A 72,089-nucleotide genomic window follows, 5' to 3' on the forward strand; every position below is an offset into this window, starting at 1 on the left:
TTTGGTATTGTGATAGTCGAAGTGCTATTCATTTGGTGAAGAACCAAGTTCATCATGGTCGGACCAAGCATATTGATGTCCGTTATCACTTTATACTGGGATGTCGTTGAGGATGGTGATGTAACGAGAAAGTAGACACCCATGACAACCATGCCGATATCTTGACGAAAGTTGTCACCGAGTTAAGTTCCAACACCGTTTGGACTTGCTCCAAATCCTACATGTTTGAAAGAGCCTCGTGTGGGCATAGCCTACACCCGAGGCGGTTAATTTGCAAGTCTTACTTTTGGAGGGAGGTGTTCTTCTTGGATGTGATCTTCTTTGGATGTGTTCGGCTCGGTTTTATGTGTTAAAACCTCACCGAGGTGGAGAATGTAGAGAAAAAAGAGTTTTTCTCTGTTTTTCACATTCAGAGCGCGCCAGAGAAGTGAAGCGACCATGGCCATGGTCCAGTGTTGTTTTTTGCGCGACCATATTGATGCGCTTCGGAAGTATACCAAGGCCGTCTTTTTTGTGGGCTTCACAGAAGAATCGTGATTTTGGTTTTGGTATAAAAACAAAATCGCTTTTTGAAAAACCTAACTTTTCCAAAACCAAGAAAGAGAGAGATTATAAGAGAGCAATTCTTTGTGAGTTGAGTATTCATTCTTTGTGAGTGAATTGAGAGACTTGTAATTTGTTACTCCGGACATCTAGTAAAGCTTGGAACTCGCAGTGTGGAAGTAGGCAAATTGCCGAACCACGATATATCTCGTCTTGTGGTTTGTTCTTCTTTTATATTAATTTGTCTTACTTTATATACTTGTTATTTGATATTGAGAAGTGTTGGGATATTGCTTGGAGGGTGTTGAAGTCTTGTCTATTGAGAAGGATCGATCCTTGTGTTGGATTGATCCGTTTGTTGTGGGTAACATTGTTTCCGCAGTCATATATTCACAACATACTCTATAATGATTATTCACATTGTCGCTTGTATAGACCATCATCGGACAAGTTGCAGACTATCCACATCCCAGAGTTTGATGGCACAATAACTTGCATTGCATCAATGGAAGGGTGGCTTCTTCTTTCTCAAAACAGTTCAGTATTCTTTTTCTGTCCCTTTTCCCGTGCAAAAATAGACCTTCCAAAGTTTCCACATTCAGACCTGTCTGATCATGTTGCGGCTTTCTCATACTCACCTACTTCTCCAGATTGTGTTGTTTGTGTCATTAAACATTCCAATGACACCACTCTGGAGGTGAACATGCTTAAATTAACGTGGAGCTACTGAATGGATTGCTCATAAACTTGAGAACCGTTTGACTTCTATTACCGGAGCACTATTTTATGATGGGATTTTCTACTTTTTGGACTCAGGGAGGTCGCTGATGACTTTATCTATTGATAGTGAAACCTTCGATGACTATTATCTATTAGATCCTAATGCACCTGGTACAAAGGTGGTTGTGGGCACCCTACCTTTTGCATATAGAACGAAATATTTTAGCAATAGCATGAAGCAGAAAATGGGGCTGGAAAATGGTGAATCTCTTTCTACTTGTGGGACACTTGTACCAATAAGCAGTCAAATCGACAGGTACATTCACAACGAAAACCTAAAGTCTGGGGATGAAAAGAAACCATGTCGTAACAAGGGGGTATGGATCTATCCTAGATTCTTTCAGGTCCCATCAGATCAGAGCTGGCCTCTTTAAGGATTGAAAGTGAAGTGTTCATTCAGTTTTGTTTCTTCTGGTTAGGATTTTCTATTTCCTGTATTTATTTATGTAGTTAGTTATTTATATATTTTTCATATCAGTGATCGGAGATGGTATACAGTTGACATTTTTTTAAAATTGTCCATTCCTTTTGTTCTTCACTTGCCTTATTTTCCTTACTACTAGAGTAGAAAGAACAGTTGTGAAACACAACCTTAATTTTCTTTAGGACAGAATTCTATTGGCGCTTATTTTCAGGAAGAACAAAATTTCCAGCTTGATGCCTTCAAGATTTCCCTACTCATGGGAACAGAGAACAGAAAAGGACCAGAGGTATATAGAAGTTGTAATGCCTGGAAAGTTGGATCAAAGATCTTGATATCCTTTAATAGTTATGCTAGTATTTTCTTCACTTTTGACAATTTAATTACACTCAGTTTCACAGCACGGATACCTTGATCCTGAACGGCTTGACTGATGATAAAGAATAAGAAAAGAACGAACTACTTTAAACTTCAGCTAGAAACATTTAAAGATGATGACTAGAGAGAAAAAAGTAGATATAGAAGACAGTTGAGAAGGTGATAAAGAAATACCTTTGGAGCTCTCCTCTCCCAACCCTGAGACCTCTTAAGCGTGGCAACCTTCCATTCCTCCTTCGACGAGATAAAGTTGTGGTCTCAATACTGTCCCACGCAATGAAATGCTCAACAAAATAAAACGGTTTAACATTTATGATTGCAATTTTCACAAATTTAGCACTCCAGTCAGGAATCAGGAATTTGCTGCTTCTCTTGCTTTATCTTCAACCGAGGCGTTAGCAACATCGGATCCTAGAAAAGTGACTGAAAGCCTATCTCGACAGCAAAACCTTATCCCAAAGGACTAGGGATAGCCGAGTTCAAAGAAAGTCTAAGCAAACCAAATAATCTATTATCACCAGATAGCTAATCAAGACCTGATGAAAATCTTATTATTATGTTAATGACCCAATAGTTTCAGCTATATGACTTCTCTTTCCATTGAATGAATGCTGTGCTGATAATAAGATGTTTGATTAGCAGAGTATAATTTCCCTGGAGAGTTTCCATGAGATGGAAAACATATCTAATAAGTACCTTTTCTACATGTAAAAACACTTCCATGAACAAGGGTATACATACTCTTCCTGACAAGGGAATTTCTACTTTCCCATGGAGTCTCTCCAACAAAATATATTCACAGGGGAAACTATCCTGCATGGCTTCATGTGCTAATCAAAACACACAAATTATATTCACAGGGGAAACTACCCTGCATGGCTTCATGTGCTAATCAAAACACAGCCTTTGTTTTTATCACCATCATATGCAAAATTCAATAATTCTCAAATATAATAAAACTTGGATTTCTTATTTCAAAATCTAGAAAGTTTAACAACACACACAATTCTTTCATTTGAAGATGACTCCATCCTGCTACAAACATCATGACCCTGTTTCCCACTTCTACCCAACTACAACCAGGCTTCTTCCTCACCCCTTGCTCCCTCATTGCTTTCCTTATCTTCTCTGCTTCCTTCCATTTCCCACTTTCACAGTAGATATTTGACAACATCATGTAGCCAACCTCTTTCTCTGGTTGCATCAAAATCAAATTCTCCCCAACTTTTGCCCCAAGCCTCACATCTCCATGAGCAGCACAAGCACCGAGCAAGGCTTCAAGGGAAGTAATTGTAATTGTCTTTGAATATTCCTCAATCAACTCGCTTGCTTGCCTCAAGTGCCCACCTCTGCCAAGCAGGTCCACCATGCAAGCTACATGATCTGCCTCTGGAGTGAGTCCATGAACCAACACCATTGACTTGAAAAGTTCCTGGCCTCGTTCTATTTGTCCTGAGTGACTACAAGCCATCAGCAACCCGATAAAAGTCACTCTATCAGGTTTCAACCCAGAAGTTACCATGTCATCATAGATCTTTAGGGCTTTTACAGCACACCCATGCAATCCAAACCCAAACAACATTGCATTCCAGGAGACCAAATCCTTATCAGAAATATCAGTAAAAGCTCGAAATGATTCCTCTAGATTTCCACACTTCGCATACATGTTAACTAAGCCATTTCCGACATAAGCATAAGAGTGGAAACCAAGACGTACTACACAACAATGGGCCATCCTACCATGGCCTAGTACAGCCAAGTTAGAACAAGCATGAAGAACAGCCCCTAAAGTAAAATCATCAGGTAGAAGAAGATTCCTTGTCATGTCAACAAAGAAGCTAAGGGCCTGTTTTTCGTGCCCATTTCTCATGTACCCTGTGATCATAGCTGTCCAAGAAACCATATTCTTCTCTGGTGCTCGTTGAAACACAACGAGGGCTTCATGAACCAATCCCATTTTCATGTGGGCATCTATCATTGTATTCCAAGAAACCTGGGTTGGAGAACTAATCGACTCAAATATCTTAACAGCATCGTCATGACAACTTAATTTGGCATAATAGCTTAAAACTGAATTTTTAACCGCAACTGCTGAACTCCAACCACTTCTAACAATGCATGCATGGACGGCACAACCATGAAAAGGTTCTGCTAATTCAGAACAGGCACTCATAAGAGCAGTGTATGTCCAGACGTCGGGGCTACATGTACTTGCCTTCATTTTTTTAAACAAGTTCATACACATTTCAGTCTGGCCACATCGAGAAAAACCAGCCATCAAAATGTTCCAAGCAACTTCTATCTGATTCGGCATATCATTAAAAACTCGACACCCACTCTCAAAATCTCCAAATTTCACATAAGCAAACAACAGAGCACACCAAGAGACCTCATTCCTTTGCTCCATCTCTTCAAAAACTCTACTCGCCCTCGACGGAAGCAAACATTTCCCGTACATATCAACAAGTGAGTTACACACTGGCATTGAAAATTGGTATCCAAAACGAACAACTAGTGCATGAACTTTCCTTCCAAAATGAAGCTCCCCGGCGTCCGCAGACGCACTTAAAGAAGACGTGAAAGAGAAATGATCAGGTCTCAAGCCCGAAATTCTCATATCTGTGAAAAGTTCCATTCCTTGTTGAGAAAAGCCCAGTTTAGAATAACTACTGAGCATGGCGTTCCAAGTTACTATATCTCTTTGAGACATTTCATCAAATAGTTTTCTTGCAGTGGTTATTTGACCCGATCTCGCTAATGCAGTGATCTTAGATGTAAGGTGGTATAGATTTTGAGTGCATGTCATAATCTCGTGTGAAAAACTAAAGCTTACCTCGTTTGTGGAGCCGAGCTGAACAGATTTTGGACTTTAAGATTTGATAATAGACCTCCAGCCATTGAAGCTAGCATTGGGTTGTTACCTCACTTGCTGGACAAAAAGTTTGGGGATGCTAATTTGACTTTAGCAAACATCGTACTTGCATATTTTGAACAAATTGGCAATGGAAAAGACTAATGACAGGGCAATTAATTCAAGGACAGATCGGACATAGATCGTTTTTATATAACCATAGCAGTAAAAATTGCTTTGAAGTCCTTCAGATAATACAGAAGATACAACAATTATTGGGAATGCACTCCCAAGAAAGTACAAAATACACAGATGAGATGCTTAATTCGTTTGACGGTCAAATCAAATCAGTTTATGTTACAAACCACTGCATATACTGAATCATCCAGGCCCATGGAAATGGAAACTGCTGTTTCTCTGAAAGCAAGTCGCCTAGTATTTCGACATGATTTCTTTAAAAAGCTCCTTGGGTATAAGACGTGGGTATGCCTCCACGGGGGAAATAGACATGATTTCTAATAGAATGCCTCTTATAAGAAGCAAAAAAGCAAACCAAAAATATGTCAAAAATCACTAGGCCACATCTTATAAGAGGTTATAAGACCTCAAGGTCTTATAAGAGGCAAACACAAATGGCCCCTAAGAGGAGTACAAGGAGAACAATATTTGCATTGCTTACTTGGGAATGCAAGGCTATTTGAAACATATGTGACATGTCACAGCCCGAATTTCTAAACAATTAAAAAAAAATGAATATTTAAAATATAAATATCTCAAACATCACTTGGTTCAATTGTCTAAAACCCAAATGCTATGGTGGATACAACATATGTCAAAACCTAAAACCCACATCATAAAGAATCTTAACAACAAAAATAATCTCCAAAAATTCTCTTTATTACTTTATGCAAGTCTATCTTCCATCAAAAATCATCAATATAACATTCTAAGAATAACAAATCCTCAACATCGTATTCTCATGTCATATGAAAAAAAAAACTACATTATTACATCCTTCCAATAAGAATCAGACCTAAAAGAAAACTAAATCTGACCGCTCGAGGGCAAGAATCCCAAATCAAAGCGGCGGTTCCGCTTTCCAGCTATGTTCCCAATAACACACCCACATTGCCAAAACAAAGCAAACATGGGTCAGCAAAATGGAATTTGCTGGTATGAGTAGACTAACCACATGAAACCATTATCATACTTTAATTATCCAAACAATCACTTTATATTTTTCCATAACTTAATCATTACCGGACGGGAAGCAGATAGTTCAGATCATTTCAACCCAAGATAGTCTCTTCCCAAGCAAGACTTCCATTCTATTAACTCATTATCATAACTCGTTATTATAACTAGATAACTTAATTAAAACTTACTTATATCCACTTTTGGATAAGGGTAGGACCGCGTCCCTGCACAAAATGTTATTAAGTCCTACCCTCCTGCAAAAGAAAGTTAGAATTTCTATATAACCTATGTAGATATTATATTAGGTATTCAAAAGTAAACCCAAACACTCGCATAATCAAATAATACAACTAACCCGCAAGGCGTATACTTTAGTTCCTCTCTAAGGCAGTCCAAACAATCTGGTCATTCATGGCACATTCAATGAATACCCCTATATAACGCTAACGGGCCATTTATGGCACATTCAATAAATGCCCACCTAACATATGACATCAACTTGAGGCGTGGAGAGTTCTAAAAGAGGTGGTAAATTTGTTTATGCATTATTGAATTTTATTGCATATATTATTTCAGAAAAAGAATGAATATCTTGATTAATGTATTTTTGGTTACGTGTTATTAATTAGATTGATGCCTAAGTGTCATAACGTTGCATATCATAAAAACTGAAACATCACATAGTAGGTAATACACATACACACGTATATATAAAGGTCTTAGCCTAAAGCCAAGCATGCTAATAGCCCTAGACCTATCTTAATAATCCAAATCATAATCCGAAGTTAAAAGGTCAAATTGGGTCAAGTGGTCAAAGTCAACCCTAGTCAAAAGTCAACTCTGGTCAAAGTCAACCTGCCAAAGGGTCAACAGCAGTCAACCAGCCCCAAACTCCTCTAACCCAAAAGCCCAAAGTCAAAGGCCCAAAGTCTAATTGGTTTCAACCCAAGCCAATGTGGTCTGACCCAAGAACAAAATAGAACCTGGCCCAACCCAAACTAATAGATTTCGGCCCAAAGAAAACTAATGTCTCAGCCCAACAACTAAACAAACTAAGGCCCAAAACAAAAAATAGATCTCGGCCCAATCTCGGCCCAAGCCTTACTAAGGAACAGTGTCATCTTCCTCACCAACTTCTCTCCAGCAGCTCCTCTCCACCAATCAACCACCACCAGCCTCCACTAATCCGCCACTTTGACTCCAGCGGTTTGGTTCCTGCTGAAAACCCCTACCCAATGATACCAACAAATCGCGATTTTATTAAACTGGGAAAAACTCGACTGGACGTCATTGATGCGTCTTCAAGCTCCCAACAGCCGCCCACCACTCTACAACACTAAAACAAACATCCACAACCAACAATAAGCAACCAAATCACGGTTCAAAACGATTTTATGGAGGAGGTTTGGTCGTCGCCGCCATTAATGGTTTCTCCAAGCTTCCAACCCGCCCCAACAAAGACCCATCCATTCGACAGCCTCATTCCAACCTCCATCAATCCTCCTAACCCATAACCAACCAACAATCAACACATTTAAAACAACAAGAGTTTAAACCAACCCAAACAAGACCGGTGACTCCATTAACCGGTTTCTTCAAAGCGACGATAGCTCTCTCCGACACCAACAATCACCCTCAATTCAAACCAACACTATACTATACCAACAAATTCGATTTCCAACATCATCCAACAAATACACAAATTAACAGTTCAAAAAAACAAAATCTACACAACCACAGTATCACAATATCAAAAGTATTAAGCAGGTGACGGTGTTTGGGGCTCGCGCCTCCATGATATAGTATGGAGGTGACGAGATCACACTAAAAAGAGTTTCAAATGCCGGTCAAAAATTACGCACATAATAGAATGAACAGGAAGAATAAACATAAAACTTATATATTTTGATAATAAATCCGTAGATTTGAAATTGATGAAAAAAACATCGATATAGTAGTCCGTGAGAGATAAAATCTACTCACCTGTAGCGCTCTCCGATTATCAGCCAGCTACAAGAAAACCTTCCCTTTCTTCTTTCAGTAAAATCCCGTTTTTCTGTATAAAACTCTCGCTGTGTTTTTCCCCAAACACTCTATTCTGTTTCCTTTCTGTTAAAAACAAAACCCCCGAAATAGGGAAGAAAGTTTATCCCATAAACCCACGTCTCCTATTTCCACTAACACTTATCCTATTTTATTTTATCTATTATCTATTATTATTATTATTAGAAAAATAAAAGAAATAAAACACGGGATGTTATATGACACATCTGTGATGTCACGAGCAGTTGTTGCGATCTTAACTATGTCAGCTCCAGTAGCCTGTATTCTAGCAACAAGGTCACCAATTTCCTCAAAAGTTGGAGTGCGCTCATAGTTGTGAGAGGATACAATGATTTTGAAGTTCTTGGACCTTTTCCCATGGATGGAATCGATGAATTCACGGGCAACCTTCAAATTTTCAATATTAAAAAATGTTACATTATTGCGAGACGTATACAAGTACTAAACTGCAACCATTTTTTGAAAATAAATTCACAAGAAATAGTGGTTTCATGGAAAGTCCTTAAAATTTAGAGTATTAGAAGTTTAGAACATGAATGACTAATAGGCCTGCTCATTCGAAATTGCAGGTGAATCTGTACAGTTGACTTAGTTTTCTGAACATTACACAGCAGTCTCAGTAATTTTATTAAAATTGGATTGTTAGAAGATCTAAATTCGTAATTATCTAGTGTGTGTTTTTTCTAAGTGGTAATTATCTTTTGATATACGATATCTTGGATTCCATGAAATGGACTAGTAAATCCTGAATACAGAATTTACATTGATTTGGATTTTGGACTAGAGCTCAATCCAAGAAAGAAAAAACTATCAAGTAAGCATATTTATGAGTTCAACACTCTAAAGAATATCTCCATTCAATAAGAATAACTCAACAAACGAACTTGTGGATGGAACAGGGAAGACTTCATATTTATTTCTTTCATTTGTGTCTGTGGCTTGTTAATGGGATTGGGATGATCAGTGGAAACACATACCATAATGCACATCAATTCTAATCTCCACTCGGCGTGAAAATTCTTCACTTAGTTATAAACCAAAAGATTGACAGATCTTGGGGACAACTTTTCATGGGAAACACTATTTATAATTTGTTCAATCACTCTATCCATTCTAAATCCTATGAATTTATTAGGATGAGTCCAATGGCTCCCTATCCGTTTATAAGTAGTGTTAAAGTCAATAAAGTAGAGCTAAAGTCAACAAAATAGAGCTAAAGTCAACATATTTTACTCTCTATTATTATTTTTCTATGTATATAACAAATGATTTTACTCTCTATCTCTATTTTACTCTCTATATATAGAGAGTAAAATAGAGATAGAGAGTAGAATCCTTTGTATGTATAAAGAGGAAGACATAATGACCTAAAAATACAACATACTTTGCAGCTTTTTACATTAAATACAATGTATTATTTTTCTTGCCTAAAAATACAAGATACTTTCAATTTTTTACAATTGATACCATCTGTTAAGTAGACCTAAACGGAATATGATTTGGCCGTTTAAAAAAGGCCACGTGACTTGCACGCACCACATTTTCTCAATTGTTTGTTTTCACTATACATTATACACAATGAAAAGGACAGTGATACCAGTATGTTTTCCTTTTCTACCTTTTCCATTTTGGCCAATAACATGGAATTGAGTTGTTTTCGCATAGTCCATCAATTTAAGTGGTACCTTTTCAAGATTACCGTGGCAAGTTCGAAGAGATTCTCGTTTTAAAGTAGCTGCCTGCATGACGACTCATTTCCTTATCATCTCATTATCAGCTTGCACCTACACTCCTCCTCCTAACACCGACCTGGCATGAGAGCATTTTCTGAAACATAAGTGGTCTTAGCAAGAAGGGGCAGGAGAAAAAGAGTGAAAACCCCTGCAATACAACAAACAACACTGACAAGGGTACTATGAGAGATGAGAAAGATTCCAATACGAACAATGGGTCTTGATTTGGGTTTTAGTGGGTTGTTTTGAGAAACTGCTTCTTCTTCGTTTTCCGCCATTGTACGTGAGATCTTTTGAGGTCAATTCTTGTTTGTTATTCTCTTTCTCCGTTTTTTCAAAATATCAGACTGAAATTCCGTACTATTTTTAATTTATCAAAACTTGACTTGCTGATAATTTGAGATACTTACCGATACTTTAGACCTTTGTCCCATACTGTTGTAGTGTATGTTAGCTGTGTCTCTGCGTGCAAGTCACGTGGCTTTTTTTAAACGGCCAAATCGTATTCCGTTTAGTTCTACTTAACAGATGGTATCAATTGTAAAAAATTGAAAGTATCTTGTATTTTTAGGCAAAGAAAATAATATATTGTATTTAACGTAAAAAACTGCAAAGTATGTTGTATTTTTAGGTCATTGTGTCAAAGAGAAAATTAATGATAGAGAGTAAAATCTGTTGACTTTAGCTCTAGTTTTAAATGGATAGAGAGCCATTGGACTCAGCCTTACATAGAAAACCCTGTCAGTTATTCTACTGGTGCCAGTAGTAATACTCCTAATAGTACCAAAGCCAGGTTTTCTCAGGTTTTCCCACCTAATTTCAACCAAAAAACCAAAGAGGAAAAGAAAAGTTAAACAAGCGTGATTAGTCGTGAAATCACCAAACAAATCACAATCAACTGCAAATAAACCATGCATTCCCACCAGCTGACCGGTAAAGAAGATCCCAATATGTCAGCCATTAATATACTTTTAATTCTTGAGTGCTAATAAGAATGCAACCTGAAGTTCAACGTCAATATAATTAGCACCCAGTTCCATGGCCCGTCGGAGCGCATCCAATCGCCTACTATCATCTCCTTCATAAAGACCACCTTCCCACTTTGGTCTACAGAAATAAATAGCATTCAGAAGAGTTTCTATGATGCAAGATGCAACGTAACAGTGTGCTTTTATTATAACATGGAAATGATGAATTAGAAAGAGTAAAACAGAAACTCATTCACCATTTACCTGAACTCAGTAATAGCATAGGAAAAGAATCACAGATATAGCAGATGTGAGCAGACAACATGAATTGATATGTCATATGCTCAAAAAGAAACGGAAATATAAAGCACTAAAGTATAAAAGGGCCTATGCATAAATGGAGAGAATAATGTGTGTGGTACATGAAGCAAAACTAACAATCCATACTCCATCGTTAAACGAAGGAGTCGATGCGATCTTGGGTTGCGAAACCCAAGTTGGACACTCATTTCTTTGGCAGCATTGTACATATATTAGGACATTTTCGAAGTAGGCAATTAGTAGGTAAGAACGCAAATAAGAGGAGACTCAAATGAGCTGGACTTGCGTAGTACATTATATTCAAAACGCTGCACATGGCAACTTGGGATCCCAGTTTTAGACATGGGTTCTTTGGAACAAAGTGTCAGTCACTAGAATTTCTTTTATAGGATTTTATTTGTTTAAACTATATTATTTGTTTGCACTAAATTCATCTGCATATGACTTTATCAAATGCCAATTGTGTCTTGATTTATGTTAAAATTTTGAAACATGTGGAAGCTTTTAGAAACTGTCTCAAAATCATGTTCAGAAATAAATATTTTTATATATGATCTTTTAGAAATTTGAACACTAATTTCTTTGATAATGATCATACCGCGGCTATTCCATTATTGTCTGCGAAACTTATTTAGCACTAGATCAATCTAAGTGTCCACGTTTACACTTTTTTTTGGGTTAGTTAGACTTTACCCCCATTACTAGTTGCAATTAGTGTTATCCTCCTCCAATTTTCAAAAATATTAGTGATACCCTCCCATTTGTAAGATCTAACAGTCAAATTTCTTCATCTGAAAAAAAAATCATCTCGTAGTCGTTGGATCTTGCAATTGGGAGGGTATCACTAATATTTTTGAAAATAAGAGTAACACTAATTGCAACTATTAATGAGGGTAAATCTAACTAACCCCCTTTTTTTAGGCAATAGGGAGCCCTCTCTATTGGGAGCTCCCTCAAGAGGACATACACGGACTCCTAGAAAAAGTAATACTCAAAAATCACACAGGATGCTCATCACCTTGGTATATAAACTTAGAGGTCATATATCTCTTAAGTTCGTCAATTTCGTAATCCTAAGAAGAGATCTATGAGTGCATTCATAAGAAGAGATCTATGAGTGCATTCATGTACTTAGGGGTCAGTATATGATTGTGGCTTTGTATCATATGGTCTTACAACATTTTTCTCATAATATGAATATGGCCAAGGATTTCTACATCAGATTAATGCTTTGTTCAAATAAATGAATTCAACAAACTATCTGCAATGAGGTGTAGCAAGCCCAAAAAAAAAGAAAAATACATTACATGGATCCCAACTTTAAAACCAATACTGATAAAAAACACTTTAAAACCAATAGGAGTAATATATTCTCAAGTTAGGTGCATCACGATCAATGGCTGTGGCTATCTTCATACAAAGAAAAAAAGTAGACAGAAATATTACATCTACATATTTTATTGTATTTTTATAAATAAGATAACCAACAGTACAACACCACTGATCTTGACGAATAATTACAATTCTTGATCTGATCTTAGGAGCCATGGAATACAGAAAATTTTATCCACCTACAGCCCCATACTGCTACATGCATAGGGAAGTTTAGAAAACCTTAAAACACTTCAACTAGAAACTTAATTTTTTCATCTCATAAATATAATGCTCCCTATGAAAGCCATTTGGATCTTCATCCGGACTCACAAACATTATACACACTTAAAGATTCTCCATAACGAATGATGCATTGAATAAGATAATCCCCTCTAATCTCAAACAACCCCTAAGTAGAACAGAAGTATAAGCTATACCTGTAAGTGAAGAGTGTGGGCAAAGGACATTGTTTAATAATAGTTTCAAGATGATGACTAGGATTAAAATCTTTTAAATAGTCCAATCTAATTTCCACAACATCAGCTCCACACTCTTTTGCTTTTCCCATGTCAACTAACATTTCTGAAACCGAATCTCCCATTATTGGTGCACATATTAATGTTGAATTATTATTCTTATTACTACTACTTGTTTGAGCAGTATCCGGTGACGTTAACGACAAAATCCAAAATATAAATAGTTAATAAACAAGATTGAAGTGAAGAAAGTTAAAAAAAAAGTTGATTGGTTCGAAGTTACCGTGAGGTAGTGAGAAGGTTGGTGGGATTTGACTTGAGTTGAGTGGTCAGCTATTTATAGGAGTCGAGTGTTTGGTGTTTTTTTGTAGGTTACAGATGGCGTATGATCATTGGTTTACATAAATACAATGGGCTTTTGTTAATTTGGTGTTCGGATTAGAGTAAAGCCCATAAAGTTAGCCCACACTCCCGCAGTGAGTATTCCCGTGTTCGTAGTAGTTGCCGCAGCAGCTAGTCCGTGTTCATAGTAGAGACCTATGATGTTTTAGACCATATCTTTGAACGACAAGTTTGAGTCATCGGGAACATTTTAGATTGATAACATTCCTTAATCCTGACAGAGGGGGGATACTTTTGTAACTACTCTCAGCGTGGATCAGAGTAGTAACATAGTCTTCTGCAACATAACCGATTTATAAACAAATTACACAAAATGTCCCAATACAAGACCCTTGCAATTTATTTTCGGGTGAGGTACAGAGCATTTCAGTAGATGGTGAATCCATCAGAAGATGGTTATTAAAAAAAGAAAACTGGTATATGCTGATATTTACAAAACTTCAACTAAGTGCAGAACTTACAGGGAACATCATTAAACGAGTACTTCAATATGTTGTGATCAGTATAATACCTTGTATAGCTGGAATATATACCATTTGTCGAATGAAATTATAAATTAATTAGAAATGGACTCAAAAATACAATAAGGAATCAAGGATTAGCAGAACTCCCTCAAATATTCCTTGATAAATTAGCTGTTTTCTATCAGAAAAAGATACAGGATAAATTAGCATCTAAGGCAGAAACACAGCAGGGGCATCTTTCATCCAAGTAAATGTCATTATGCTAAGTTCATAACTTCATATTACCCATGGACATAATCAACCTGAAGGCCTGAAGAATCAATCATCTACCGGTCCAGTCTTCTTCAAAATAATTTCCTACTCTTTTTGCAAAGAGTATCTCTGAAGGACAGATAGAGTCTCCTCCAAGGCACTGCAATAGAAGCACAAGACTCATTATGATTATCTTATATTATCCATTAAAAAGAAAGAGCAAAGATCTTGCATATTCTTCCAGCAGGTAACAGTGAACACATCCCTTCTACCCTAATTGAATTAATAATAGGCAAATGATTAAGTTAGGTTGAACGGTTGAACCAAACAACCAAAATTAATAATAGGCATATTCTTCTAGCGTCTTATTCAACTAGCAGCAAAACCAAAATGATTCCAATATTTTTTGTATACTCAAATATTTCTATCACTCAACTTACTAGTCTCTCTCTCACCTCTTCTCTCTTTTTCCTCCCCCCTCTTTGTTTTCTCTCTCCCCCTCTTTATATCTCCTTCTTTTTCATTAACCGCCCTCCATCCAGTTCCTTCTTCTCTCTCTCCACCTGTTCCCCCCTCTATATGACAGTTCTCAACAGTTATATAACCGCGGACCTAATCCGCTGCATCCCGTCTCCTCTTTGCTACTCTGCCAACGACCCCCTTGCCACCTATGGCGCCACATGTCACGAATACGTCCTATACAGATGCCCCTCTCGGTCTCGTAGACGTTCCGCGATGTCGTTTATGGTCCGCGGCCAGACCACGGGACCGAGAATCCACCAAAATCTCCCCCTCTCATTTCCATTTGTGGCACATACATCCTTGGCACGTGCGCCATCATTACATCCACGTGTCCCAAGTGCACGAGTATCGAAGCTGTCTTTTCGGCGCACGCGCATCGAACCTGCCCTTCCGATTTTCAAGGCCCCACGTGTCCCTTTTCCCTTGGTTATTTTCTCCGCTGATATTACGCTTTTGCCCTTGTTGCTTAATATCCCGCTCAAACACCTCTCTCCCTTCAAAACCCCCACTTCAGCATCTACGCCTTCTCACTTTCCTCTTCAACCCTTCTCACTGTTCTTTTTCTCCAGTGGATCTTTGGTTGCTCAAGGTTCGAATCTTTCTTTTCGAGATTCTTTGCTCTTTGCTGCTTGGTAACTCAGGTTTGTTCTCATCCCCTTTGTTCCTGTCATTTGTTTCCGGCTAATCTCCATCGCATTACTGTTCCCCTTTCTTTTCCTTCGTAGCTTATTTTCCCCATTGTTAATTTCTTTGGGGCTCTCCAATTTGAATTGTTCTATCATGTCGGGGTCCGAATCAGTGAGTACCTCAGCTACTCAATCCGATGGATCAGAGTCCTCCACTCCCAGATCTAACGGCCATACCGCGAAACGATCGGATTCAACGGCTTCAGGCTCTGTTAGTCCTGTCGCAGAACCTTCCATTTCAGGAAGGAAAGCCCCTCTTCCTCCCCCCCTCATACCACTATAGACCTAATTTAGATGCAGTTAAAGCTACATACGGCATCCTAGCCGATGTGATCCTCGAACATGTGTCAGGCGTCACCCATTTCCCCTATTTAGTAAAACCGCAGCCCCATTGTCTCATCGCTACCGTAGGTCAAATAGCGGCCGGCTTGCGGGGTATGTAACCATTTCAACATCCCCCCATGCCAAGGCATTGGTAACTTTTAGCGTATCCTATATGCCGCGAATCATTACAACGAAACCAATTTTCCAAAAATCCAACTCTGCAATATAATAGCTCATTATTATATAAAGAAAAGTACCAAAGTTGGTAGTGTAGGATATCAGTCCTTCTGTACACGTCCGCAGAAAAAGTCGTTTATTCTCCACATTACTACCTCTGACAAAGTGTGGCACTATTATCCGCTATATGTGTCCGGTAGTTTTCTATCCGCGGATCTTTCATCTGAAGTTTCTCTAAGGCATCTCAGTTTCTTTAGTAGTGGTACGTAACATCCTTTGGTTCGCACTTCGCAGTGCTCCTTTCTAACGTGCTTTTAACTTGTCTTTCTTTTGTGATACAGGTTGGAGCCCTGATTCGCGATCTAAAATTTACACCGGCGTCTCATCAGCAACTTTCCAAAAACTCCGTGATTTGGGAAGTGCCCAGTGTGAAGTTCTTGGCATAGATCCAGAAAAAAGCAACCCTCTTCTCTTTGATCCTTCGTTGAAAAACATTGGTAAATACCAAGGTCCACTCTACCGCCCACCACCCCCCAAAGAAAGACTCCCCAAATCTTCTCCTCGCCCTAAAAGAAAAGCCTACAAGTCCTTCAAGAATACCAACAAGATATACCACTCCAAAGCCGTTGCCCAACGCGCTGCCGCCAAATCCCATACTACTGGGCAAATTGGGAAGACGACTTTGCTCAACCTCTTCTACTGTATCCGAAGTTGTCATGGCCTCCAACAAGCTCAAGCTTTGGGACGTGACTCGGATGGGGATGAGCCCACTGAAGTTGCGGCCAAGAGTCCCCCCGCAAAAAAGGCTAGGACCGCAGCTCCGGCCTCCACTGAAACCGTTGTTGTACCAGCACGGCCAATGGCTCCCGCGCGCCGTCTTAATAAAGACGCCTACCCATCTGGGCCCTCTGTTGGTGCAGTTGACATATGGTGCCCTCAATTCTGGGTCAGAGATCGTGATATAACGATTCGCAACTCGGCTTTGGACAATGCTGCTGTTGCGGCCTCTCTTTTCTTCTGTTCCCATCTTCCTAAAGATCAAGCTTATGGTGACTCTGGCACACTCGCCTCACATAGATCATCCATTTACCATGGTTGGGAAAAGGTACGAATTTTTCCCCTTATATTTTCTCTCATTTCTTTGTATAGTTTAGTAACCAGTCCTTCTTTTCAGTTGAGTTTGGACATTGGATATGTGTTGCGCGGCTTAACTAATAACTTAGAGTCTTTGGAGGCCATGAAGTAAGAGATTGACGGTCCTGATGGCTGGAAAGCCAAATATTCCAAGGTAGAGAAGGATCATGATGATCTTAGACTTGTAGCTGTGAAGGCCCAAAAGGCGCTCCAGGCAGCTGAAAACAGGCACCGCGATTATGTTTCAGGTGTGGCATCCAAACTGGAGAGCCAAAGAGAGTCAGGTAAGCTCGCCATTCAAACCGCTGTAGATCAAGCTGTTAAAGAGGTCGTGGATCATTTTCGTAGCCTAGCTGAGAAGAAAATTAGCCGCAAACTAAAACAACAGCTCGAAGAACTTGCTGCAGCTGGTCGCCTTCTTCCTGTTCCCCCTCCTGTAGCGGATACTCAAATCTCCACTCCAATTACTGCTCCTGCCCCAGTCGTCCTTCCAACTGAAGTTGTTAATCAAGTGTTGCCGCTGCCCCCATCCAGTATGGTCACCTCCCCCATTGACTTGGATAACGATCCTCCTTCCTCTGGTGAAGTGGAGATGGTATCCTCTCAGAAGGACGCGACGGAAGGGCAGCAATAACTTAGTGGCATTTGTGCCTTTGTCTCAGTGAAATTAATGTTTGTACTCATGTGTATTTGGAATTCATATACTTTGACTGAATGCACATTTTCGGATTATATCTTTTGCCTGGTTTTCTGGGTATGCCCAGCAGCTCTTTAATGTCATTGTTTTGCCTTCTAGATTCTTTTAATAGCAATTCTAATTCCCATTGACTTTACTAGGGGTACATATCTTCAGCTTTGGAGCCTCTTCTGGCTCAGTTAGCTTTCCCCCACGGTTCTCTAATACTTATTTTGCCTTCCTATTCGATTTGGAAATTTAGTAGTTGAAAAGCCCAACCCCTCGCTGTTATTGATCAGTTTTAAAGCCTGATGGGGGCAACTCATTTTGCCCCAGTTTGATTAGGATGTTTAGTCCGCGAAGGATTCATCCCCTACGCTGTCTTTGTTCAGCTGTGAAGCCTAATGGGGGCAACTTCATTTGCCCCCAGTTTGATTTGGACGTTTAGTCCGCGAATGGCTCATTCCTCCGCTGTTTTTGTTCAGCTGTGAAGCCTGATGGGGACAGCTCATTTTGCCCCCAGTTTGATTTGAACGTTTAGTCATGAAGGGCTCATCCCATTTGTCTTTGTTGTTGTGAAGCTGATGGGGCGACTCCATTGCCCCAGGTTTGATTTGGGCGTTTAGTCCATGAAAAACTCATCTCCCCATTGTCTTTGTGCCTTTGTTCAAGGCTGATGGGGGGCGACTCATTTTGCCCCCGGTTTGATTTGGACGTTTAGTCCATGAAAAACTCATCCCCATTTGTCTTTGTTGTTTGTAAAGCTGATGGGGCGACTCATTTTTGCCCCGGTTTGATTTGGGCGTTTAGTCCGAAGAAGCTCATCCCCGCTATCTTTGTTCAATTTGTGAAGCTTGATGGGGCAACTCATTTTGCCCCCGGTTTGATTTGGACGTTTAGTCCCTGGGCGGCTCATCCCCATTTGTTTTGTTTAGTTTGTGAAGCTTGATGGAGGGCAGCTCATTTTGCCCCCAGTTTGATTTGGATGTTTAGTCCGCGAAGGGCTCACCCTCCCCCCCGCTGTCTTTGATTGGTTTTCATGTCATGATTGGAAGAAATGAAATCTTTAATTCATTGACATAGAATTTGAAACACAATACATTTCCATATCTCTCTATATACATAAAGATATTTCATAGTCCACTGGAAAGTTTAAACAATGCTTCTTTCATGGAACTTCAGCATTCTGATGTTCCATGGCTTCTCAATTGTTTCCCCTACTGATGTCTTAATCTTGTATGTTCCAAACGTTCCCATCTCTATCACGACATACGGTCCTTCCCAGTTGGGTCCTAGTTTGTCGTTATTCTCCTTCTTGGTGGCTGGGGTAACCTCGCAGCACCAAATCGCCAACCATGAATGCTCGCGGCTTTATTCGTCTGTCATACTGTCTCTGTAACTTCCGATGATATTCCTCCAGTCGCATGCGAGCTATATCTCTTTTTTCCTCAATTACATTCAACTCCATGGCTAATATCTTCTCATTCAGACCCATTTCCACCGCTTTGGTTCTTGTAGTTTTTTCTATCATTTCCACAGGTATAACTGCCTCTACCCCATATGCCATCGCGAATGGTGATTTCTTTGTAGAGGTTCGCGGTGTAGTACGATACGCCCATAAGACATGATTCAATTCGTCGGCCCACGCTCCCTTTTGCTCCTCCAACTTTCTCTTTAGATTGTCCATGATGATTTTATTTGATGATTCCGCTTGGCCATTACCCTCCGGATTGTATGGCGCCGAGAACCCTTGTTTCACTTTGTAGGCTTGAAAGAATTGGCAGACCTTTCCCCCCGTAAATAGTGTTCCATTATCCGCGATGATAGTGTATGGCAATCCAAATCTGCATATGATGTTCTCCCAAAGGAACTTTTTCACATTCTCTTCTTTTACTTGTTGTAATGCCACTCCCTCCACCCATTTGGTAAAATAGTCCGTAGCGGCCAGCATAAATCTTCTTTTGCCGCTTGCCATGGGCAAGGGCCCAACTATATCCAGTGCCCACATGGCGAAAGGCCACGGACTAAACACATTATGCAGCAGTTCAGCAGGGGAATGTATGAGTTGTGAAAATCTCTGGCATTTTTCACATGTTGTTCCGTACTTAGTCGCATCCCTCTTCATATGGGGCCAGAAATACCCCTGAAATATCAATCTGTGTGTTGTTGTTCACCCCGCCGAGTGACTTCCGCAATAACCTTTGTGTACCTTGGCTAGGACTTCTTGCACCTGCTGAGGCCCTATGCACCTCAACAATAGTCCGCTGAAACTTTTCCTGTACAATTCCCTATCTAATAGAACGTATCTCTAACTTACTTGCTCCATCCTTCGTCTCTTCTGTTTATTCTCTATCTCCACTCCCATCAGAAAAGTTTTTATAGGCATCATCCAACCTACCTCCTTCTCAATGGTGAGCCATACGCCTTCCTCTTCTGATGTACTTGGTTGGCTTAACACCCTCACTTCAATCGTACGACTATCAGTTCCTGGAAGCACCGCCGCCACGTATGTTAAGACGTCAGCATGTCTATTTTCACCGCGGCCTAAATGGGCGAACTGAATCTTTTTTAACTTGCTTGCATTTCTTTTTAGGACCTCCAGATATCGCGCCATCCTTGGGCAGCGCGCCACAAACCCCCCATTCATCTGACAAATAACCAAGTTAGAGTCTGAGTACACAGATAATTCACTTACCCCCAAATCTTGTGCCAAATTCAAACCTCGCTATCACCGCTTCATATTCGGACTCATTATTAGATCGCAAACCCGGTTTCATTGACAACTCCGCGCTTGTGTTCTCGGGGAGTTACGTAAGCGACACCAATTCCATTCCTCGTATCTGTAGCGGATCCATCTGCGAATACTCTCCACTCATTCCGTATATCCCAAGGATTTAAGGGATCACGATTAGGTTCTTCCTCCTGTTCCATGACCATTTCCTCACCCCAAGTAGGGTCCTCAGCCTGGAATTCTGCCAGGAACTCCGCCATGGGTTCGCGCTTCTCTGGATTCGATCGATATTGGATTTCAGAATGACTAAGCATCATCAGCGCCCATTTTAGCATTATGTCTGACTTCTCTGCCTTTAACGCTTGCTTGAGGGGCCGATTTGTTATCACCACCACAGAATGAGCTTCAAAATAGGGCTTCAACTTTAACGCAGAGAATATCAGTGCCAATGCGTATTTTTCAATCCTACTATATCGCGTCTCTGCATCTAGCATGGTTTTACTCTGAAAGTAAACTGGCTTCTCTATCTTTTATATAATCCGCATGAGGACTAAGCTAATCGCATACTCTGAAACCCCCAAATATAGATACAATTTCTCTCCCTGTTTTGGTCACGACAATAAAGGCGCTTGTCCTAAATAAATCTTCAACTCCTGAAAGGCTTCTTCACATTCAGCGGTCCATTAGAAATCTGGCGTTTTTCTCAACAAACGATACAGCGGCCTGCATTTGTCCGATAATTTAGAAATAAATCTGTTCAATGCCGCGACTCGTCCAGCCAACCGCTGCACCTTTTTCACACTCTGAGGGGACGACATCTCTACCAATGATCTAATCTACTCAGGATTCGCCTCTATTCCCCGATAAGTGACTATGTAACCCAAGAACTTTCCTGAAGTTACCCCGAAAGTGCACTTCTCTGGATTGAGTTTCAGCTTATGCCTCCGTAGTATGAGAAAAGTTTCTTGGAGGCCCTTCAAGTGCTCCTCCTCTGACATGCTTTTCTCCACTATATCATCAATATAAATATCCATACCCTTCCTAATCTTGTCCTCAAACATCTTCTCCCCTAACCGCTGGAAAATGGCCCCCGCATTCTTTAGCCCAAAAGGCATCCTTGTATAATAGTACGTACCTCCTTCAACCACAAAGGTTGTATTTTCCTGATCAGGGCCGAACATCGCGACCTGATTATATCCCATGGACACATCCATGAAAGAAAGCAACTTGAAACCAGCGGTTCTGTCTACCAATTCATCCACTCGCGGCATAGGATAGCAGTATTTTGGACACTCTTTATTCACGTCTGTAAAGTCAACACACATTCTGACCTTGCCGTTCCATTTTTGGAACGGCGACCACGTTTGACAGCCATTCCGTGCACTCCACGTCTCTGATTATCCCCGCACCTTTCAGTCGTATAACCTCATCGCGAATCCCCTCCGCGTATTTGGGTCTTATGCTTCTCATCTTTTGTCTAACAGGTTTAGCATCTTCCTTCATATGCAAGTGATAACAAGCAAACTTTGGGTCTATCCCTGTGATATCTTCAATAGCCCATGCAAATATATTTGCATTCTCTGTTAGCAATTATACTAGCTTTATTTTCCATTCCTCTGGCAAGTCCGACCCGATCGATGTAAACTTCTCTTCCTCTCCTACCCCCAGGTTCACGATTTCAATCTCATCTACAGTTTTTGGTCCCAGAGGAGGTTCGTGCCCTTCAGTCGAATCCGCCTCCTGTAATTGCTATGCTGCTCCTTGCTCGATTGTTAATTTCTCTTCTCCTGTTCCGCGGACCATATTTTTTACTGTCACTTGATGTATGCTCTGCGAACCACTTGATCCCCCCTTATTTCGTATATTCCCCCCTTCGTGGGGAAGCGGATCATCTAATAATACGTCAACGAAATGGCTTTTATTTCATGAATTCATCTTCTTCCCAGAATGGCATTATACTGAGACCCTGTATCCACCACCATGAACCTTGTGAATACCGTCGTCGGACCTGCTGTTACTGGTAGGGTTAACTCCCCCATGGGCTCTATCATGCTACCATTAAAGCCATACAAATTGGTCTGAGGAGCCTTTAACTGATCTCTATCGATGTTCATCTCTTCCATGGCCCCTCTAAATCACAGATCCACCGAACTTCCGCAGTCTATCAGTACCCACTTCACTAGATAATTACCCATTGCTATGGTAATCACCAAAACATCTTCATGCGGCGAAATCATTGATTCCAAGTCTTTCGGGGTGAACATTATGTTTCCCTCACCCATCGCCGTTTCCCCCACTAACCGCGGCGTGCTCGCCACCTCATTCACTTGCTGTAAGCTCGCCATCTTTCTTATCTTGTCTCGGTGTGCATTTCTTCCGAGTGTCTCTCCACTAAAAATGACATTTATCGTTTCTAAGATTCTGGCCGGAGCCGACACTATCTCAGCATGCCGAACCTCCGCGACAAATTCTCTGAGCATCCCCTTCTCAATCATCCTTTCCACCAGCCACTTCAAAGCATAACATTCGTTAGTGGCATGATTCCTAATCTTATGATAGGTGCAAAAGGGTTTCCCCTCTATCTCTCCGGGGGTATTCTGCGGTCCTTCATAATGCTGCAACCCTTTGATCAGTGGCAAGATTTCTTCTAATGGCTTGTTGAGAGGAGTCTGTTCGATCTCGCAGTATGGCTTTCTTTCGCGAGTATCTCTCCTACCCCGATCTCCAGTTCTTTCGGGTCCGCGATTCTCCCCTCTATAGAATCCCCCCACTTTTTCTTCTCTCCTACCTTTCTCCTTTCGATCATCCTTATCTACCGACTGTACTGCCTAGCCTGATTTCTTTTCTTCCCTCCCATTTATTTGCAGGATGTCTTCGTACCGAATATATTTTTCCATCTTTGGGTATAGAGCATGCAAAGTGGTGATTTCTATTTTAGATACTGACTCGTGGACTCTAGTTCCCTGCCTCAAGCCATGCTGAAAGGCAATGACCGCTGTATATTCATCTAGATTCTCCACTTTCAGGGTCTCTTCTTTGAATCTACACAGAAATTCCCTCAACGATTCCGCCGACCTCTGCTTGATGTTGAATAGGCCGCAATATCCACCACCCTCCTTTTCTGGTGGATGAAATGATCCACAAAAAGCTTCTAGCTCCCAAAATCCATCGATGCTCGCTGGCCAACCGGTAATACCAGTCCGAGGCTCCCCCCTTAAAGCTGGCAGGGAACATCATGCAACGCAGTCCATCATACTTACTTTCCGCCGGCGGCATCATTTGCCTAAAGTGATGCAAATGATCGGTTAGATTCGCCCTTCCCATCATACCTTTCAAATCTTGGTTGACTGAATATCTTAGGCACCTCCGAATTCCATATCGAATCTGCCAGATAATTTTTATTGAGGTTAGCAACTTCCTTTTGAGAAGCACTTTGGTTCACATTTTCAGCCGCACGGTTCCTTCTCTATCTTTCTCAATCATAGCTTGTACCACCTCCAGCGTGATGCCTTCTACTGGATCTACGTCCTGGGGCTGGTATTCTTCATTTTCCCTTTCCACCTCAATGCCTCGATGCTCCCCACGCTCCATTTCCTCCTGTATGGCCTCCCTTTCCCTTCTCAACTCGACATTCTCGTTCCTCAACCTTACTATTTCCTCTTGAAGGAGTCTGGTGGCGTCTACCGCTATATCAGACATCTCTTCCTCTCCGACCACCTCCCTTCGCTCACAACCTCCTCTACTGTCTCTCGACCAGTTTCTTTCCTAGGTCTTTCTACCCCCTTTTTTGTTACGGTGGCTATTTTCTTTCGATGGTCCCCGGCAGCAGCGCCAAATGTATACTCAAATATTTCTACCACTCAACTTACTAGTCTCTCTCACCTCCTCTCTTTTTCCTCCCCCCTTTTTGTTTTCTCTCTCCCCCTCTTTATATCTCCTTCTTTTTCATTAACCGCCCTCCATCCAGTTCCTTCTTCTCTCCCCTATCTCCTCTTCTCTCTCTCCACCTGTTCCCCCCTCTATATGACAGTTTTCAGCAGTTATATAACCGCGGACCTGATCCGTTGCACCCCGTCTCCTCTTTGCTACTCTGCCAACGACTCCCTTGCCACCTATGGCGCCACATGTCACGAATACGTCCTATACATTTTTTCTTTTATTGTTTTGTCCTTTTTCAAGTTGTAGTGGATAAAAGCAGAATTCCAAAACAAAGAGCGAGAAAGCATTCAAATCAACTTAAACTTTAGAGCTCGAAAAGATAGTTAAGCACAATGCCAGGTTAATATGGTTTCCAGATAATCAAAGAACTCAAAAGAGTACTCAACTGAGCCTCAACCAATCCAATATAGACATCATTAAGAACTGCTTTTTCATGGTGTTATGCTATGATGCACGGATACAAGTATGGAGACTGATACAGTGACACCGGTATGGAGTATGATATGGCTTTTTTGAAATATTAAGATATGGGTACAGCCTATGGGTACAGCTAATTAATATGAATATTTTAAAATATGTGTATTCTGAAAATTATGTTAGTAGTTCTTTGAGTAAAATTAGTCAGGAACATGTGAAAAACTATTGTAGCACATGCCAAAGTCAATACAGCGTGAAGCCTCAAGAACAATTTACATTTCAACGGAGTAGAACTATCGGATCAAGTCTATTTCTAGGATTCCAGTACCCTAGAAGTATTCAGTATCCGGATCGGTATCGTACCCAACCGATACGGGTGCAATGGCATTTTAGGAGTATCCATGCATCATAATTGTTATGCATATCCAAATAAGAAACTTAAAACTGAACTCAGCCATGAGACAAATTTCTAAATAAATCTACTTGGTTTTACCTTCCAGGTCTTAGAATCTTGTATTTTCCTGGCACTGACAGGTCCACAACAGTTGATCCAGCACGTCCCAAAGGTAGCAAACCACCATCATACACATATGCACAGTGCTCCCAAAGGTTCTCGAAATCTCGGATGCATACGCTGCTAGGCTGCCCACTTAAATTGGCACTGGTAAGGGCTAATGCACTCCTTGAACCACGGGCAATGGCTCGGATAAAGTTAGAATCTGGGACACGAACTCCTATGCTGTCCAATCCTGGGTTCAATGATTTCTCAAGTATACTAGATTCACCTACAAATTCGATAGTAAAACTTAAGTAGTTCCTAAGCAAGGTATATGTTAACAGAAATGACTCAAAGTACAGTCTTTTCACACACTATGAGCAAACTACTAGTGTGGCATGTGGGACACTCTTAATGGAGTAGCAACTGAGAATACATGAGGCGGATATACAGTCGTGAACACCGACCAGAGGTGACAATTTACTGGGTTTTCAAGTGTGGTCAAAATGATGAATTCGCATAGGCAAGTGGACTGAGGACACGTTAAAACATAACTGCTCAAGTATGGTTTTATTTAGATCATAGTTCAATTTTACCATCTTATATAAGGGTACTACACTTTTCCTCAAATGATAGCACTCTGCCAACAACGTGTCAATACTTTTACAAAATTCTACGCTTGTACGAAGAAGTACTTTTATGCAAATGCATAACAAGACAGCAGACAATAAACATTTTCTCCCACTACAAATAATAAACAAGCACATAAATAGGGAGCACACCTCGACTAAGCACAACAGTAACAGGTCCCGGAAGCAAGTTATCAAGCAATCCATGAGGCAAGTAATCTGTGACAGCAAAATGCTCTATGTCCAAGACATCCCCAACACAGATAGCTAGAGGGCTTGTTTGTTTGCGCCCTTTGATCTCGTATATTCTATTTACTGCTTCTGGAGAACTGTAAATATTGGACAAAAATGTAATCTATAGTCATGAAATATAGATGAAGGAATAAAATTGTTTTGGTCAAACAGCAAGGATCAATCTAAAGAAGCCAGCTTCTTAGAGTAAAATATAGGACACAGATAATAAAAATGAATGGTAACAAGCAGAGTTTTAATGGTTCAATATATATGTTATTCTCGGAAGGTCCCTCTCATCCATTCATATGTTGCCTCAAGGCAATGCAAGATACCTTGAACTAATAGACACAGAGAACACCAAAGGGCATCCCTCAAGATTAGGAAGAACCCCTGACATAACTTTACTACTCCATGGAATCTCATAAAGGCCAGATTCTATTGGGCAATTACCTCAACTATCGAAGACTTTAAGAATTGTAATTCTCATATTAAAAAACACCCTTTCCAAAACACAGTCACTCAACCCACCCACCTAATCTGTAACTTGAGAGAATAACATTCTGAGGAGGGCCAAATGGCTAATTAAGAACAACGAACAATACAACTGATAAGCTTCCTCTACTGTTCATAGTAGCTGTTATATTTGTTTAACTAACAATCGCTCTACTTATGTAAATGGTGTTATTGGCATGAAAAAAAAAAGTATTGAACATACCAAGCATCACAAGCGAATCCATACAGGGTATCTGTAGGTACAGCAATAACTTTCCCTTCTTTGATACCTATAATTGCATCATCGGCATACTCCTCTTTTGCTGGAACAACTACTCCCTTCGTCTTCATTGCAACACTTGTGTTGCATCTTCGTGATTCCCAAGACATCTTCTTACACAACCCACTAAATAACCTCTTGTTTTGATGCAAACGAGTTGCAAATCTCAATATAGGTATCTCTACAAGTTGACAAATAAATAAACGTATCAAGACTTTGAAGTATACAGAAAACTGAAAAATCACGCCTCCAATGGTCTGAGAGAAAGAGAAAGAGAAAGAGAAAGGACCTTGAGAAGATGAGGAGCATGTGAAGCGGAAGTTGAAAAAAGATAATTTTTTTGCAGCTTTCACACTAACACTCATTGAGTTCACTCCTGCTTTGCCGCTCACTTTTGCACTACTTTTGTTCCTTCCTGCACTAACTCGATCCGGTTTTAACCGGTTCCTGGAAACCGTAGACCGAAGTTTTCTTAAAAATCTAAACCGAAACCAAATTGAATTTGAACAAAAACCGAGATGAAATTGAATCGAATGCAGAGTGTGTTCGGGTTTGGATTTTGCCATTTGGGCCTTCTATCAAGAATCAAATCAAAACCTATATGGGCCCATCACTACCCAAATGAAGTTTAATAAAATATATTGAATAGTATTGCTTAACCATGTGAATTAGATTCCGGTGCCTGCCTCTGAAAGCAGGAACAGCAGGTGGGCTTGGGATGAAAATTAGATGTTGCCATTACCAATGTTTGGTGATTCAATTGCTGAAATCCAGCAACATATCTGGATGATTCATTGGGTTGGTGCGAACTGGATGGCAAAGTGGCAAGCTACCTCCAGCTTTCTTATTGATCGAGATCTGAAGTAAAAAGGTATGAGCTTTAGAAAGGAAACAACTTTGCAATTTTTTCCCCGTTTTTTCTCAGTGTGATGGCGGTGCCTGCCTAAGGTGGTAGAGAATCCCAAAGTTACGGCCCTTCAGAGGTTTTTCCGGAGAGATTCAGGCCAACTCTGTTAAGATTCCGGTCGTCCAGTTTTTGCTTCTCTTTTGCAGTATTGGTGGTGATGATGTAGGTTAGCATATAAAGAGGAATTAAGAGAGCCATCTCTAATCAGATCCCGGCCAACTCTGATCAATTCCAGGCTAACTCCGATTAGTCTATATAAGAAGAAGATGCTTTCTGCTCCGATCAGCTAGTTCACTCAATCACTTTCTTTCACCATCGCGAGGGTCGCCTGATTTGTCTATTGTTATTGATTTTCCAGCTTCTCCTCTTTTCTGAATATGTTTGCAGTGGAGGTGTATCTATTGTTTGCGTGTGATGGCATCAGCGGTATTTTGGGGAGAAAAGCATCGGGTTCTAACGAGATACAAATTGTTTTGCAAAAAGGAATTGAGGCCTTAATTAATCGATATCCTGCTTGTTTGTGGGGGATGAATCGATGAAGTGAGGGGATTTCCATTGATAGCAGAGATTTTTTCTGGTCATGCGAAGTTAGTTATTTCCGGGTCTATTGTCTGAGCTCATGAAACACCAATGTTGGATGATGTTGCTGCAGTATTGATCAGAGACAGAGACAGTGCTTAAATTTCAGTTTCAATCAATTTGCGAATAACGTTTTGATGAGTTTTGATGAGCTTTCCAGATGGTGGTAAGAAAGTGATTGAAGTTTTATTCCTTCTGAGTTTCGAGAAGTTGATTGTGACCTATGTTTTGATTCCTTCTGAGTTTAAATCGGTTTAGGTTTTGTGGTTTCGAGAAGCTGGGTTTCTCTGACAGAGTTGAATAGGTTTCAACGACTTTCGAGTTGCTAATTTTGATGGCACCGGCTTTGAGGATGTGTCACCTTCATTCCCGACTTCCTCATTATTCTCTCCTAGGGCCATACTCTTGCCTGCCAACCAGATTTCAAAGTGTAGATGTGAACAACAAAGTTCGACTGTAGTTTCTTTCTTCTTTCGTTTCAAAACATGATATCTATGAAGGCGCGCAAAAACGGAAAATGGAAAACATAAGAAACTTAACAAGAAAACTTGGGAAAGCAACCGCATGATAAAAGATGGAGAAAATGATGGTATATCATAACTCCACAATCAACAACTATTACCACCGCATCAGCGTCGAAAGATCCGATAAACTTGAAGCTGGTTGTTCTTAAGTTTTACCCAAATATATAGAGCTCTGATAACTAATCTGATCTGACTAACTCGTCATTTTGTCTTCCTGTTGCTCATCTAGAAACTTCAACTTACACATTCCTTCGGATGAACACTTTTATAGGTGCAAGCTGCACATGCCCAGACCATCTCAAATGGCTTTCACTTGGAATTGTTTGAGTCCAACTCCAATTTCATTTCTACCTAATCTTACCACTCCATCTCAACATGAACTGATCTTTACGGCACTAAGTGTAAGGACATTTGGTGTCTCATCTACAAAGCATTACCCCACGATCTTCCACTTAAAAACCTTAGTCCTAAACATTTGGCCAACTTTCTCCTTCATCTGCAATCCCTATTGATAATAAGCATTTCGACTTCCAACGAAATCTACTTGACAAGTTGAGTCAATGTTCATGGTTAGATATGAGTTGCCATCTTATTGACAAACGAGGAAGCATGCTTGTGAAACAGAGTATGCTTCATAAGATTAGAGGGACAATGACCTTAGATATATAGTGTAGTGAATAAAGAGATAGATGACGGTGGTGCTTCGGCACAAAGCTGTCTCAACGAAGATTTTCACATAGGTCTAGGATAGGATGTCTGCTTCAAGATGCTATGTGACTGATACATTTTGGTTAGACTGAAGAGCTGTACAAGGAAACAATATGGCCAGCTATGCTCTTATAAAAAAGAATGATAATCAAGATATACGCTTATAGGCTTAAATAACAGATATAAGGACAAGGATTGATATAATAAGGAGTCAGTACAGCAGGAAAGTGTAAAAGAGACTTCAAATAAATAAGAAGCTAAAGAAATTTGGTTGAGAGGGTTTAGTCTGTGCAATGCAAACTGCTAACAAATTCTGCTTAAAAGATTTGTTGAGGGTCTGAAAGAGTACGAATAGACAAAATAGGGGTTTGGAGTCGAGTGGTTAGTGCCGATTTGAAGAAACAGAAGATATCAAAAGTCAAATACTGGAAAAGAAGCGAATAAAAGGAACAAGGTTTCCTCTGTTGTCCCCAACGCCTCTATCAATGTTATTTAGGCCTCTATGCAGTTGAAAGTATCCCTCTGCAGTCACCGAGGCGCTAGACTCACCCCTTGAGTAAAACATAGTTACATGGCTCATTAGACGCCTTAAGGCTTCTTTGCAATGCCAAGCTACACCTGCGTTTATAGATGGTGGCTTGTATATATGGGCTATCTTCATGGGTTCCTTACACTCTCCATGGAGCGAAGAGAAAGATAACAATCCTTTTCTTCAGTACCATCCTTACTCGTACTTAATCCTATGTAGTCCAAAGAGTGTCCGACTCTTCACACCTTTAATTGGCGCGGGCTCAAAAAAGGACTTCAAACTTAGAAATGAGGAGAAACAATAATAGTTAATTGAAGGCATCAAATCCTCAGCTGAATTCTACGCAAAATGGCGTTATAGTATTCATCCATATGGTTAACAAGCACATTAAACAGCTAAAAGATTCCAAATTGTGGCAGGCAAAAGAATTGAAGTGATTCAAACCCCACACTTAATTATTAAAAAATAAATTAAATTAAAACAAATTGATTATGCAAAACAGATCAATATCGGTACGGGAATTTACCTTTAAAAAGCTCTTCAGTGTTCGATCTTTCCAAACAGAATTTCTCTCATAACTCTAAACTATACTAAAAACTCTATTAATTTCTCAGATAATTACCGTAATGTACCCTTCCGAGTATTCCAATTGGACTTTATATGTGGGCTCGACTCTCTACTTTAGTTTACCCAATTTAGGCTGTGTTTCTTTAGTGCCCAAATTTCTAGTGGGAAAATATGAGATTTACATCATTTTTTTTTTTTTTTTTTTTTTTCCCGTGGCAAATGAAATTTTAATTTTTGGGAAATATATTTTTTTGTTTCCAAACTCAATCAACTCTAAAAAAAGCTTAAAATAAAATACAAAAAAAAAAAAAAAAAAATAATAGTATGTCTTTTGAAACAACCATAAAATAAAGTCAAAGTGCAATAGACCTTAACAACCATTGTTATCCAAACACATATAAAATGTCATTGTGTCTTGGATAAATTCTATTTCTATACTTCCCAATACTCGGATCACGTGTTATGGTTTGATCCCAAACCTCGTTGCTAGCTAGCTATGATCTTATGTTCTTCATAACTCCATTCAATGAGTTACACTAGCAATATCGTGTGTTATCCATCGTAAGGTCTTCACTCACTAAGTTACATGACTAATAGTCAAGTCGATACCAAATCTAAATGTGTTTTTGAGTGTTTCTCTTGCACGCTCTTTTGATATTAGAATAAATCCGTTCTCATTCTTATGACCTAGAAGTAGCTCGTTATGGAATGTATCGATAAGAACATTGTCCATCGCATTGCCATATCTAATTAATCTATATAACAAAGAAGGGTGGAGTGGGTTGACATTTCATCTCATAAGGTGATACGTGGTCGTGCCACCCCCTAACCATAGCCACAAAAATGTTTTTCTGGGGTAAGTTAACAAATTTTTTTGGGGTGAGTTTAAAAGTTTTTCTCATTTCACCCACCCCACACAAAAAAAACATGGACTGTTTATGGGCTGTTGGGCTCTAGAAACACGAGTATCTGTGCCGTAGGGGAAGGGGAGGCGAGTGCGTGTCAGGGGCGCCGAACGCAGCGTATCTGTGTCGTACGCGGGCGGATGCGCGTCGGGAGCACCGAAGGCGTGCATATCTTTGTCGTACGACACAAGCAAATACTAGTAAACATACGAATTAAGTTAATATACTTAAAACAATGACAAGTTAAGAAAGTTCACTAAGATAATTAGTAAAACAAACTTGGTCCAAATGTCATTACAGCCACATAAACATAACTTTAATTAGAAGCCTCCACAAACATATCGGACTAGTACAACTACAAGATGAATAGTAATTTGATCATTACAGCAATTAAAATAACTAGAAACACCATGACCACGTAGCAGACGTAGACCCAATCGTCGTGTTGCTCAGTTACATGACCTCTCATATTTTCTATGTGAGGTGTGTGGAACGTGAGAAGCTAGCACTTGGGGAGGTTGTGAATTTGTCAATTTGGTCTCTTCGATGGGTCGTGTGCACCAACGAATAATGGATTTTGAAGACATTTTATGCTGAAGGTGAGTGGCTAATATATATTTAGCTTCTTCTATGGACTTACATTCATTAGAGAGAGGGGAGCAGACTGAGAAGAGGGTAGAGAGAGAAGAGTAAGGAAAGTTTGATATTACATTTGGCATCGTGTGTGGGGAACATATCAAAGAAACTTAAATATGACAACAGTAGTAAAGAGAGAGGTGGGTAGACCAAAAAAGGCAGTAGTGCAGGAGCCGGTGGCAAAGGTGGTGAGCGATGAAAGAGGAGATTGAGCAGAGGAGACAACAGCGGGGTCAGCGGCAGAAGAGACACGACTTATGCAAGAAGAATCATGAGGTTGAGAGAGGAAAATGACGCATTTAGAAGAGAAAGATAAATGGCGGAGGAAGAAGCAGGAGAGGAAGTGAGTGAGGAGTCTGACAATTAAGAAGGCGTGCCAGATCTCGTTAAAAATCCGGTGATCGACCTGACGATGGAGCAAGTTCAAGAGATGATAAACAATGACCGGGAGGCGAAAGTTCAAGGAGGAGCGGCTAGTCAGGTGGTGGCTGGTCTGAACCGCAATCCGTTAGCAGACACCATATGGGCTTCAAAGGTTCCGAAATGTTTTAATCATCCCCGGTTCAATCACATTCACCATTTCCGATAGCATATGCCTCTTTAGCAAGAGGCTCGGTAGGATGGGCTGCAGTATATGTATGATGTTCCCGGCTAGCCTTAAAGGGGGTCGGACTGGTACTACATATTGCCGTCAAGGAGCATAAATAATTTTCAGGAGTTGAAACGAGCATTCATAGACCATTTCATACATCAGAAGAAGCGAATGATTGACATCGCAACTTTATTCAATGTTAGGCAAAGATCCACTGAATCAGTTAGGGACTATCTGTGCAGATTCAAAGCTGAGACGTTGAAAGTGGAGAACATGGATGAGAGGACTGTGGTAATAGCGTTTGAAAGAGGTCTGAGACCGGGAACAGGGGTGCATCAGTCCGTGGCTAAGAATGAGATCGCGACCTTGCATGAGTTGTATCCTTGGGTGGAGAAGTACATAATATATGAGGACACCATGCAGAAAGATTCCAGAAGGTCAGGGAAGGCAGTATTATCTTTAGAAAAAGGCGGGGAACACCGAAAAATGGATACGTCCGAGAAAGGGAATGGTAGGTATCGCAGATACTCGTCATGGTTTGAAAGGAGCATGGAGGGGATCAGGAGGGATAATAGGGAGAGAAAGCCATACATGGCTGAACCGGAACCACACCTTGAATAAAGCGCCGAAGTGAGATCTTGCTTTTGATTAAAAAAATTTAGGGCTATGAAAGACCGCAGAGCATGCCGATAGAGATACCAAACAAGCCATATTGTGCATATCACCAGGTACGGAATCATGAGACTAATGAATCTTACGTGTTAAAATAGTTGGTTCAGAGGCTGGTAGAGAAGGGAATGATGAGAGAGTTTGTAAGGGGTGCCCAGAATGAGGAGCAAGTGTCGGCTCAGGGCAAGATACTGGGAACCATTAATGTGATTTTCAGCGGGGAGGTTCTAAGTCACAACACATACAGAGAAAAGATAAGGAGGACCGTGAGTATCCAGCAGATCAATGAAGTAACAGGCAATCCGCGACCAAAGTCATGGTCGGCGGAGGGATGGGATAAGATCGTATTCACCAGTGGGGATCTCAGAGCTATCGATTCCCCCCACAATGACGCATTGGTCATTACGGTAGCGATGGGCAATTACATGGTCAAGAGGGTATTAATTGATTGTGGTAGTGTCATTGACTTATTATTCAGAGGGGCTTTAGAGGAAATGAGAATTGATCCGAGGCAGCTAAGACCTCCGCGAACCAACTTGTATGGATTCAATGGGAGTATAACGGAGCCCATGGGAGAACTCTTATTACCCGTTTCAATGGGTCCGGTGATGGTATTCACCATATTTATGGTGGTGGATTCAAACTCACAATGCAACGCGATTCTAGGGAGGCGCTGGATCCATGAGATGAAGGCAATACCGTCAACATACTACCAGGTGATTCGATTCCCCACCACAACCGGGATGTATAAAGTCCATGGAGATTAGGTAGTGGTGGCTAAGAATAGTCATCAAGGTACGGTGAAAAGTTTGGTCCGATGGGCAGAAGGGGGGCATCAAACCCTAGGAAGAGGTAGGCATAACAGTTACAGTGTGCCTCTGTGGAGGAGGAGGCGGAGTCATTGATGGGACATAAGTCCCTCGACGAGATCAAAATAGTGAATTTGGGTACGGGAGAGGAAGAGAAGTTTACGTCAGTATGGTCCAGTTTGCCTGATTAGTGGAAGAATAAGATGGTATAGTTCTTGTCAGAAAATAAGGATGTCTTTGCCTAGGTAATTGAGGATATCACTGGATTAGACCCAGGCTTCGCATGTCACCGTTTGCCAATGAAGGAAGATGTTAAGCTGGTGAGACAAAAGATGAAAAGTATTAGGTTGAAGTATGTTGAGGGAATTCGCGAGGAGGTTGTGAGGTTAAAAGGGGCTGGAATAATACGAGAAGTGGAGTTCACAGATTGGTTGTCTAACGTCGTCGCGGTACCAAAAAAGAATGGCAAGGTCCGTATGTGTGTCGATTTTACAGATGTCAACTTAGAGTGTCCTAAAGACAGTTACCCCATGTCGCGAGTAGATGACTTGGTGGATAGAACAGCGGGATTCAAAATATTTTTGTTCATGGATGCATCTATGGGATACAATCAAGTCGCGATGTACGGACCATATCAGGAGAAGATGACCTTCATGGTGGAAGGCGGTACATATTGTTATATAAGGATGTCGTTTGGTTTGAAGAATGTCGGGGATACCTTTCAACAGTTGGGAGAGAAAATGTTTGAAAGCAAGATCCGAAAGGGTATTGAAATATACATATATGACATGGTGGAAAAGAGCATGTCAGAGGAGAAGCACTTAGAGGGTTTAAAGGAGACGCTCAGCATACTGCGGACACATAATTTGAAGCTCAATCCAGAGAAGTGCACGTTTAGAGTGATGATAACCATAAAAACAGTAAAAACACTAACAATATTACCATTTTTATGTTATCAATTATATTTCCTTACACTCTCAATTCATTATGCAATATATAAAGAGTATGGATTCGTTCCACTCTTAACTCTCAAGACTTAAACAAATTCAATTGAACAAACACAAAGAACAATGGTGAGAGTAATGATTTGAATAAGAAATTAACTTTATAAATCTAATAGAACAATAAGAACAAGACATGATTGAATGAATAACAACTACTTATTAATCTAATGAACAATAAGACAATGATTCAAAATGAATTTAAAACAACTAAATATAACTAAGAATTGAATCAATAATCTAAATTGAAATGAAGAACTAATACTTTATTCTAAAAACTAAATATGATTCTAAACTAACTAATTGAATGTAAAAACTAGATCTAGATCTAAAAAAACTATCCTCTAATGGCTACCTTCTAACCTAACTAACTATGACTTAAGAATTAAGTCTTGTCTTTTGTAAATGAGGAGACCAGATCCACATTTTCGTGCATGGGCTGAGGAGTCATGTTTTGGGCCGGAAAATTGAGCCTAAAGCCCAATTTCTTCAGTCCACAGAGCCTGCTTCAGCTAGCTTTGACTTCAGCAGACTTTTTGTCCACTTTTGCTCCTATGATTTGGTCAAGTCTTGAACCATTGGAAAGCTCATTTCGAGCCGGTCGTTTTGACATAAGGTAGGCCTAATTCCGAGGCATAAGTCCAAAGATATAGTCTTCGGAAGTTCTGTTGACTTCTGCACTGTTTTTGCCCGCATTGACTTTTCATCTTTTGACCGGGATTTACAAAGGTTTTGTCTCCTTGAATCTTGGTCTTTAATCACGGAATTTCATAGCAACCAACCCTTGCTCCTTTATCTCGCCAAAGTGGCACATTTCTGCATATAATTGACTTAAATGCCTGAAATACATAAAAACACGTAATCAGCATTAACTCTTATTTATTAGTCGCATAATTGGTCTAAAAGTATGATTGTTAAGGGGTTAAAACTATAGTTTTCGGCTCTTATCAAACCATCCCCAAACAGCATTTTGCTTGTCCTCAAGCAAATATGAGAAATTAGAATAAGTGACCAAAAATGAAGTTCTAACTACTCTCGTTTCGCTGAGTGCGATTGCATTAACCATATGCAACAAGGCCTTAAACCACTAGGATTTCCCTAGTGGACGAGTTATAGCCTCGTGAGAGTTTTCTAGATAAGGTACTCACAAACTTCATCTATACTACAACGACTAAGAAATAAAACTATTGTTTCCTTATTTATGTCTTAATGATCTATACATCTCACTAGTATTTAAACAAGAATGATCATTCTAAAACTTAAACTAATATATGCATAATAATCAAATCATCTTAAGATAAACAACTATATAGTGAACTATGATATGAAATACATTGGCAGGTCCGTTTCTGAAACTTTTTGGTAGCGTGCCTAAGTAGGTTCTCACAAGGAATGTGTCAAACACATAACACTCTAATTTTTCCACTCAAGTTTGCTAACTCCAGTGTGCAGTGGGCACACGCTTCCTCACAATCTCAATGACAATCCAAGGAAGTCGAGGTCAATCAAACATATCTACCACTTACTATCACACCAACCTATTCCTAATTGAGTTAGATGTCTTTATTAGGTGATATGGGGCATAGGTGTTGGTTAAAGAATGAAGGAAATGGATATTCAAAAAAACAAGTCTGAGAAAGTAGGGTCTTCATATTATGTAACTAGAGAAAACCTTGTTCTTTTGCTTCTACACTTTGTTTCCATCCTTAGCCTTTTTATTTTGGCTTTTTACTCCTTTTATTCTATTTTTGGAGTTTTTATTTTATTTTTATTTTTATTTTTATTTTCTTTTCTTTTCTTTGGATGAAAACTTATTTTCTTTTCTGAAGCAACTAACTAATTTTTGTTTACACAGGTTTTTCTCTTCTCTTTTCTTCACTCATCCTATTTCTCGGACTTATCCAAATAGGTAGGCTGATTTTATTATATATATATATATATTATATATATATATATATATATATATATATATATATATATATATATATATATATATATATATATATATATATATTTTTTTATTTTGTTTTATTGGATAAAGAATTTTTGGTTTGTGAAAAGGCTAATGAAAAGCTCAGTGGGGCGACTAGCGGATAATAAATTTCATATAGGTGTGAATTTCTGGCTATATCGATCCAAAAAGGCCTAAATTCTCACTTAGGATATAGTATGGTGATCAAGTAAGTGGATGTGTGATTTCTTTACTCGGAATTTACTTCTCTCTTGTGTCATCACTCAGATATTTCACTCTTATGAGGCTTTTAGGCTAGATGCTCACAGGATATGTATTAAGTACTCTAACCTAGGTCTCAGAAAAATATTGTCAAGTACAATTAAGGATGCTCATGCAAGATGTTCGTGAAAAGATGCAATGACTATTACTTACGTATTAATATATGTTTCAAAAATTAAATCTTAATTCAAGTACTACGTGAGATTTGTAGACTAATATCATCATGGAGAAGGAACAATACCATTATCACTAAGTGCCTAGTATAAACAATATTTATGATTTTTAATTTTTTTATATAAAGAAAAGTGCGTAATTTACATCCTAAAAGTGCCTAATTTTTACAAATGTTTCTATCCCACCCCCAAACAATCGAACGATTTATCCTCAAAGTGTAAAGAGATAAGGAAAGAATTTACCATAGAAACGTGGCAAAAATTGGCAGTAACTATAACAAAAATATTGTAAAGATGATATGATAATATGAAGTACAATTAAACTGTTACGTACTAACTAACACAAACTCTACTGGAGTAAACATGACAGGCAAATGGTAGCAAGAAGATTTGAAATGAAATACCAAAATACGCCACCCCCAAACAAAATTGGAAAACTCTTTTTAAGTTTGAACATTTTTGTTTGGCCTATACTCCAAAAAGGTGGTATTGTACAAAAACTGGAGTCTTTTAAAGTCGGATTCCCTAGACTTACTAATATATGTTTATGTTTTTATTTTATTTTATTTTTATATGTTTGATTTTTAGAAAAACAAAACAAAATTACAATAAAGAAATAAAATGAAACTCACTCCATAGAGAAACACTACTCAATCAACGAGAAAAAGTGTAAGAGATAAATGCGTGAGTCACATGAAACGTAGGCTAAGAATCCGACACTTACAACCACTCACTCCAAAAGGAGGGTCCGGTTACCTTAATGGTGCACTCCCATAATATAAGATTAGAATGGAGTACACCGAAGAATAAAATGAGTCTTTTATAGTCAGATACTCGAGACTTTATCTAATATATGTGTATTAAAATGCAGTTTACCATATATCAACAATCGAAAAAGTTGTGGGTCTTTCCACAAATAATTAACATGGAATGCACCACCAAATAGAATTAAGCACTAAGATTTCCTATGGCATGGCTTAGTAGAATGGGAGTAAATTCTGATGGATCTAGAACCTAATCGAGCATAAAGTTTCTTCTTTTTCTTTGAACGAAAAGGTGTCTAAGTGAATGATCGTGAGAAAATGGATGGTTGTGGAAGATATGTAAGGTATGGATAAGTTTTAGATTGAAGGAATGGAAAAAATGAGTGCGTAGTTTTAGCATAAAACTTATTGGTGGCATGGGTTGGTATTATCACACATCTGAAAATGAAGGTATCAGGTAACTCTTTAGGTAGTTCTTGAGGGGTGGATCATCACAGGCTCTTAGAAACTCGTCAAATTCCTCATTTAGGTTGTTCGCATCTATATAATTATGGTATTCATCTCCATCTTTGATGAATTCATCTATCTCATCCATTGTGAGATTGACTCCGTCTCTTATAGGGTCGGAAGGTAAGGTGGAAAATTCTATCGCTAGTTCAGTTATGTTCAAGGAGTCAAAATTATGATCTTTGTCTTCTTCCATAAGAGGGGTATTTACTAGTATGGGGACGAGATCGTCGGAAGCACTAATGTGATATACAAAACTCTTAATAAACTTAACTTCACCTTCTATAGGAAAACCTAGTTGTCCCTGCTTTTGTCTAAACATGTTAACTTCCACAGAAAGATTCCCAAAAGAAAGAGTCATTGAGCCATCCCGACAATTGATTTGGGCATTGGCGGTTGCCAAGAAGGGACGCCCTAAGATGATGGGAATGGAATCATGAGCAACTTCTGTGTCAAGAATAACAAAGTCAGCTGGATAATAAAAATCTTGAACTTTAACGAGAATGTTTTCAACTGCACCCTTGGGATACTTAATAGAACGATCTGCTAACTGCAAAGTCATTTTGGTTGGTTGAAGTTTTGTTAAACCTAGTTGTTTATATAAATAAAAAGGGAGTAAGTTAACACTCGCCCCCAGGTCTAATAAAGCAGTTGTTATGAAGGTATCACCTAAGGTGCATTGTACAGTATGACGACCAGGGTCCTTGTCACACCCCGAATTTCGATAAATTAGATAATAATAATGATATCCAATGATATCCGAGATGTGACAACAACCTCACAACCCAAGCTATATCATAACCCTAATGAATAATAACACGTGCGGAAAAACTAAACAATAAAGTACTCAAAACAATCCACTCATCATTAAGAAAACTTGTGATCAAAAATTAAGTTACAAATTTCTTCACTTAAGAATTCGGAAAAAATAAATTAAACATATGTCCCCAACAAATTCCACTACATCTCTGAGGAAAATGAAACGACATCTTATTAAAAATAAATGGTAACATCAATCACGAGCAGCAAGCCACCTTCTCGAACATCAGCTAACCCTGTCCATGCTGATCGACTATGTTCATATAAGAACACACCCGATTAGCAAACATGCAAATCGGGTTGAAGATTATAAATAATCTTTGGTATGAGTAGCCTTAGCAAAACCATTTAGATATACATAATATTTCATTCTTTACATGGCAGGTAGTTCCTCCATCGAGGCGCCTAAGCTTAAGGTAGTTACTTCCTTCATAAAGGCACCTTAAATTCTAACTAAGAGTAAATAACTTATGTCAGCCTAGTACTTACCTTTATGCATGCTCGATCGCAGAGTGGGTCCTCTCTGCAAGAATAATTAGTTTAACCCACTCTCCTACAAGCAATTTGTAATAATCATAACAAAAATGAAACTTAACTTGAAAGTCTTAAATCAATAACCACACCTGAGGAAAATATCATGGCAGTAACATTTATCAAGTGTCCCTAGTAACTCGTCCTCTCTATGTTTTACCTAGTTTTTATGGCTACCACAATCGCTACCCAACGCCGAACATGTACATCCACATGCCTCCCCTTACATAATGTACCACTCCGTGCGTAACTACCCTGAGCGGGATGTTGCACACCAGGTAACCCTCACACGAAAGCCATTATGTAAGTAATGCCACTATTCGGCATAAAATATCGCGCGTCTGGTTATATTTTGCGAACGGAATAATCAAGCCATTATTGGCTCGCCCGGAAGGGCCATTCAAATTTTTCTCAAAGCGCCGAAAGGCCAATCACATTACTTACGCCCGAAGGCCATTCAGATTCACTGAAACGCCAGAAGGGCCAATCAAATTTCACACGCCCACACAGAGCAAGTCACATGAGTTGTGGTAGCTAGGTTATAGGATTTTCGTTATAAAATTTATTCAAATATATATATCTATGCATCTTAAAATTCCTCTATCTTCACATGTCAAAATTTACACAAGATCAACGTCAAATCTATATTAGATACTGACAAACAAGTTATACAAGAGTCACCCACATCCTATCATCGAATTGGTCCATAAAATCAATCTATAACATTTTTAGAAAAAGTCAATAGTCAACGGGTCAACAGTCAACCCAACAGTCGACGGTCCTAACTGGTGGTCATTCCTCCCGGTCCTCACCCAAACCCATATTTAAAAAGAGTTCAAACCCTGGTCCTAAGCAACTAGCTAAACTGACCCGGTTTAACCCGGCCCATAAACTGATCTAGCCCAACTGGAAATCTCAAAACTAACTAGATCCCATGCGACCCAATTCAAATTTTAGGACCAGCCCACATAAACCTTGTAAACCGGCCCAACCAGAACTGATAGAGTCTGGCCCAACTAATTAGTCCTAAGTCAAAACAGTAAATCGCGACCTGGAGCACCCGATCGCTCTCACGGTCATCCCCTTCGCAGCAACAGCCGCTAGCTTCTAGCCACCCCCAAAAATCCATCACACACCACCCACCAATAACTAAGCGAAAATTGTGTGGGTGAAAAACCCCACAACTTTACTTCCCCAAGCAACCCCCGATTTCCAGTTTTCGCCATCCCCCTCAAATCCCAGATCCGACCGCCATTAATGTTCTTGGAGCTCTCAACCACTCTCAAACTCCCCCCCCCCCCTACCACCATTCATTCAACCAACAACCCTCCATACAAAAAACAGCTCAAACACGAAAAATAAATACAAAGAAACAAATTTCTCAGTATCAAAGTAATGGCAGTAATGACATTTTTTACAGATGAGGAGGAGGTTAGGGGCTCGCGCCTCCCTTTACCACCACCTAATGGTGTTAACAGTACTAACAATCTACTGAGTTTTTAACATACACAATAAGATTACTCTTTGAAGAGAAAAAATGGCAGAAAATGAAAGATGAACAGAGCAGTTTTGGACGTACAGTTCACTGTGTCTATATACGGGAAAAATAAAAAAAAAAACTCACACCTCTGTGTTATCGGCCAACAAAAGAAAATATCGAAGAAAAAATGAGAGAACCAATCAGCTAGCTCGCGAAATCCGCGTTCTTCTCCATTTTCGGCTTGTGTGTGTTGTTTGTGGTTTTTCAAAAAAACTAGTTTCTCCGGAGACACCCTATATTCTCCTTAACTTCCAAATTACTAAATATTCTTATATCCTAACTATGGAAATATTATTTCTATTAAAAGGATTATATATATTATGTTCCTTAGGTTAATATCTTATTTCCTTTTTATTTAAAGCTTTTCAAAAATTAAATATATTCTACCCACATTCAAAATTCAAAAACTAGTTTCCTATATTAACATTATTCGAAATTACTATTTGGTATTCTACATGCTAGCACATTGACCAGAAAAATACAGTCAAATACAGAAAACATTAAATATTGTTACGCAAATAATGTAAATATAAAATAGGGGTCTTACAGCTATACAAACCTTAAAGGGATCTCGTCCCGAGATTCAGCAGTAGAGGACACTAAGCGAATAACTTTGGATGCGCGACTCTAACCTTGTCCTCTAACTCCCACGTAACATCCTTCTCATCTTCACTCCATTGCACCTTCACCAAGTTCACTTGTCGCCGCGAAGTTGTTTCCGTCCACGGTCCACGATGGTGATAGGTTTCACCGAAGTCGCGTCAAATCGTCATTAATCTCGATCTCTACCGCTCAACAACTGCGGTCGGGTCTTTCACACACTTCGAAGCATGGAAATATGGAAAACATCATGCACCGAGGATAAAGTAGCAGGCAATGCGAGCTGATATGCCACACTGCCCACACGAGCAACAATCTCGAACGGTCCAATAAATCTAGGGCTCAACTTGCCCTTTTTCCCAAACCTCATCACACCACGCATAGGGGACACCTTCAAAAATGCAAAATCCCCAACTTCAAACTCAACTCCTTCCTTCTTCTTCCGATCGGTGTAGCTCTTAAATCCGACTCGACCGCCTTTAATCCGTTCTCGTATCACCCTAACATTCTCTGCAGTCTCCCTAACAATGTCCGAACCAAGTAAGACACCATCACCCACCTCGGCCCAACACGCCGGTGATCTACAAGGCCTCCCATAAAGGGCCTCGAATGGTGCCATGCCAATACTAGAGTGAAAACTATTATTATACGCAAACTCAACCAAAGGAATATGTTCCTCCCAACTGCCTCCGAAATCAAGGACACATGCCCGCAACATGTCCTCCAATATCTGATTCACCCGCTCTGTTTGTCCGTCCGTCTGAGGGTGATATGTTGTGCTCAAGTTTAGCTTCGTGCCCATAGCACGCTGAAAGCTCTCCCAAAACTCTGATGCAAAAAGTGGATCTCTATCAGAGACAATGGAAACAGGTATGTCATGGAGTCTCACAACCTCTCGAATGTACTTCACTGCCAAACTATCAGTGTTTCGCCATACCCCAATCGAAATAAAGTGATCAAATTTCATCAATCAATCTACAATAACCCAAATAGACTCATTTCCCTGCCGGGACTTAGGTAATCCATCCACGAAGTCCATTGAGATTTGTTCCCATTTCCACGTGGGAATCTCCAAAGGTTGCAACAAACCTGAAGGCCTTTGATGCTCTGCCTTCACTGACATGTGAAACAACGAGACACATACTCTCCCACATCTCTCTTCATACCTTCCCACCAGAAAGTCCTCTTCAAGTCATGATACATCTTCGTACCCCCGGGATGGATAGTGAACCGAGACCTATGAGCTTCATCCAATATCTCCCTCTTCAACTCAACATTATTCGGAACACAAAGTCTATTCCGGATCCTCAAAGTCTATTCCGGATCCTCAAACTGCCAACAAAAGCTCTAGCCATCCCCGACTCAACATGCAAATCTACTGAAGCCAAAATCTCAAGTGACTTCCACTCTTGCACCATAAGTGAAGTCATCACACTGTGTTGCCTACTCAAAGCATCAGCTACCACATTTCCCTTACCAGGATGGTAAAGAATCTCAAAGTCATAACTGCTAATATACTCCATCCACCTCTGTTGTCTCATGTTCAGCTCCTTCTGTGAGTACAAATACTTCAAGCTTTTGTGATCCGGTGTACAACTCAAATCTCTCCCCATATAAGTAGTGTCGCCATACCTTCAAAGCAAATACCACTTTGCCGCCCGACTCCAAATCATCGTGGGATATCTCCTCTCATGGAGCTTCAATTGTCTAGATCGTAAGAAACCACCTTACGGTCTGCATCAAAATCAAAACACATCCCAAACCCGTACCACTAGCATCAAGAAAAACCACCAACTTCCGTCTCTAATGGGAATAACTAAGATCGGTATTTGTAGTCAATCTTTGTTTCAACTCTTGGAATGCTCGTTCACAATCATCATTCCACAAGAACTTAATATTCTTCCGAGTCAACTGTGTCATCGGTGCAGCAATAAGAGAAAACTTCTCTATGAACCTCCTATAATACCCGGCAAATCCTAAGAAACTCCTCACTTCAGTGGCATTAGTAGGTTCACTACAACAAAAGGGGTTTGTTGCAACGCACTCTTTCGCCACGCCTAAAATTTGTTGCAATAAGTCATCTTTTACAACACCGTGTGGCGTTGCTAAATGTCATCCGTCTTAATAGAATTTTCATTTTGGGAAATACCTAGAGCGACGCCTTGAGCGTTGCAAAAGTGTTTGCTTAAATTTACGAAAAATAATTAAATTGATAATGTTTATTGTTGGCAACGAGTGTGGTGCTGCTATAGATTAAATATCTATACTATGTGTATGCGCTTGTTGTGACGATTTCGATGTTGCCAATGGGCTCTGGTTTGGGCGGACATATTCTTTTTGGCTGCAAATATTATTCGCGCTCCAGTTTTCATGTTCCCGCTCCAAATTATAACAAAATTAGAAATACCAAAAAAAAAACCTATTAAAACCCTAGATTGTCGTCTCTCGATCTCTCCATCTAAACCGAAACTTCTTTCCTCCATCTCCAAAACTCATCCTTTTTCTCTCCACATCTTCAAAGCTTATCTCTCCTCCACCCTCAACATCCACCGTTTCTGACTTTACTGAGGTGAAAAGAATTGAAGCTATAACAAAATAAATAGCTTCGTTTTTTTGTTCCCTGCCCTAGTTGAAATCATTTTTTTTGTTTTGTTTTTTTTCTTGTCTTGATTGATTGTTTTAGCTTTAAAGTGGAATTTTTGGTGTTCTTTGCAGTGATTTGTGGAGCCGGATAGAACTGCTTTCGAATTGGGGTTCTCACGATTGGGTAAGATATATTTCTTTGCTTTTGATTTTGGGTATTTTGTTTTGTTTTGATTTGTGATATAAAGAACAAATCTTTATATTTCAATTTGAAGGAATTTTAGCGTGTATTCTATTCCAATATCAATCTTACGTAAAAGTTCTGCGACGACCTTTAGTCGTCCATTTTAACTCTTGGTTCAGTTATAGCATTCATAAAGATACAACAACAATATTGTGACCTTCCTCAAATACAATGTCACCTTGCAGTTAAATATAGTTACTCGTATATGGCTTTTGCTCCTCGTATCTCGGTGACTCGAGTCCATAAAATTTACAACCTACATATCCGCGGGAACCCAAAATAGGCCTACACCAATATCCTTCTATCTGCTGCATCAGGGACAATCATCTGGCTAGTTTCACCCACCCCATACTTTCAACAGCAAGCTTCTTCTTGTTTGACATGCCTCCATGGAGAAGGCTTCATCATCCCAAACTAGATAGAGGGATTTAGTTTCCAGATATGTTGGGGCTCTGTTAGATGTCAATGGCAGGGGGCCGATTGAAGGACGACCATTATTTGGACCAGAAGTGCAGGATTTAGAGTTAACATAGTTAACAAATGTGACATCTGTATTTTCTGATTGAGAGCATGGTGAAGTGGGGGCCGAAGTTGCGATACAATTATGGCGGTGAAAAAAATTATTTGGTGGGGAGTGTGGATTAGGTCCAACGCCGAAAGATCGAGTCCACTTTCTTTTCGTTATGGAATAAGGATTCATCTGGCGTGTGTCAAGTCTCGGATAGAAATCCCAACTTATTACGGTCTGTCTATGGTCTTCTCCTCTATACCATCTATACCCCTACGGCTCGTCTGTACCAAACCCTCTTGTCTTCGAAAGCCAAGATCGGAAAGCCAAATTTTCTATCGCCACCAAACGATAGTATATGGGGGGAGGGATTTCGATTGGGTTGGTGTTTAGTGTCGATGAGATTTGAACATCGATCGGTCAACTCAAAACCTCGTTGGGTAATTCTTCCCCGATACTTTCCGACTTCGACCCTCGGGTTCACCTAGATCCATAGACCGGCTTGCTATTAAGGTAAAGCTATTCATCAAGCACTTAACATAAGTGAAATATATGCATAACTTCAAAGAGATAGACTAACACTTTGTCAAGCCGACTTCGATCGGAAGCTATAACATCTGGGATTACCAATTAGTCAATCAAGAGGACTTGTGCGATGAAACATCTTGTGGTATCCTTTTCAAGACATCCATAAGACAATCATGGGCCGGACTTGGCGGGCCTTGATTCACAGAATTTTCTATTCCACCTCCCTCAATACTACAACCCAGATGGTGCCTTAACCTGTTTAGAATCAGGCAGCCTAACCCCTATCTCTCCTCCTTAAGAGCCCTTAACGCATTCCATAACTGAATGAGCTTCCCCGGAGTCAAAGTTTGTGGACTACAACCTTTCGGTTTTGAGCTTGCCCGGCCGCAGCCAGGTCGATCAAGACCTACATAACTTCAAAGAGATAGACTAACACCTATCGGTAGTCGACTTCAGGTCGAAGCTATAACATACAAGATTACCAATTAGTCAATCAAGAGGACTTGTCTGATGAAACATCTTGTGGTATCTTTTTCAAGACATCCATAAGACAATCATCGACCGGGACGCTTGTTGGGCCTTGGTTCCGCAGAATTTTCTATTCCACCTCCCTCAATACTATAACCCAGATGGCGTCTTAACCTGTTTAGAATCAGGCAGCCTTGCCCCTCTCTCTCTCTCCTTAAGAGCCCTTAACACATTCTATAACTGAATGAGCTTCCTCGGAGTCAAAGTTCGTGGACTACAACACTCAGTTTTGAGCCTTGACCGGCACAACATGTCACGTTTCAAACAGTCCTGGTGAAAATTAATGTTGGTGCCACTGAAGAGTTGTTGTTAGTAGTTTGAGTTTCCCTGTGAGTCTGAATAACGTGAATAGCCATTCCACCAACGCTTAAAAACTGCTCATAATAGTGCTGACATTTGAAATGGGTTGATTTCTGATGCCTATCAAGTACATCCTCATTTTCAAACTCTTGATCACAGTAGTAACAATAAGCATTCTCTTCTTCCATTGTTACTTTTCCCTACTTCCCACAACAGATATTTCTCACACCCTTTCTCCTCTTCCAATAATATCAATCTTTCTATGGGAATAGCGTTGCCTTTTAATATTCTTGTTATGCAATATATGAACCATGCCATACTATTGTAAAAAATATTGGTATTATCGGTTAAAGAACAAATTGCATGACTATACATGTAAAGTTATGATATCAAGAAAGAAGAGTGGTGGCTCATTCCATACTTGAGTCAGCTTTTATATATGGTTCTCTTTTGCTAGAGCATATTGAAATAGAAGGGAGACCTTAGTTTCCCAACCATGACCCTATTGCTAAGAAGATATTAAAAAAAAAATGACCGACTTTTAAAATATTGAGTCAATTTTTGGATATGGATATCTTGTGAATAGAAAAGTCTTTGCTGAAAGTAGAAAAGTATGGTATGAATCTTTCCTTCACTTTTCTTTAGGTCAATTAAGGTTTGTAACGATTTCAACGATTGTAAGTGGTGCCTTGTTTATGGCGTGTGCGTGTGAATTTGGGTTTTGAGTTTACAAGTGAGAACCTTATATGTCTTATTTTATTTTGGCTAATTTTGTTGATTCCTCGATCTTTGCAACTTAATGTAATAGAGTGTGTTTGAAAACTTGGTTCAGGTCCTCAACTTAAACACTTGCAACAAGGAAAATAGGTTGAAGCTGTAAACTTATTTTAGGTAGCCTTTTCATGTTCTCTAGCTTATATATTTTTAGATTAAAATTGAACTTTTTGTTTGTTGTAATGCAATTTTTAGTAGTTATGAACAATTGGTAGCTATATTTTAGAATTGAACTTTTAAACAATTGATAGCTATATTTAAGAAAGGTCTCGAGTGTTTTTTTAGTCGTTGTAGATTATCTAGAGGCAAGGTCTGATATATTTCATTAGTAGTTTCTCTACGGGAGATCTTAACTGAACAAGACCCAATCTAGGCATTCCCTGTCTTTGGAATAACTCACCAGATAAGTTATAATAAAGCTTTTCGAACATTCGAGGCTGGTGGAGGCTTGTGGTAGCCTTTCTTTAGTGATATTACAATACTAACACAATGTCAGAATTCTCAATTTGCAACGGCCACTAACCGTCCTAAATGGTTTAAAATGATGGCTATCGACCATCGCAATAGCCGTCCTTAAATTCTCTATCGTTTTCATTAATGACGGCTACTAACCGTTGTTTTATTTAAATAAATCGACAGTTTATGGCTGTAGTTAATTTCAAATAATACAACTGCTTGAAGCCATGGTTAATTGAAAATATTCGACGGTTTTTGGCGGTTGCTTAGTTTATTTTGTTGTCTCAAAAAAAATTATGAAATTACATCTAAGCCCATGGCCGTCCTTTTGGATTTTTTTTTTTGTTCTTTTTCCCACCTGCAAGAATTTCCATTAAAACCTGTTGTAACAAGCACACAAATCACACTTTCACAACTTCATTTTCATTTTGCACCAAATTTCCATTAAAATACCAAAATATCAAGATAACTTGACGTTTACAAAAGCTTGACATCCAAAAGTAGAGATAAATGCAACTTTAACTGTTTACTCTCTAAACACTTAGACAAAATACTACATATGTACTTGCTTACATATAAGACTAAATTTGATGTCTCAAAACTCATAAGAAAAGAAATGTACAATCTTTAATTTTAAAGGTAGGAGAGTCGAGGAGCTTCATCAAGTAAAAAATACATATCTACTTGACCAGGGGATGACTTTACCAAATTCAGCATCTCCAACATTCCATCTCCATCCTAAAGTGGTTTATCGCAATTAAGTATCTCATCAATGCGTCCGTTATAGGAAATTGTACATAGATGGTGCCATACCAAACCACCCTTTTTGTTACGAACTTTTCACTTGAAAACTTTCATATGGAATAAGGCCCATGTTTGATTGAACTGGTGAATAAAGAATAAGAGATACTAATCTTAGGAACAAATAACCATTAGAATAGTATATGCAGAAGAAAAAGTAAGTATAAAACAAATTGTAGACCATAAAATAAAGACAAGAATAACCATCAAGTATATATAAAGAAACGCATTGAGAAATAAAGTGTAATGGCAAGATGATCGATATCAACACATGGTACACTAGTTGGAAAAAAAATTAAGCAAGTCTAAGATAATTATGGTATTATGCAAAATCAGATTATATGAAAATTTGACTAAAGAAAACAAAATACAAATGCATCTGCAGAGTTGTGGCTATTAGTTAGAAATGATGAAAGAGTTCATCCGTGTATAAGAGTAGAAGTCACTTCAATTACCAACTCATAATATAAAAGTTTGAGTTACAGGAACAATTCCAATATATGGGAACTATTTACCAAGTAACATATATAAAACAGGAGCGTAACACGTGAGCCCCCAAAGGCTTTATAGCCGAGAGGTCTAAGATAAAGTCTGTCAACTATCTAAGCTAAAAGATCAACTCCCAGCCCAGCCCCACCCCCCACCCTTCCCCAGAAATTAATAAATGCACATATAAGGACTCATATGCTAAGGGAATTTAATCTTGATACTATTGATCTAAGGTGAAAAGTATTAATGTCATACGATAAGCTATGCAACTACGGGGGTGATGACAACTTCTCTGTGTTCATTCACTAGTTGAAGTTCTTGTGCCACTTTCTATTTTGAAGTGATTATGCTGGTAAACAAGTGGAATAGACAAGGTAATTACCTCAGACCTATGGATTACTTGGGGATCAGTATCACTACTCTGCGAACCTTATATGAACAGTGCCAGCATATCATGCCCTTTGAACCTGAGATATATATTTCATATATTCAATATCGAGGAACATGTCAAATATACGAGTAAAAGCCTTCGCAGATTAAATTGCACAGAACCAATAAAGAAAGCGACAAAAATCCAATACATGCACACAACACGAAACACATGTTAGATACAAAAAGATGGAAAGTATATTGAACACTAGTGAATTAGAGCATACATTTACACATCTTTAGATTCAGCTAAAGGTATATCCTCGTCACCTCAGTTGCTTGTATACTGTTATTCTAAATCATCTTGCTAGCATTTTTTAGTATTTGTAATTCTGTTATTCTGTATCATATTAACTTGATGGATTTTTTTTTTTCTTTTGAGCTGATGGGAACATCAGCTACAAGCATTTGCTGCTTGTAGGATCATCTGTCCTCTCAGTTTTGTTCTTATAAGAACCTAAGGAGTGAAATTTGAACATAACGTCACTAAATCCCCATTTGCACTTGCACTTGCATCTCCACCATAACAGGCTCTTATTAGGCACTTGGTTTAGTTATATACAATGAGATTTCCTCTACTGTAGTGTATTTAATTTAACTATTTCTATTTTGATTGAAAAAATTGTAAATCTAATAAACTGCCATAACTATTGGAAAAAACTGGTTTTACGTAAACTGCCATAGTTATATACAATGAGCTTATGGGTGAATTATGTGCTTTTGGTTTTCAGAAGCGTGTGTGCATGTTTGCTAAGATGACTTATGTATTAGAACCGAAGTTACGGTGATGATTCTTTGGCCCTTTTTCTCTCGATTTTGGTTGCTTTTCAATCTTTCTATCATGTGTATGCATTTTAAAGGACGATAGAAGTCTGGTTGAATACAATCTTGAATACAAGACTACTTTGTGAAGTTAAATTACACATTGTTTCGTAATTGTTCAGATATTCTTATATGCATGCCTAAATTAATTTCTATCAATAGTGGTGTAGGAAGTTGGATTGTTAATGGACTGTCCTTGGTTAGTTTAAATGTTTGGGTTTTCTTATTTTGTGATGTACAATTATTATCTAAGTAGTAGGGAACACGGAAATGGATAAGAGTTGGATGCAATTGCCAAATAGGTTTGGGCGGTGTATCAAAAAGGAATTAGGGATTAGCTTGAGAAGTAGTCATGAAGAGCTACTATATAAATAAGATATATACATTTCTTATCTTTTATGATTAAATTTGGATGCAACAAGTCAAATATAAGTTATATTGTGGATGCAGCAAGTCAAATTGTCCTTATACTGATAGTTTCAATTATTCATACCAAAGCTTAAGTATGATAATAGATCGAAAGTGACTCGCGATATTTTTTTCCTCATTTTAATCTAGTAGTGTTGTTTTGTTCTACCATGTGACGTGTACAAGTATTTTTTTTTTCCTTTGGTGAGATATGTTTCCTTTGCCATATTTATTAAAGGTGCAACATATTTGATTCATGTTTTCTTCTTTGATTACTAGAAATGGATAAGAGTTGGATGCAATCGCTTGAATAGGTTTAGGCGACTATAAAAAGGAATTATAGATTTTGTTGAGATTGCTCGTGGTCATATAGAGATTTAACGGGAAGGACTAGATGTCCATGCAAACAATGCAAAAATAGGAATTACAAGCACATCGATGAGGTAAAAGACGATCTAGACCCTTTACGACATGGACAAGAATTACACCCGTTGGGTTTTCATGGAGAAGACTATGAGGAACAAAGTGACGATGATGACGATGATGTTGGTGAAGGGGGTACAGTTTGATGGAATGGATGACATGTTTGAAGATTTCTGAGGCTCCAATACACATTGATAATCTGGTGCCTAATGTGGAACATAGAGAATCGAGGAGGTAATATAGATCCATTTGATGAACTTTTGAGTGAAGCACGTCAACCTTTGTATCCGGCAGTAAATCTTCAAAGTTAGATTGTGTCGTGAAGTTGCTTCATTTGAAGATAATCAATCACTGGAGTAACAAATCATTCACTATGATTCTCCAGTTGATTAAAAGCAATATTGCTGAAGGTGAGACACTCCCAAAGTCCCATTATTCTGGCGAAGGCATTAATGCGTAACTTGGGACTTGGTTATATCTCAATCCATGCATGCAAGTATGATTGTGTGTTGTTTTGGAAAGAAAATGAAAATCTTCAAAATTGTCCGAGAATGTAATGAGCGAGGTATCAAGTCTTGAAGGCAAGACTAAAAAAATACCACGTAAGGTGTTGCGTTATTTTTCCACTTAAACCAAGGCTCAAGAGGCTATTCATGTCGAGGGTTAATGCTGCAGATATGAGATGGCATAAAGAAAAACTTGAGCATGAGGAGAAGTGACTTAGACACCCAGCCAGATTCTAAAGCTTGGGGTGATTTTGACAAGGAACATGAGTGGTTTTGCCAATGATCCTCGCAATGTTAGCCTTTGGTCTCCAAGGCGATGGATTTAACCCGTTTGGCAATATGAGCGACCAATATAGTATATGGCGGATCTTGGTTATGCCGTATAATTTACCATTGTGGAAGTGTATGAAAGAACCATTCACCTTCATGTGCCCTCATTGATCCCGGGGCCTACATTGCCAGGAATGATATCGATGTCTATTTATGACCTTTGATTGATGAACTAAAAAGAGTTATGGAATGATGGGGTGGAGGCGTATGATGCAGTAGCAAAGGAAACATTTCGGTTGCATCTTTGTAGTGTTATGGACTATAAATGATTTTCCAAAGACTAGATAATTTATCCGGTTTGAGACGGCGGGAAACCGGCTTTGCCCTAATTGTAACAAGGATACAGTTTCCATGTATTTAAAGAATGGCGAAAGTTGTGTTATATGGCCAATCGTCGTTTTCTGCAGCCAAGGCATCCTTGGAGAACTCGTGGCAAACACTTATTTGATGGAAATAGGGAGAGCAGGGTTGCCACCTACAGAGTTGTCTAGGGATGAATTGTTATCACAGTGAACTATGTAGAACCTCTTGAGAAATTAGGAAAGCCGCCTAACAAGAAGAGAAAGCGTCTTGAGATGGAGTTGAATTGGACAAAGAAAAGCATATTTTTTGAGTTACCGTATTGGGACACTCTTAAGCTCACGACACAACTTGGATGTTATGCATGTTGAGAAGAACATATGTGACAATGTAGTGGGGACATTGTTAGATATAGATAGCAAAACAAAAGATTCAAGAAAAGCTCGATTAGATTTGGCCGCATTGGGTATAAGAAAAGAGTTGCATCTAATCCCAAGAGGTGATAAGTTTGTAATGCCAAAGATGCTACACATTGTCATCTTGAGAGAAAAAAATCTTTTGCGAGTGGTTGAAGTCGGTGAAGTTTCCGATGGCTATGCATCTAACATTTCTAGATGTGCAAATGCTAAAGATGGTAAGATAACAGGAATGAAAAGTCATGACTGTCATGTGCTCTTGCAACAACTTCTCCCAATTGCAATACGTGGTTTTGTGCCCAATGATGTAGCCATTGCATTGGTTGAGTTGGGAATGTTCTTTAAAGAGTTATGTTGCAAGACTTTAAAATTGGAAGTATTAGAGAAAATGGAAAAGGACATTGCGGTAATACTTTGTAAGCTCGAACAAATATTTCCTCCTGCATTCTTTGATGTAATGGTCCATTTGGCTATCCACTTGCCACGTGAGGCGATACTTGGAGGACCAGTGCAGTATAGGTGGATGTATCCTATTGAAAGGTGAGGTTTACTGTTAGTAATTTATTTAATTTGAAATTAGCATGTTCAAGTTTTTATTTACTATATATATATTACATGTGTGTGTTATATGCAAACAGGTATCTACACACGCTAAAACAATATGTTCGAAATAAAGCTCGCCCCGAAGGTTCAATTGCTGAAGCGTATGTAGACACCGAATGTCTCACGTTTTGCTCCATGTATCTTCAAGGAATTGAAACTCGGTTCAATCGTGAAGAACAAAACTATGATGGTGGTAATGAGAATCAACAGGTTGGATTTCGTGTTTTCGCACAAAATGTTCGGCCCTTAGGAGCCTATACAAGTTCCATTCTTGATCCAAAAGACTATGCCAAGGCTCATTACTATGTGTTGAATAATTCTGAAGAAATTTCAACATATTTAGAGTAAGTTTTATTGCATTTAGCTTACCGAGCCTTTTTTTATCATCATCAACTACTCTGAGTTATTAAGTTTATATATATTTGATATGCATGCAGTCAACACATGACAAATCTTGAAATGCAAAGCTCACACAACTTACATGAGAGACAAGAAATGTTGTTTCCTAGTTGGTTTCAAAAACGTGTAAGAGCTCGTATTGCTACTTTTTTATACAATGGTTATAAACTTGGATAATATGCTAATTATGTTTTCCTAATTTGGTGTGCTAATTTTATGAATAGATGCAAGTATTGCGCAGTGAGAACTCCTCTAAAGCGACAGATGAATTATATTCATTGGCATGTGGGCCTGATAAACGTGTGAAACGGTATAGCAGATGCATTGTTAAGGGGATTAGGTTTCACACCAAGGATCGAGAAAAAAATCTCCGAACCCAAAATAGTGGTGTTGAAGTAAAAGGGGAACACCAAGGAAAAGAGGTTGACTTTTATGGTGTGTTAACCGATGTTTTGAGGTTAGTTATCTATTTGGGAATCGAAGTTTATCTTTTCAAATGTGATTGGTATGATGTTGGTAATAGAAGGGGCCGGGGATTCAAATGGATGGTCACTTTACTAGTATTAATGGCTCCAAGACATGGTATAAAGATGACCGGTTTGTCTTAGCCACGCAAGCATGTCAAGTCTTTTACGTCGATGATACCAAATTAGGTGTTAGTTGGAAAGTTGTGCAGAAGACAAAGCCTCGAAACGTGTTTGATGTTCCAGAGAAAGAAAAAACAGGTAGTGATGTAGCATATCAACATGAGGAGCAGATTGGGGTGAATATTGACAATGTCCAACTTGATCAAACTCATGAAGCAAGTAGCAGCGGGGTTCAAAATGCACCATTCATACTCATACGTCTAGATAGGGAGGATTTGGAGTTTTGGACCCAAACGAAGTTGATGCTAATGTGGTCGTGGCCGCCATGGAAAGTCATCAAACCGATGACAATTTCATTATTGACGAGGAAGATGATGAAATAGATGTCACATTAATGGAGTATTGTTCTGAAGAGGAACATGTTGTATCCAATGATGATGATACAGACATTGATTGAATGTTAATGAAAAACTTCATTATCCATTTTGTATGTGGGTAATCTATATCTATATATATATGTCATGCATTCACATTAAGCGTTAAAGCATATTTTAGCTAGGACAGGTTGTTTGGATTGCATTACATTAAGTGATAGTTTTGTTGTTGGATCTATTTCGTGCTAATAAGTCAGGTACATGCTTATATATTAAGAATTGAAACTCTCCATTTTAATTCTATATTAATCTTTTTATATATGACTTTTAATGTGCTTTATTATTGTATTTAGATTATGTGCCATTTGATATAAATTGTTTTTTATCAAATTTAAGTTTTTACATGTATAGTTATGACGCCAGGTGTAACTCGACGAGTGAGGGCACAACCAATTTCAGCCGTTAGCGAAGTGAACACATCAAGTATTGGTAATAAGATTATATTTTGATTTATTTAATGTATTGGATAGTTCAATAATAAAAGACTAGGCATCTTTTTTTTTTTTTTTTTTTCTTCTTTTTATGAATGTTTTTTGTTAGCAGTTCAACTAAGAAAAAAAAAGGCGAGGTTATGAATAAGAAACTCATTGATTACAAAGATGCTATTGGTCAAAAACCTAGGATAGAGATCCACAAAGATCATGCAAGACCTGTGGGAAGGTGGAGTACTCAATTAAGTGAGGGAGATTGGAGTAGTAGCGACAACATGGACCTCTTCTACAGGGCATGATGATTGGGATAAAGTGGAAGAGGGCGTGAGAGGACCATTCATTGATCGCATTAAGGTAATAAAGTTTTTATTCTAGTTGCATAGCATATCAGAATGATTCCTTGTAACTTTGTAATGCATTTCTTGTAGGACAAGTTTGATGTGGATATGCAACTTCCACATGTGAAGTACGTCGTGGACAAGATATTAGGGGAGCGCTTAAGAGGATATAGGTGTCTTCTTCACTTGCACTATAAACGTTTTGGAAATGATGCAGTGGCACGAAGAAATCCTTATAGTGGCGTGGCGCAAGATAAATGGGATGCTTGCTGTGATTGATTTCGAAGGGAAGATTTCAAGGTATGATAGTTTACTTATTGGTCTCCTTTAAATGGTTATTGTTGGCTGGTTATTGTTGTTGTGATTGGTTTCATGTGTTTTGAGGAAATTAAGGAAATCTAGAAGAGGATATAATTATATTTTTGAGGTTGAAGTGGTAGTCTGGCTATGTTCCAAGGAAAGGATTGTTCTAATTTTTTTTTTATTAAGGCTGAGACCTTTTGTTTTCCTCCTGACTTGAGATTAGGCAATAATGCAGCTCTTTGCATCTATCCCATCTTAGTTTAAAGTTGAGTCCAATGAGCCACTGATTATATGATTATATGATTCAAATACAACTTGTAATACAATATTCATTTTACTTCAGAAAATTAGCGAGCAGAATTCAAGTAATCGGCAAAAGCTCTCAACAAACCATTGTGCTGGTTCAAAGTCATTTCTACATTTCTTTGAGGAATCGGTACTATTTTTTATTTACATAATTTATGTTGCTTTGGAGTTATGTACTATTATTTAAAAATAAATTATCGCGTTTTCAAATATTTTTTGGTAGCGACTCACGAAACCCAACAAAGCGTGGGAAAGATTGAATTCTACCGTCGAACCCACTTTAGTAGTAAAAGGGATGGACTAGTCCACAGTAGCTCAAGAAAATTATGTAAGTTAAATGACTCTTACTTGCTTTTACCATTGCAATTTAATTTCATATATTTATCCCTAGTTTAAACTTATAGAATCGGATGCAACAACTTAAAGTTGAGTCAGAAGCAGAAGGTGGTGAGCCAAAGACTGAGGATGAAATTTTTAGTACAGTATTGGGTGTAAGATCTGGATATTATAAAGGCCTTGGGCATGGTTTCATGCCACCATCAGCTAGGAGGATGAGATCCATTCACTTAGAGGAGGAAGTGCAAAGGAGCAGTGCTGAAGAGGAAGTACAAAGGACGAGTTTGAGGAAGCTGAAAAGCGTAATGCGAGCTCATTTCTTTGAAATGGTATCCCAAAGAACTAAATTGGAAAAGGTTTTGGCCGTTCAAGCTAGGATGGAGGCTTGGATGCTACAGATTCAGTGGAGGTTCTCAATGGTACGTAGTCTGAAAACTTTAAGCAAGTAAGAAATATTGGTATCTTATCTTCTGTTAATGATGTATTGGGTTTTTTTTTTTTTCCTTTTTCACACAATTAGGGATATATGATTGACAATTAGGTGTACTGATAAAAGTGATTTTACGTATTCTAACTATCTATGCGTAAACACAAATAATCAAATTACGTAAATACGTGTTTATATCAATATTCCTACTCTCAATAATGAAGTAATATCAGAGAATCAGGATTCGTTCCACTCTTAAACCCTCAAGACTTAAATTGAATTCAACTAATCAAACCCAAAAGGAACAATGGTGAGAGTAATGATTTGATGTGAATTTTCTATTCTACCATTCCCAACAATTGAATCTAAACAAGACATAATATAAAGATTTGAACTTTATTTGTTTAAACTCAATTTGAAACTACTCATGCAATAATTGAATTAAACTAATAATGACAAATAAGTGAATCTAAGGATTTAAGCTAATAAATAAATGAAAATGAAACTAGATTATGGAGAACTAATTAACTTTATTTATCTAATAGAACAATAAGAACAAGATATGATTGAATGAATAACAACTATTTTATTTATCTAATGAATGATATTCAATGATTTAAATAACTAAGCTAAAACAAAGAATGAAACTAATTAATGGAATAAAAACTAAGTAATTAACTAATCTAGATCTAACTTTTTTTCTAACCCTAAACTCCATTAACATTAGCTTCCTAACCTAACTGCCATTAACAAAGAGTCAAGCTTTTGTTTTATACTTCGGATCAAAAATCGTGCATGGGCTTGGAGCCATGTTTTTTGGGCGGAAAATCGGGAAAACCCAATTTCTTTAGTCCAAAATGGGCTCTTCAGCTGCAGTTGGCTTCGACAGATGTTTCGTCCACTTTTGCTCCTCTGATTGGGCCAAGGCTTGGACCATTGGAAAGCTCTTTTCGAGCCGGTCGTTTTGACATAAGCTACTCCCAATTCCGAGATCTGAGTCCAAAGATACGACCTTCGGAAGTTCTGCTGACTTGTGCACTCTTTCTGCCCGTGTTGACTTTTCAGCTTTTGACCGGGCTTTACAAAGGCTTTGTCTCCTTGAATCTTGGCCTTTATTCACAGAACTCCTTAGCAACCGACCTTTGCTCCTTTATCTCGCTAAAGTGGCACATTTCGCACATAATAGACTTTGAAGCCCCGAAATGCATAAAAACACAAATCGCGATTAACTCTTAATTATTACTCACATAATTGGTCTAAAAGTATGATTGTTAAGGGGTTAAAACTACAGTTTTGGGCTCTTATCAAACCACCCCCAAACATCATTTTGCTTGTCCTCAAGCAAAGATGAGAAATTAGAATAAGTGACCAAAATGGAGTTCTATCTACTCGTTTATTTGAGTGCGATTGCATTGACCATATGCAACAAGGCTTTAAACCACTAGGAATTCCTAGTGGGACGAAGTTATAACCTCGTGAGAGTTTTCGAGTGAAGGTACTCACAAACTTCATCTATACTACAACGACTAAGAAATAAAACTATTGTTTCCTCATTCATGTCTCAACTATCTATACATCTCACTAGCAATTGAATCTGAGAATAATCATGTCGAAAACCTAAGCTAATATATGCATAATAATCAATCATCTACTTAATAAACATATATACAATGAGTAATGCTATGGAATGCTTAGCGTGTCCGTTTCTGAAACTTCGAATAAGCGTCCTTAAGTAGGTCCTCACATAAAAGTCAAGACAAAAATCACTCGATTTTTCCGCTCAAGTTGCTACTCCGGATTAATGCGGTGGGCACACTTTACCTTACAATCTCAATGACACACAAGGAAGCCGGAGTCGATCAAACACAACTGCCACTTACTATCACACTAACCTATTCCTAATTGAGCTAGAGGTCTTTATTAGGTGTCATGGGGATTAGGAGATGGTTTAAGAAGGAAGGAAATGGATATACAAAAGGACAAGTCGAGGAGAGATAATAGAGTCTTCATATTATATAACTTAGAGAAAACCTTGTTATTTTCTTTTGCTTCTATACTTTGTTTCCATCATTAGCCATATTTTTCTTTTTCTTTTCTTTGGCTTTTGACTCCCTTTTATTCTATTTTTGGAGTTTTTATTTATTTCTATTTTTTTTTTCTTTTCTTTTCTTTGGATGGAAACTTCTTTTCTTTTTCTGAAGCAACTAACTAATTTTTGTTTACACAGGTTTTTCTCTTCTTCTTTCTTCACTCATTCTATTCTCAGACTTATTCTAGATTGGGTAAGTTGAATTTTTTATTTTGTTTTGTTTTTTGTAACAGGGTAAAGGAATTGTGGTTTATGGAAGGCTAAAGAAAGGCTCAGAGGGGCGACTAGCGGAAAATAATTCATAGGTTTGAATTTTTGGCTATATCGATCCAAAGAGGGCCTAAATTCTCGCTTAGGATATGGCATAGTGATCAAGCAAGTGGACGTGTGATTTCTCTATCCGATTTTACTTCTCCCTTGTGTCATTTCTCAAATATTTCGCTCATATAAGGCTTTAGGCTATATATTCTCAGGATTTGTAGAATAAGTACTCTAGCCTAGATTTAAACTTACTACTAACAATCATAGATACTCATGTAATATATTTATAGATAGATGCAAAGATTATTACCTACATCTTAACCTAAGTTTCTAACAATTATTACGATGCAAAAGCTATTGAGACTTCTAGATTGTTAAGAGCATAGAGAAAGAAAACAATACCAATATTCCTAAGTGTATAGCATAAACTTATTTATTTATATTTTTGAAATTTTTAACTTGAAAACAAATGCATATTATACATATCTATATCCTAACAGGATGCCTTAATTACACGTATTTCTATACCCCAAACAAGAAGAATGCTTTGTCCTCAAAGCATTTAAATAAAGAGGGTAGAAAAATACCATGGAAAAATGGAAATTCGGAACATCCGCAAAACAAGGTTAGAATATACTAATATAGGAAAAAAAAACCGGACGAACTCTATAAGAGTTCCACCCATTATGGGGTTAACATGAATTAAATTGCTTGGGACATAGCGGACACTAAGCTGAAACTAAAACTTACCTCCACTCCAAGTTTGCTTTCGTCATCCTCCTCTTCTATAAAGAAGTGAGGTTCCTTCGCAAGATCTGCCATGCCATTATAATTTGCCAAGCTTGCCGCCATTTATCATCTACGGATCCTAACACATTTAAAGCCACTTGGTCGGATGGGGTGTAAGGTGCAACCCGATGAGGTTGTATCCTCCACCCTTGCCAAGTCATTGCACGGAAAGATCGAATAATAGAATTGGTGGATCTCACAATGTCGACCCCTAACCCGGTCAGGTGAAAGCGGGCACAAAAATAGGGAAGAAACATAGTATAATACGACAAACTAATATAGGCATAAGAAGATACTTATGCCTCATGCTATGGGCTCGTGCTAAACTAGACATCAAAGTTCGGGAAGGTCATGGCACATACGCCCCGTGGCTAAAGCAAGGAAGACGGCGCAAGTGGCATCATTCCGTAAGAAAAATGTCATTCCCCTAAAATGTTTAGCATGATCCAAAACATAACAGTTCCTATGTTCATGGGAGGGCTACCGCGGCGACGTTATATTCCCCTTGGTCCTCGATCTGGAAAAATGCCACGCCCCATACGACTCATGCAAAACTCATAAGTGTAGACATACATATTATCTACCCAATAGCACCATGGGTCTTGTATTTCATTGGGCATGGCAAGTCCAAGAACAAATGCTAGCAAGAACCATAAAAGCGGTTCCCAAACCTACGTGTGTGATCACCTCACAAAACCAAGCACCATAAGTAGTGCTTTGAAACAAATCTTTGAAAGACTGTTCGGTATTATTATAGGAGATGTCATCTCGAACTACGCTCTAGAACAATTTGCGAATGAACGGGAACAACCCGCGGAAAAACTGAAATTTTTCCGGTCGACGGAAGTCGGGCGAAAGCTCAACTAGGGAAGCGAAGTAAGCCCCGCCTGTATTTGGAATTCCAGTGTTTGGCCGAAGTCGCTGACCTTGAAGCGGGCTGGGCGCTGAACAAAATTTCGACAAAAGTGTAGAGGCGCTGGAGCTCCTCGCAGGTGCTGGCGCCATCCGAGGTGTTGATTCGTGAAAAATCACGGAAAGCGTGGGAAACGTGGGAGTGAAAGGTGAGAAATGGAAGTTAGGTGTAGTGTGGGTTGTGAGTGTAGAATGAATGAAGTTTTATAGGTTTTGAATTGTTAAAACAAATCGGTAAGTTGCCAAAAGCTTTAAGGCAATTTAGGAAACAATAAAATTTCCGAACCAAAACGGAAACAACTCATATTCTTGATTCTATAATAACCCTAATATCTTTTTTAATTTGGATTTAGACTAGTAACTTCTAAACTCTCTTAGATTTTATCATACCACCACATCTAATCATAGGTATGCCAATTATGACAATATTCTCAACCTTCACTCCAAAACAAACTCTAAAATGGAGGATCTTCTACAAATCATGATAGAATAAATAATACCACCCCCAAACAATTCGGGGAAGGTGGGATTAACAATAAAATCCATGCACAATTTGAAAAGAGCAACATTATATTAAAATTGAAATTCAAACAACATTTAACTACCAAATTCAAAGTTAACTACGGAATTTAACAACGTAACATCCTATCTACTAAAAAATAATAAAAGACAACATCAAAACAACAAACAAAGAGAAATCTAGCTACTCTTAAAGGGAGCGAAAGGTGGGGATAAGAATAGGAAGTTTAGTGATCAAGCATGAAAAAACCAAACACCCTTTTCCCCAAAAAATTTTTGAAAACAGGTTTGTAAAAATTTGTTTAAAAACGTCGGGTCTTTTAAAGTCGATTCCTAGACTTAAAGTGATATATATGTATTTACATGCAGGTTTCCCATATATCAATAATCTAAACAATTGTGGATCTTTCCATAAATAGTTAACATGGAATGCACCACCAAACAGAATCAAGCTCCAAAACTTTCTACTAATGAAACTTCGTTGAATAAGAAGGAGTCCAAGTGAATGATCGTGAGTAAATGAATGGTTTTGGAAAATACTTGGAATGTGGATAAGTGTTAGAAGAAAAGGGTGGGAAGAATGATTGGATTTTATGAGGGATTAACTTCAAAGTGGATGGTGGTAGGGTGGTGCTCTAGGTAGTGCTTGAGAAGGTGGATCATCACAGCTCTTAGAAACTTCGTCAATTCCTCATCTAGGTTGTTCACATCCATATAATTATGGTATTCATCTCCATCTTTGAGGAATTCATCTATCTAAATCTATTGTTAGGGATTAGTCCATCTCTTGTATGGTGAGGAAGGCAGGGTTGAAAAATTCTTTCTAGTTCAGTTATGTTCAAAAGAGTCAAAATTGTGATCTTTGTCTTCTTCCATAAGAGAGGTATCTACTAGTGTGGGGACTAAAGCGCCACCGCGACTAATGTGAGGTACAAAACTCTCAATGGACTTCACTTCTCCTTCTATAGGCAAACCTAGTTGTCCCCTGTTTTTGTCTAAACATGTTAACTTATACGTAAAGATTTCCAAAAGAAAGAGTCATTGAGCCATCCCGACAATTGATTTGAGCATTGGCGATTGCCAAGAAAGGATACTAAGATGATGGGAATGGAATCATGAGCAACTTACGTGGTCGAGAATAACAAAGTCGTTTGGATAGTAAAAATCCTCGAACTTTAACGAGAATATTTTCAACTACACCCCTTGGGATACTTAATAGAACGATCGGGCTAACCGCAAAGTCATTTTGGTTGGTTGAAGTTTTGTTAGACCCAGTTGTTTATATAAATAAAAAGGGAGTAAGTTAACACTTCGCCTCCTAGGTCTAATAAAGCAGGTTGTTATAAAGGTATCACCTAAGGTACATCAGACAAATGGATCGACCGAGTGGTCCTTGTACTTAACAATTCCATTATGTTGGATAAAGAGGGATATTGTTAGGTTAAGAAGGCTTCGTGGGGTATGTTGGTTTTCCTCTTCTTGGTGCACAACTCTTTTAGAAACTTTAGCGTGTCTGGTAGACTTTTTATAGCATCTAGAAAAGGTAGGTTGATAGTTAGATTTTTAAACACTTCCCTAATCTCATCAACATTCTCGTCCTTTTAGACACCAATTAGTCTCTCGGGATACGGTGGTTTATCTTTATGCCTAATATGAGGGGAACATATTTGTTAACCATTGCATTATCTTTTATCACTTTCGAACTAGGTTTCCATATTGGAACCTCTACAGTGTAGGGTCTTGGTTTCTATTATAGTATTTGGTATGGTATCATTTTTAGTTTATGGGTAATCTTTTAGGTATAGTCACTTGGTTATCAACTACTGCGAACGAGCGGGGTAGTAGCCCAGAGGTCCCCTTGGTTTATATTACCATTACATCAATACTTTTTATTCCCAAGGCGGTGTTTGTTGACTTAGGATTAGGCATTGTCCTTTGAAAACACCGGTTTGGTTATTATTTTGGTTAGAAGACATGTCAATAACCTTTTGGCACAAAGAGGCGCATCATTTGCATCGTTTGTTTCATCATATTAGAGTTTTGATCATCTTTGATCTATCATCAAGTTGGAGTTTTGTTGCATAATTTGATTTTGTTTCTCCAACAAGGTCACTACTACTTTGTCCGTAGATGGTTGTATTGGAATTAAAGCTTGTTGAGCGTTCATGTCTTGATGTTGATAGTTCTGGGTTATGGGTACTAAACCTCTATTCTGGTCACCTAAGTTCCCTTGTCCTTGATGTTGAGTTAACTGGTTGAAGTGTGGTGGTTGTGGTGGTGTTTGTGCATAGACAAGAGGACAATAGAAGTCGGAATGCTCAAGACTACAAACATTATTACAACGAAAGTAGAGTTAATGTTCATGATCGAGAGTGGGTTGTTGTTGAACAGAGATGGCATCTACCTTTTAGTGAGGGCATCGATAAGAGTTTTAAGCTTCGGGATCATGTTTAACCTCAAGAGAAGAAGGAGAGGAGCGGGAGGAATCGTTACCTCCCCAATTGTTGTTCCTCTTAGATTGATCTTCTAAGAATGTATAAGCCTCCAAGGCTCCTTTACTAAGAAAACTACCCCCAGTCATGATATCTAGAACCTCCTTATGATAATGTGAAAGCCCCTTGAAGAAAGCACGAACAAGCGTGTCTTTCGCAAGATTATGATGCGGGCATTCAATGAGAAGATCAGTGAAACGATTCCAGGCCTCTGAAAAGGATTCATGAGGATTATGGTGGAAGAAATGAATCTTGTGAAGCATTTCATCTTGATGGTGGGTAAAACTGTTCCATGAACAATTGAACAAGTTGAGCCCATGAGTCCACGAGTTTGGCGTTTGGGCAGTTAACCAAAGACGCCGCCTTGTCGGCCGTGGTGAAAGGAAACACCCCTAAGTTTAACTTGTTCGGACTTACGGATTAGGATGATGGAATGTAGTGAGAACTTGGTCTATCTACGACGATGTCTTTGGTAAGGCTTCTCATGGTCTAAACCATGAAAACCCGGTAACAAGTTAAATATATTAGGGGATTCAAAAATCCCCACTAGGTCTCAAGTAAAAGAACGATGCACGACTTAGGGCCATCGTTTAGGGCTTTATAAAAATCGAGAGAGAGGAGTCTCTTGTTCTTTAGCCATTGATGCAAGTGTAGTGTGTGAAATTCTAGATAGGCGTGTTGTATTTATTTCTTGAAAAACAAGCCTGATTCTACTAGAATTAAAACTCCTCCCGGCGTAAGAGGCGAGGAGTGAAAGAAGGAGTACTGAATGCTTCCTTGCTTAAACTACGAATAAGCGTCTTATATCGCGATTTGGTGTATTTAACAAGTTAGAAACACTTTATAACTTTAAGGAATAGAAATTTGAACTTTCCTGTGAAAATCGGGCTGTTTCACGATGAATTTTTCCTTGTAGGGCGCGGGTTTGGGCGCGAGTTGGGCGAAAGTGCCCCCTGCTTTGTCGAATGTCCGGTGTTTTGGGCGCGGTCGCTTCGGTTTGGCGCAGGTCGCGCTCCAGGGTTTTCAAGTTTTAGGCCTTTTATCGTACTCCAAAAAATTTGAAATTTTTACAGTAATTTGCTAAGACGTCTATCAAGTAGCCTGTAAAATTTCAGATCAATCGGAGCTGTGAAATTCCCTCTACAGCCCTTCAAAGTTTCTTGAAACGGTTTTCGGACACAATACAAACAACCGAATGGTTAACCCATCAAAAAAAATCCAAAAATTGCCAAATTTTTACTGGAGACTCCTGACAGATCCTACTTGTTCCTGTAAAAAAATTTAGAGCAATTGGAGTTCTACAACCTCTCCTTATTGGCTGGTGTTTCAGATATTAAGTGTTTGCAACACTGCAGAAACACACTGGAAACACTCTACTATTTAGGAGGTCAAAACAAATCAAAAACTCATCAAATTTTTACTACAAACTCCTTAGTTATGATAGATACTTCTGTAAAAATTATAGAATTTTTAGAACTCCCTAAGTAACCTTACTCGTCTGTTTTTCAAGAACATACGGTGTGAAAACTGAAATGCAGCACTGTAAAGATCGTATTTTTTTTCACAAGGTAAAACAACTTTGAAAAATATGAAAATATTCCAGTAAATCAACAACACATTAAATAATATGTATGAAAATTTTCAGAATTTTCGAAAATTTAGAAATACCTTCACCGCAGTGTTTTTTCTCTGTGAATCCGCAGCCCCTATGCCGAAATAAATTGAACAGTTCGAAAATTCAAGAAACAAGAATGAAAAATTAAAAGGGTGGGTGGGTAGATAATGGGGGATTGCCCCCTTGGATTCAAGCAATTGAATTCTTGTCTTGAACGAGATTAAGATGGCAGCCCATTTGATAAAAGTGATTTTAATATGATTCTAACTATCTATCGTAAACACAAATAATCAAATTACGTAAATACGTGTTTATATCAATATTCCTACTCTCAATAATATGAAGTAATATCGAGAGAATCAGGATTCGTTCCAATCTTAAACCCTCAAGACTTAAATTGAATTCAACTAATCAAACCCAAAAGGAACAATGGTGAGAGAGTAATGATTTGATGTGAATTTTCTATTCTACCATTCCCAACAATTGAATCTAAACAAGACATAATATAAAGATTTGAACTTTATTTGTTTAAACTCAATTTGAAACTACTCATGCAATAATTGAATTAAACTAATAATGACAAATAAGTGAATCTAAGGATTTAAGCTAATAAATAAATGAAAATGAAACTAGATTATGGAGAACTAATTAACTTTATTTATCTAATAGAACAATAAGAACAAGATATGATTGAATGAATAACAACTATTTTATTTATCTAATGAATGATATTAAATGATTTAAATAACTAAGCTAAAACAAAGAATGAAACTAATTAATGGAATGAAAACTAAGTAATTAACTAATCTAGATCTAACTTTTTCTAACCCTAAACTCCATTAACATTAGCTTCCTAACCTAACTGCCATTAACAAAGAGTCAAGCTTTTGTTTTATACTTCCAGATCCAAAAATCGTGCATGGGCTTGGAGCCATGTTTTGGTCGGAAAATCGGGCCCAAAACCCAATTTCTTTAGTCCAAAATGGGCTCTTCAAATTGCAGTTGGCTTCGACAGATGTTTCGTCCACTTTGCTCCTCTGATTGGGCCAAGGCTTGGACCATTGGAAAGCTCTTTTCGAGCCGGTCGTTTTGACATAAGCTACTCCCAATTCTGAGATCCGAGTCCAAAGATACGGCCGCCGGAAGTTCTCACGACTTGTGCACTCTTTTCGCGCCGCGGTTGACTTTTCAGCTTTTGGACCGGGCTTTACAAAGGCTTTGTCTCCTTGAATCTTGGCCTTTATTCACAGAACTCCTTAGCAACCGACCTTTGCTCCTTTATCTCGCTAAAAGTGGCACATTTCGCACATAATAGACTTTGAAGCCCGAAATGCATAAAAACACGTGAATCGTGATTAACTCTTTAATTATTACTCACATAATCGGGTCTAAAAGTATGATTGTTAAGGGGTTAAAACTACAGTTTTGGGCTCTTATCATGTACACATCGAGGCATTGATAATTCCTTGAAAGCTTGGTTTGTCGAACCTTTAAGACGTCGGATAACCAAAGACTAATTCCTACACTTGATCGGGTCTCATATGTTACCTTAAAAGAGTCGGTTCAACATGCATGGCTTAAACGCTATTCTAGAGAGCCCTTCCCTCGAAAGCATTTTGTTGATGGTTGAGCTTCCAACCTTCCCTAATCCTAGCCTATCCATCTCAGCCCTTGTTCCTTTTTCGGTAGTGCTTGTTTTTGAGCTTAGGTTCTTTCCCCGAGCACCCCTATTAAACAAAGAGCAAAGGATAGAAGGAATAGCTAGAAGGATAAAGGTTAGGATAAAAGGGTAAAGGTTAGGCGATTTCTGTTTTTAGTGTCATCATTCACGCCAAAGAAAAGCTTGTCTTTGCCTCGCATGATCACGCCCCCTCTACTTTTTGAGCCCTCTTTCAACCGACCATAATCCCACTCTCCACCCACCATACAACGGTAATAATTTACTTAGAATAAGGATAAAAGCATTACAAGTTCAAGGGGATAAGAGCAGAATTTATGACCCATACATTTATTGGCCTAAACCATACTAGAAAAAGAAAAAGCAATCTTGTTATAAGTCCTAAAAACTTCTCTTTCACAGTCTGTAGTAATTATTCTTGCATGACCGTAACATAGATTTGATGAGAGGTTGTTTTCTTAGGTTTGAGTTGCTAAGAGAAAAAAAAATGTCAAGTGGACTTGTTCATGGTGGTGGTGGTAATAGCAGTTGTAGTAGTATAGTATGGTTTAGAAGAGATCTTAGAATTGAAGATAACCCTGCACTTGTTGTTGGTGTAAGAGCAGGTGCTGTGGTTGCTATTTTTATTTGGGCATCTGAAGAGGAAGGTTATTATTATCCAGGGAGAGTTTCTAGGTGGTGGTTGGTGATAATCATCCAATTAGGTAACTAGTGTTGTGGATCTGCTAGATTTTTCGATTTCAAAGGCACCCATAGTTGATCAATAAGATGTAGACTTCTGCTATTGATCACAAGCTAAAAAAGCTTTGCAAGATGTTTTGCAGTTCTAGTCCACCAATAGTGCATCTAGGGTTGTTCAGTGGCTGATCATAACTATTAAGGACTGCTATCTTTGCATTTTCAAAGATACACACTTTCAATTTTAAAATTTGTTTGAACAGATAGCTCATTTTCATGTTATCGATCCAATCTGCCACCTTATGATGACAACAATAAGTATATTTTTGGTGGAGATATTTGCGAGAGGGTTTGGCCCGATATGAGGGATTGACTTTAGGCGCCAATAACCCTGTTTGTTTGAATAGAATCGTAAACTAAACCCGCTCTATCGCTACACCCAGCGTTTGCCCGCTACACCTAATCTGCGGTATTTACTCTTACGCCGCTAACTTCGCCCCTTTTGTCAAACAGAAACTTCGATCTCTTCTCGCAGGGTTGGTTGCTCACTTCCAAAGCCCTAAGCAATGGTCCCATATCGTCACGAACTAGAACAGCCTAACGGGACTCGAGGGGGGACGCCTGACTTGTTAGCTGCAGGTGCGAATGTAGAGAGCTTGTTAGGTCCCATCGGTCTCTAAAAAATAGAACTAGAACGCGAACCACCGGGCTTTAGCTACGGGGACAGTTTCACCGACCTAATGACCAATAAACTACGGGTGGAATCATCCTATTTATTTCCACTTCCTTATAGGCACCTCTAGAAAGCTTTTTTACGGACTCCAAGGATGACTCCCATAACCCCAAAAAGGCGAAGGAGTAATCCATTGAGAGTCACCGAAAAGTAAAAGAATGTATGTAGCTTGTATTGTTCTTGTTCTCTCCCGGATCGTCATTCTGTCGAACAAATAGGTTTACTTTGAGTACGGGTTCCACACAAGCCTAGGTTAGGGCAAGAAAAGGATAAGTCAACCCTAAGGGATATTCTATCTTAACTTGCCGGCCTAGGGGTATGGGTTTAACTTCACAAAGATACGCAGTTGATATCTTGGCTTCGATGCTTTCGTCGAGGAGTGCCACCGTATCCGCAGCTATAGCCAAGAGTTAAAGGGAATATGTAGTACACATGTTGGAACCGCTTTTGTAGTTGAGTTTGTTTGCTTGATTTACTTGATGTTTAGCCTTACTTATTTTATTGTTTCAGATCTGCTTCCTTTGCAGCCTCTATACGTAGTTAGCCCATTCTCGATTAGCATGTGAAAAACGCCGGATTCTCCCAGGCGAATTTCGATCCGACGTAGGAGAAAGTAGACCGCTTTATCCCACACGGGATAACCAAGTCCCAAAGCGCTAGTTATAAAACTGAAAAGGAGAACAACCATATTCTGTTCTCCGTATAAAACGAGTTGCGACTAGTTCTCACTGAGGAAGTGGTCCACACTGGAGACCAGCGAAAGCCGAAACGCATCGGCATCTAAAATCCATCTATTCTATTGTCTTATGCGGGACATACCGTTGAGCAAGCTCAAGCTCAACACACTTCAATGAAGCCTAGCCTATATTATAGAAGTAAGAAGGTGTATATATGGGCATAAACGACCGGCGAGGTGGAGCATCCTTTTCCCGGTTCGCCTCTAGAGTTGGGTCATACTTAACTCGATCCTGGTCTGGTCGACCTAACCTTGATGAAGGAGTGGATAACACGACCCCAGAGAGTTTGAAGTGAGGAGCCAAAGGAGTGAACGTCTAATTTCTAATAGAGTTTAGATAGATAAAATAGGGGGGATGGGAGTCAAATTCATAGGTGGCAAAGAATAAGCAAACGGGAGTAGATCGATTGACTTCTAATCGGGGCGATTTATTGCGGTCGTTTTCTCAATTTGTACCGATTCGCCATCGCGGCCCGGTGATACTATTAAGTCGGTGCCCGATTAAAAGGCGTAAGGTGGTTAAGTTAGCTCAATCAAGTAAAAGTACATCATTTGGTGATCAATTGCCACGGCTTAAAAGGCTCAAGGACTTGTTTTCCGAAGTTCGTGAGTGGCACACGCGTGTCCTCCGATTTGCATTTATCATCTCCTTTGGCTTCTACCCGCCCTCAAAGAACCTTACTTTGGCCAAGGTTATGCTAGTTTAGTTTGACCACGACCGCAGGTTATGGATATGAGCAATTTGATTTTGGAAATCGCCCGGCTATGGCTGGCTCATTATCTGATGCATGACCACCTCCGGAGCTGCGGCGAAACGAAGCGCCAATAGGTGTAAGACTAAGTGGAACTCCACAACAACTGCGATCGCACGCCCCGTCCGCTCAAGTCCAAGCATCGGGAATGGCACACGCGCCCTCTAGTTTGCATTTATCATATCCTTTGGCTCCTACACTTGGGCCCTCACCACCTTTTACTTTCGCCAAGGCTATTATTCCGATTTAGTTCCACTAGAGCCTGCAGGTTGTGGCTATGAGCAACAATTCGTGTTTGGAAATCTTCCAGCTATGGCTTTAAAGTATATGATGCCAGACCACCTCTGGAGTGAAGGGCAGCCTGGACTTCCAGTAGGTGTAAATCGCAGTGGAATTCCACAACCGCAGAATCGCTTGGATGTGAGAGTCGATATATCCTCTCGGCCAGTAGTGACTTGAACATGATTTTCGGTGCAAGAATGGCGAAGTCTAGCGTAGATGGACCGATCACCGATATCTTGAAGAAGTAAGTAGGTGAAGCCATGATTGGCGTTGGCTTTTAAAGGTAGAATTTTTTGCTAAGAAAGTTGATTTATGTGTTTATAGCTTCTATTATAGAATAAAATACTAATGGAGAACAATTATCATTAGTTTAATCAAGGCCATGGTGTTTGGCAAGATCGAGCCGCGTCCCGGATCTCGGTCATATCACTATTAGTTGTATAATGAGTGTCGTTTTCTGAAAAAAAAAAAAATTGCCCCGTCTTAAGCTTATGAATAGTATGATTTTGTTTACTGTTGTTTCAGCAGCTCTCGCGATCGAAAGAAGAGGAAGACTAGTGCTTCTTTGAAAGGCGAACATCGAACGTTGATTTCTTTTAATACGCTTTGACATGAGATCGACCATCAAGGGCTTTTGTGCAGGGTGGAGTAGTTGGGAATAATTCAATTGGAACACCACAGAGGGCACGCATGACCAGGAAGGTTTTGAAGTGAAAATATACCACACCTCCCTCTTATTTTGTGCCTGGAGTTGGAAATGAGTTGCTATGCCCACAACTCTTATTCGAGTCCTTTTATTTTGAGTATACAGGAAGCATCCCACGCCCGATACCTTTACATCTGACTCTGCCATCTGTTGGAACTGCTTTTTGTAGTTGAGCTTGTTTGCTTGATTTACTTGATGTTTAGCCTTGCTTATTTTATTGTTTCATTGGTGTTAACTTTATGACATGAGGTTTTTTTAAGTGGTTTGGCATTTACACGTACAAT

The 72,089-nt window shown here is 39.0% G+C and overlaps 2 protein-coding genes and 1 pseudogene across 6 annotated transcripts; all 3 read right to left on the reverse strand.

The window, feature by feature from the left end:
• Positions 1-2,953: 2,953 nt before the first annotated feature.
• On the reverse strand, positions 2,954-5,487 carry LOC147491543 (pentatricopeptide repeat-containing protein At2g36980, mitochondrial pseudogene; annotated as a pseudogene). The gene has a single exon (XR_015199852.1). The product of XR_015199852.1 is annotated as a pentatricopeptide repeat-containing protein At2g36980, mitochondrial pseudogene (transcript).
• A 2,676-nt stretch (positions 5,488-8,163) lies between these two features.
• LOC147491544 (bifunctional 3-dehydroquinate dehydratase/shikimate dehydrogenase, chloroplastic-like) lies at positions 8,164-13,397 on the reverse strand. 2 transcript variants are annotated; one of them, XM_086566137.1, is made up of 3 exons: positions 13,068-13,397; positions 10,969-11,074; positions 8,164-8,621 (listed from the first exon to the last, which is right to left on the reverse strand). In XM_086566137.1, the coding sequence occupies exons 1-3, from the start codon at positions 13,229-13,231 to the stop codon at positions 8,370-8,372; spliced, it is 522 nt and encodes a 173-aa protein (XP_086422263.1). In that variant the 5' UTR covers positions 13,232-13,397; the 3' UTR covers positions 8,164-8,369. The 2 variants fall into 2 exon arrangements, with proteins under 2 accessions (XP_086422263.1, XP_086422264.1); XM_086566138.1 differs by lacking the exon at positions 8,164-8,621 and adding an exon at positions 10,538-10,780.
• A 646-nt stretch (positions 13,398-14,043) lies between these two features.
• Positions 14,044-31,014, reverse strand: LOC147491545 (uncharacterized). 3 transcript variants are annotated; one of them, XM_086565469.1, is made up of 6 exons: positions 30,735-31,014; positions 27,251-27,408; positions 26,905-27,142; positions 26,109-26,284; positions 25,324-25,615; positions 14,044-14,384 (listed from the first exon to the last, which is right to left on the reverse strand). In XM_086565469.1, the coding sequence occupies exons 2-6, from the start codon at positions 27,324-27,326 to the stop codon at positions 14,330-14,332; spliced, it is 837 nt and encodes a 278-aa protein (XP_086421595.1). In that variant the 5' UTR covers positions 27,327-27,408; positions 30,735-31,014; the 3' UTR covers positions 14,044-14,329. The 3 variants fall into 3 exon arrangements, with proteins under 3 accessions (XP_086421595.1, XP_086421596.1, XP_086421597.1); XM_086565470.1 differs by having other exon boundaries at positions 27,251-27,376; positions 30,735-30,845; XM_086565471.1 differs by lacking the exon at positions 27,251-27,408 and having other exon boundaries at positions 30,735-30,875.
• Positions 31,015-72,089: the final 41,075 nt, after the last annotated feature.

Source organism: Coptis chinensis, chromosome 6, assembly GCF_015680905.1.
Source record: "Coptis chinensis isolate HL-2020 chromosome 6, ASM1568090v1, whole genome shotgun sequence".
Lineage (NCBI taxonomy): Eukaryota > Viridiplantae > Streptophyta > Magnoliopsida > Ranunculales > Ranunculaceae > Coptis > Coptis chinensis.

Coding starts and splice junctions, on each gene's coding strand:
- LOC147491544 (XM_086566137.1), bottom strand. CDS start 13,231: ATGGGAGATTCGGTTTCAGAAATGTTAGTTGACATGGGAAAAGCAAAA. Junction 11,075..13,067: donor CCCACACTCTTCACTTACAG/GTATAGCTTATA, acceptor TTATTTCTGTAG/ACCAAAGTGGGAAGGTGGTC. Junction 8,622..10,968: donor ATATTGACGTTGAACTTCAG/GTTGCATTCTTA, acceptor GAAAATTTGAAG/GTTGCCCGTGAATTCATCGA.
- LOC147491545 (XM_086565469.1), bottom strand. CDS start 27,326: ATGAGTGTTAGTGTGAAAGCTGCAAAAAAATTATCTTTTTTCAACTTC. Junction 27,143..27,250: donor ATGCTCCTCATCTTCTCAAG/GTCCTTTCTCTT, acceptor GTCAACTTGTAG/AGATACCTATATTGAGATTT. Junction 14,385..25,323: donor AAGATTCTAAGACCTGGAAG/GTAAAACCAAGT, acceptor CTTCTATTGCAG/TGCCTTGGAGGAGACTCTAT.